Source organism: Triticum aestivum, chromosome 2D, assembly GCF_018294505.1.
Source record: "Triticum aestivum cultivar Chinese Spring chromosome 2D, IWGSC CS RefSeq v2.1, whole genome shotgun sequence".
NCBI lineage: Eukaryota > Viridiplantae > Streptophyta > Magnoliopsida > Poales > Poaceae > Triticum > Triticum aestivum.
In genome coordinates this window covers 335818700-335890788 of record NC_057799.1, presented here as the reverse complement: position 1 = coordinate 335890788, position 72089 = coordinate 335818700, and the positions used below count along the sequence as shown (strand labels likewise).

General features: G+C 46.0%; 1 long non-coding RNA gene across 1 annotated transcript; it reads left to right on the top strand.

Moving 5' to 3' along the window:
* Positions 1-48431: 48431 nt before the first annotated feature.
* On the top strand, positions 48432-50874 carry LOC123053032 (uncharacterized). Its single transcript, XR_006425315.1, has 3 exons — positions 48432-49159; positions 49865-50596; positions 50764-50874. It is a non-coding gene; the product is annotated as an uncharacterized lncRNA (long non-coding RNA).
* The last annotated feature ends 21215 nt before the right edge of the window (positions 50875-72089 follow it).

The window sequence follows — 72089 nt, the reverse complement described above, 5'->3', positions numbered from 1 at the left end:
ATACAAGCCGCGACTTTGAAGCCGGTTTGGTAGGCCTGATGAAGGAGCGGTATGAGGTAAATGTCACTTTCCCTTTGCATAAATATTCCAATAGTCCTTTTGTTAGAACTGGACTAACGTATCATCTCCAGTAGCCCCCAAGGGCCGTATCACAACATTGGTTTGAACCGGGTCTTGAATGGATATTTGCATTTTGCTGGTGTAGCCCCCATGAGCCGGCTTATATCTTGTTAGAATGAACCGATACATCCTTTTAATCTCACCACTTATAATGATGAAAATCCATCTGAATCTGAACAAATACGCATTAGCCCCCAAGGGTCAAGTAGATAACTTGTTATGTGCTTGAGGCTTTTAAATTAATAGCTGACAAGAAGAAATCCGCATTAGCCCCCAAGTGCCAAGTAGATAACTTGTTATGTGGTTGGGACTTTAATGTTGTAATGCTAACTTATTATCTGTATTTTGTAGGCTGAGTTGTCCAAAAAAGACTCCCAAATCACTGATCTCCAAGGAAACATCAAGTCTCAGATTGACGAAACTTGCAAAGTTAAGAGCGAGCTGACCACCGCTTTAACAACCATGGAGCAGCTGAAAGAATTCTTCAAAGGCGAACGGGCGGATTGGGAAACTGAAAAGACCACCTTGTTAAAGCGGGCAGAAGATGCGGAAAACGCCCTTAAACCGGCCACAGAAGAGCTAAGCAGCCTGAAGCGACAGATTGATGCCATGACCTCTACCATCTTTGGTAACAACTCTTCACCAATATGTAATAGCACCAGTTATAAGAACTTCCGGTTTAATAATAATTTGATCCTTTGCAAGTAGCCGAGTTACCCATCTTGGCGCAGATATGCGCAAAAAATTGAAGGCCGTCTATACTTTGGTAGAGCAGCTTTATACCGTCGCGCAACGGGCCATCTGCACAGCTTCCAATAACCATCCACCCCCGTCGCTAATCAAGGAAACACTGGAAAAATTGTCTATGATGCCTGCCCAGATTGTGGAATTGAAGAAATCCGCTGCTAGGTCCGGTGCCCTTACTGCACTGACGCGCGCCAAGGCCTGGATCTCTGACCTCGACCCGGAAGACGTTGGAAATGGTTACCCAAGCCAAAAAGAGGACGGTTCAGAATTCAGCAATGATGATCTCCGGGCTATCACAAGAGAGATGCGACCACTGGCAAGTAAGTTGGCTGAAGATACTAACTTGTCAATTTACCAGAATGTATATAATGCCAGCGACAAGCGAATAAGTGCTCCAACTTATGACGTGGAAAATCTGATCCCGCCGATCCGTAAGCACACTTACGCTCCTGACGTTGAACCGTCTGATCTTATACACGACGAAGCTGTCTTTCAAGCCTTAACAGGAATTGATTGGACGACTATTGACTTCCAGCCACTGGGTGGAGAGAAGGACAATGAACTGGCGCAGGAAGACCCGCAACCTTCACATCAACCTGAGGGCAGAACCATAATCCGGTAGCCGGTTTAACTTGTGCACATTGTCATCCTTGTGACAAACAATCATTCTTTTTGGGCAGTCGAAACGCCTTGTAATAGGCTAGTTGAACAACTTTTCTGTTATGCCAGTGCATACTTGTTGCACACAATTTTGTTAATCCGTCATGCTATATTTGCTTATGATCTTTATTAGTTTGATACAGCTCTGTTTCTGCATAAAACAAAGTGAAAACTGTCCTGGCGGTTTACCGCCGGACTGGTCATAATGCCCAATATACAGCCAAGGTTGATAACCATAGCTTTAAATAATGAAATATGAAACATATCATACCTGTGATACTGAATCACTTTGTTGGTTTACCACCATTCTTGTAATAAGGGTAACGACCCAAATACTGAGTATTGATAACTCAAACCATGCTATGCTGGTATATAATAAGTGATGCCGGGTTATGATAAACACCGGATGACCATCCTGGCAACTTATAGTTAACTCCAGGCCGGGTTAAATAAACACCGGTTTATACAGATGTCATATAATCAGGCCGGGCCATTAGACGCCGGTTTAGATCAAAACTTTAACAAGGGAGAAAAAACTGACCAATAAAAACCAGAGAAAAAACTTGTACTCGAGGCTTTTCAAGGGCTGCCAGGCCCAAATGCGAGGCTGTTCATGGGCTGCCAGGCCACTGAGTTAAACCGTTTTACAAAGCCTTTTAAGATGGTCCTCAATCTTTAACCAATCGCCGGTCTATCATTGACAAGTTCAGGGTGATATGCAATTGACTTGTCAAGTTGGCGGGTCATACCAGGCTTATCTGGGTTGAGTGACTTACTTAATGAAGGCAGGTTAACCCGGGGTTTTAGGTGAATACACCAGGCTTCCAAGCCACGGCTTGCTAGCCTATTGCAAGTGTAGATTTCTTTGTTCATTGCGATAGCAAAGAATCCCCAAGCAACATTTTGAGCTGTGCTCAACGGGTGCCTATGTTTGAGTTGTTCTTGACAACACTCTTTGGCCCCTAAGTAATTGCATTGCGCCAGCCAAAAGGTGTAGCTATGGTTGAACACAACCAAGCCCCCAAGTGACTTACTGTCGTGGCTTTTGAGCCAGCCAAGAGGTGTAGCTATGGTTCAAATATGACCAAGCCCCCAAGTGACTTACTGTCGTGGCTTTTGAGCCAGCCAAGAGGTGTAGCTATGGTTCAAATATGACCAAGCCCCCAAGTGACTTATATTGATAGGCAGCTGTAGAAGCTGAATCAAAGGGTAAACCGGATGTCGCTTTCCAGATAGAAACCTCCGTGTAACCACTCATGATATGAGAATAGCAGATACCTCGCTTTAGCTGGGGCTTCCGGTTTATTATATTGATCATAATATATACATCGTCAAAATATGTACATGATAGGAGCTTATGGCTCAGGTGTAGTAAGGCCATAGATGAGCTATGTTCCATGGCCGGATCGTCTCCTCCTCTGACTTGCGTGAGTCTTTATGCTCTCGAACATCAATGAGGTAATACGATCCGTTGTTCAGATTCTTTCTGACCACAAAGGGCCCTTCCCAAGGTGGGGATAACTTGTGCATATCGGTCTAATCTTGGATAAGCCGGAGCACTAGGTCGCCTTCTTGAAAAGCTCTGGTTTTAACCCGGCGACTGTGATAACGCCGCAGGTCTTCCTGATAAATCACCGAGCGAGCCGCCGCTACGTCCCGTTTCTCATCCAACAGGTCCAACGCATCCTGGCGTGCTCTTTCATTGTCTACTTCAACATAAGCTGCCACTCGTGGCGAGTCATGACGAATATCACTTGGAAGAACAGCTTCTGATCCATAAACCATGAAGAAGGGTGTATAACCCGTAGATCTATTGGGGGTGGTGTTAATGCTCCATAAAACGGAAGGCAACTCTTCAACCCAACAACCCGGTGTCCTCTGCAAAGGAACCATAAGCTGGGGCTTGATCCCCTTCAAGATTTCCTGATTAGCTCTCTCCGCTTGACCATTAGACTGGGGGTGGGCCACTGAAGACACATCAAGGTGGATGTGCTCTCTTTGATAGAACTCCTCCATAGCACCCTTGGAAAGATTCGTGCCATTGTCTGTTATAATGCTGTGTGGAAAACCAAAACGGAATATCACCTTCTTCATAAATTGAACCGACGTGGCTGCATCACACTTGCTAACTGGCTCTGCCTCCACCCACTTGGTAAATTTATCAACCGCCACCAAAAGGTGGGTCTTCTTCTCCTTAGACCTCTTAAAGGGTCCAACCATATCAAGCCCCCAAGTTGCAAACGGCCAGGTAATTGGAATCATCCTCAACTCCTGAGCCGGAACATGAGCCACGGCGTGCAAACTTCTGACAGCCATCGCACCTTTTACCAAGTCCTCAGCATCAACATGAGCCGTCAGCCAATAGAAACCGTGACGAAAAGCCTTAGCCACCAGGGACTTTGAACCGGCATGATGACCACAATCACCTTCATGAATTTCGTGTAAAATTTCACGGCCTTCTTCAGGAGAAACACAACGTTGAAAAGCCCCTGAGACACTGCAATGATGTAGCTCGCCATTGACAATAGTCATGGACTTGGAACGCCGGATTATCTGCCTGACCAGAACTTCCTCCTCTGGTAACTCACCCCGGTTCATATACACCAAATATGGAATCGTCCAATCCGGGGTGACATGAAGCGCCACCACCAACTGAGCCTCCGGATCAGGAATAGCTAAGTCCTCCTCTGTGGGTAGCTTAACCGGCGGGTTATGCAAAACATCTAAAAAAACATTGGGCGGCACCGGTTTACGCTGGGAGCCCAACCGGCTTAAGGCGTCCGCCGCTTCATTCTTTCGCTGGTCCACATGATCCACCTGATAACCCTTGAAATGACCTGCAACAATATCCACCTCTCGATGATACGCTGCCATGAGGGGGTCCTTGGAATCCCAAGGGCCAGAAACTTGTTGAGCCACGAGGTCCGAGTCACCAAAACATTTAACCCGGCTCGAATTCATCTCCTTAGCCATCCGAAGACCATGGAGCAGGGCCTCGTACTCAGCTGCATTGTTAGTACAAGGAAACATCAAGCGGAGAACATAACAAAATTTGTCACCTCGAGGGGAAGTAAGAACCACTCCAGCCCCCGAGCCCTCCAATTGCCTGGATTCGTTGAAATGAATCGTCCAATATGTGTTATCCGGTCTATCCTCCGGCGCCTGCAACTCTGTCCAGTCATTGATGAAATCCACGAGTGCTTGAGACTTAATGGCCGTGCGAGGCATATATTTTAATCCGTGAGGCCCAAGCTCAATAGCCCACTTAGCAACCCTGCCAGTCGCTTCTCTATTTTGGATGATATCTTCCAAAGGAGCAGAACTGACCACAGTAATGGGATGGCCCTGAAAGTATTGCTTCAGTTTCTGGCTCGCCATAAAAACCCCGTATACAAGCTTCTGCCAATGTGGATATCTCTGTTTTGACTTGATGAGCACCTCACTGATATAATAAACCGGCCGTTGAACCGGATACTCCTTTCCTGCCTCCTTGCGCTCCACCACAATAGCCACACTGACAGCCCGAGCATTGGCAACCACATATAACAACAATGGTTCCTTGTCAATGGGAGCAGCAAGAACAGGTGGTTCGGTAAGCTACCGCTTTAGAGTCTCAAACGCTTCATTAGCTGCATCGCTCCAGACAAAGTTGTCTGTTTTCTTCAGCATTTGATATAAAGGGATGGCCTTCTCCCTGAGACGACTTATAAACCGGCTCAATGCTGCAATCCTGCCTGCCAGTCGCTGAACATCATGGACGCACTTCGGTTTAGCCAGTGAAGTAATAGCCTTGATCTTCTCTGGATTAGCTTCGATGCCCCTATTAGACACCAGAAAACCCAAAAGCTTGCCTTCTAGCACCAAAAACACACTTGGCTGGGTTGAGCATCATCTTATAAACCCGGAGGTTATCAAAGGTCTCCTTTAAATCATCTATTAATGTTTCCTCCTTCCTGGACTTCACCACAATATCATCCACATAAGCATGAACGTTGCACCCAATCTGGTTATGAAGACAATTCTGAACACAACGCTGATAAGTTGCCTGGGCACTCTTGAGCCCAAAGGGCATGGACACATAGCAGAAGGCTCCAAAGGGAGTTATAAAAGCTATCTTCTCCTGGTCCTTAACTGCCATCTTAATCTGATGATAACCTGAATAAGCATCCAGAAAACTCAAACGCTCACAACCCGCCGTAGCATCAATGTTGATCGATATGGGGGAGGGCAAAAGGCTCCGCCGGACATGCTTTGTTCAAATCCGTGTAATCCACGCACATACACCAGGTGCCATTCTTCTTAAGCACCAGCACCGGATTAGCCAACCACTCCGGATGAAAAACTTCAACAATGAACCCTGCTGCCAAGAGCCGGGCTACCTCCTCAACAATAGCCTTGCGCCTTTCTTCATTGAACCGGCGAAGGAATTGTCGGACCGGTTTAAACTTGGGATCAATATTAAGGGTGTGCTCAGCGAGTTCCCTCGGTACACCTGGCATGTCAGAAGGCTTCCATGCAAAGATATCCCGATTCTCACGGATGAACTCGATGAGCGCGCTTTCCTATTTTGGATCCAGATTTGCACTGATGATGAACTGTTTGATGAATCGCCGGGTACAAAATCAACCATCTTAGTCTCATCAGCTGATTTAAACTTCAAGGCCGGATCATGCTCCGTGGTCGGCTTCTTCAAAGATGTCATGTCCGCCGGATCAACGTTGTCCTTATAGAACTTCAACTCCTTTGTTGCACAAACCGACTCAGCATAGGCCGCATCACCTTCCTCACACTCCAAAGCGATCTTGCGGCTTCCATGTACTGTGATAGTCCCTTTATGACCCGGCATCTTGAGCTGCAGATAAACATAACAGGGTCGTGCCATGAACTTAGCATAAGCCGGCCTTCCAAACAGGGCATGATACGGGCTTTGAATTTTCACCACTTCGAAGGTCAATGTCTCTGATCTTGAGTCATACTCATCTCCAAAAGTGACTTCCAGAGCTATATTACCAACCGGATAAGCTGATTTGCCAGGCACCACACCATGGAAAACAGTGTTCGACGGTTTAAGATTCTTATCTGTCAACCCCATACGACGGAAAGTGTCATAATATAAGATGTTGATACTGCTGCCTCCATCCATGAGCACCTTAGTGAACTTATAACCTCCAACCTGAGGCGCCACCACCAACGTCAAATGACCTGGATTGTCAACCCGGGGCGGGTGATCCTCTCGGCTCCAGATAATAGGCTGCTCAGACCATCGCAAATAACATGGCACTGCCGGTTCAACCGAGTTCACCGCTCGTTTATGAAGCTTCTGATCGCGTTTGCATAAGCTGGTGGTGAAAACGTGGTAGTTTCCACTATTTAACTGCTTTGGGTGACTTTGGTACCCTGACTGCTGCTGCTGCTGCAATCCCTGTTGGTTATAACCACCCTGGTTGCTCGGATTGCTTTGGTTGCCATGTCCACCCTGATTGCCTTGAAATCCTAAACCGGAGTTGCCTCCTCCATAACCCGGCCCATAGGACCCGGATCCTAAACCGCCAGATGGTCCATGATCATTCCGGAAGAGATCTGAATTTTTGAATTCTGGCATGATATAACAATCTTTCCAGAGGTGCGTGGCCGGTTTGTCCTACGTTCCATGCTTCGGGCAGGGCTAGTTCAACAGGTAATTCAGGCGCTCCGGATTAGGACTGGGCTCTGCCCTTCTTGGGGGCGGCTTTCCTTTACGCCACTGACCATTACTCTGTGTATTGGTGTTAGCCACGAAATCTGAATTATGATCTGCTTTCCGCTTACCATTATTATTGTGGCCCGTCGGGTTATGCTGCTGCCCCTTGGCGTTGCCGTTCTTCTTTCCCTTCCTGGTTTGTCATCGTCAGACTCGGGGTCCTTGGTACTATTAGAATCAACATACTTAACCAGAGCAGCCATAAGTGTTCCCATGTCATTGCAGTGATGCTTGAGCCGTCCCAACTTCAACTTTAAAGGCTGAAACCGACAATTACCCTCCAATGTTATAACCGCCGAGTTGGCATTGATGCGATCCAAAGAATGTAAGATCTCCGAAACCTGGCGCACCCAATGGGTTGTTGACTTGCCTTCTCCCTGGACGCAGGCGACTAAATCCACAATTGACATAGGTTGCTTGCACGTGTCTTTGAAGTTTGCTATAAACCGGGCTTTTAACTCAGCCCATGACCCAATGGAATTAACTAGTAAGCTTTTCAACCACGTGCGAGCTGTTCTGTCCAACATCATAGCGAAATATTTCACGCAGGCCGCTTCATCCACATCTAACATCTCCATAGCCATCTCATAACTCTCAATCCATGACTCGGGAGGCACATTAGCGGTGTAATTAGGCACCTTACGGGGCCCCTTAAAATCCTTGGGCAGTCGTATATTGCGCAAAGCCGGGACGAGGCAGGGCACCCCCAAAGAGCTGAAAGTAAGGCCTTGCTCTATGGAAGCCACCGGACGAACCGGAGTGAGCTGACGGTCCTGCGCTGCTAACTCGGCTTCTCGACGTGCTCCGTTGTTCACCAAATCCTGAGCATTTGCCCCGCCATGCGCCGGATTAGGTCCCCGAGGAGCGTCTCGGTTCTGCGCACTGCTTGACACAGCCGGTTCATCGATGTGCCTGCTGTAACTCGGGCTCAGGCGTGGGGTTGAATGAATTCTGTCTCGGCTATATGAATAAGCCTGCTGCTGCATCATGGCCATCTGAAGAAGATCCCTAGCACGCCGCGTCTCAACCGCTGCTAGGGATTCACCCTCCATTGGAATAGTGTCTAATCGTGATGCGGCGGCAATCATATTATCCAAAGGGGTGGAGAAGTGACCCGGCGGCGCCGGTTCATACTGCGGCGGGTTATGGGTCCGTTGAGGGGGATCCGTCACTCGCGGCTGATCCGGTGCTCCGGCCCTCGGCGTCTCAATCCGGTTCACCGCTGCTGGATTTGTCACGGCAGATGTCCTAACAAAAGGACTTAGTCATGGAGCCATCGCAACGGGTTAGCTTAAAGGGGTTAAAACGGACAAAAGGACACGAGAGGTTTATACTGGTTCCTGCTCCTGGCGTGCCAAAGAGATTCATTGCCTCATAAACCGGTGGTAGTCGCGATCGATGCCTTCTCCTTAACACGTCGTTTGAAGCGTTCTGATCCAACAGGAGTCGATAATTTTCCGCCTGGATCCGCTGTGCTTGTGCCTCTAAAGCGGCCCGCTCCGCGGCTATCCTGGTATCCTCAGCTGTTAAGTCGGCTTTTGCCTGGGTGATCTGATCTTTCACCTTTGCAACTTCCACATTGTGCGTACCTTGATCCGCCGGGTTAACCTCCGCCATCAGTGTTGCCAGTACATCAATTAAATTAGACAGAACCTGCGCTGGCGGTCGCACAGGGCCTCCTGCCCCAGCCGCTGTCGCCGCTGCGGTCGAAGAGTGGAGCGCTGGTTGTGTGCCGGCCATGAAGATTGCCACCCGGTTTGGCAAGTCGAAGGGGTCCGGAATACTGTTGCCATCGGAATAACCCTCGAACCGGCCATCTTGCAGTTGGTACAGTGACTCGGTCTCCCCGGTGGACGACTCGCCTCTGAGTAGACGACGGTCTCGCCATCGGACGCCGGTTCAGGTTCCGCTCCATTAATGAATCCTATGAACGCATGCTTCACGGCGGGCTGAATCCGGGCAGGGCCTGCACGCTGAGCCGTCTCGACGAGGTCGGTGCAGATGTCTGGCTCAGGGCCCGGTTCGCCGATCTTGCCAATGAAGACGTGAATTCCTCCAAAGGGGACCCAGTACCCGTACTCGATTGAGCCGGCCTCGGGGCCCCAGCCTGCGTCGTCGACGTAGAGCTTGCCGTGATGACTCTTGGTCATCCGGCCCACGGCGTATCCCTTGAGTCCTTCGAAATTGCCCTTCAAGAACTCAAAACCATCGTGCGATAGCCCCACGGTGGGTGCCAACTGTTGTGGTTTTCTCACGGCAGATGTCCTAACGAAAGGACTTAGTCGTGGAGCCATCGCAACGGGTTAGCTCAAAGGGGTTAAAACAGACAAAAGGACACGAGAGGTTTATACTGGTTCGGCCCCTTGCGGTGAAGGTAAAAGCCTACGTCCAGTTGTGATGGAATTACTCTGTCTCGAGGATCAAGGAGCGGAATCGCTTTACCTAGATCTTGAGTTGTTGGCTCTTGTCCTTGAACCGCCGCCGGGTCGTGCCTTTATATACATAGGTCGACGCCCGCCGGCTTACAGAGTCCCGATGCCGGTTTATACACATACCGGCTCGGTCTCTACTTTGTCATACCTTACCATACAAGTCATGAATTACATGGCGGTTTATAGCTACAGGCCTTAATCTACCTTTGGGCCTTGGGCCTTCGAGTCTCTGTAGTAAACTGCTTTACTCCTTGTCTTCATGGGCTTTAAGTATAAACAATCCATTATAGGGATAACCCGGCTTCCTTGGCCGGTTTAAACCTAGTAGTAATATCCCCAACAGAGATCGTGTCCACTTATCGCGGGATCCTCATCAATACGGTTTTGGGTAATCCAACCGTGCCATTCGCACGACCCCTTGGGAAGAGGTGAGTTTTAAGGCTTGAGGGGGGGGGGCGTTTCATATTCACTGCCTATATAAGAGGATAAAGATTCCTCTTTTCTTCCCGCGCCTTCTTCCTTCTCCTGCTTTCCCATCTTCAAGCTCCAGCGCCCAAACTTCAATCTTTCCACCACCACCAACCTCTCCAGCCATGTCCGGATTTGGTTTGAAGGGCAAGTGGGAGGCCTCCTCCGTCATGGAGAAGGACGTAAAGGAGCTCCGGGAGGCGGATATCTGTCTGCGGACATCGCACACAGGCTCCCCACCAAGGATCAAGTCATCCCCACTCCGGAGCCCGGCGAAAGGGTGGTATTCATCCCCCACTTCCTCCGCGGCATAGGGTTTCCCCTCCACCCCTTCGTCTGTGGCCTCATGTTCTACTACGGGCTAGATTTCCACGATCTAGCCCAAAATTCTTTCCTCCACATCTCGACGTTCATCGTCATGTGTGAGGCGCTACTCCGCATCCCCCCACACTTCGGCTTATGGCTAAAAGTCTTCAATGTGAAGCCGAAGGTGGTCGACGGGCAGCATGTGGACTATGGAGGCGCCATGGTGAGCAAGCTCCCCAACACCATTTGTCCTAAAGGGACCTTCATGGAGACTGTCAAGGTGTGGCAGCAGGAGTGGTTCTACATCACCGAACCCCGCGACGCCAAGTGGGCAGCCACTCCTGAGTTCACATTCGGACCGCCTATGCGGCTCACCTCCTGGACCACCAAGGGTCTGGACTGGGGATCCACGACGGAAGTGTCGATGCTGCAAAAGCGCATCACAAACATGATAGGCAAGAACACCAGTCTCACTAACGTGATTCAAGTGATGCTCTTCCGCTCGATCCTTCCCTGCCAACTCCGGCCCTCCCACATGTGGGAGTTCAATCCGGAAGATCCGTGGACCTTGAAGCGCTTCTTCGGCACAACGCACGAAGACATCTGGAAGCTACTCTTGAGGGCCCAGAAAACGTGGCCAAAGAAGACCGAAGACATCGATCTCGACAGCGAGAATCCGGCCACACCAGTAAGTGTGTTATTCCCAAATATATATTCGATCTATAAGTTTTTAGGCATAATGAGCTTCCCGTTCCTCGTACAGGGCTGGATAGCAAAGGCGGAGCGGATCAAGTTTCCGGCACCGCTGCCTGAAGATCCGGCCAAACCCCAGCTGACGAAGATGCTGGTCCTGGCGCCCTATCAGGCGCCGGAGAAGAAGGCCAAGAAGAAGAAGGGCTAGGAGGCCAAGGGAGACCTCCGCTGAAAGGGTCCTTCGGACGCAGTGTCTGAAGAGACCGAAATCCCCTCCTCCCACGAGGGAGATGAAGACGAGGAGGAGGAGGAGGTGGTGGAAAGTGACTCCCCTCTTAAGGGGAGTAAGAAGAAGAGGGCAGCCTCCACAGACCCGGAGGAGGAGGCGCCCAAGAGGGGGAAGATAGCCCTCTCAGATGGTACGGATTCGAAAACCAAACCCATCCCCGAGAGACTCCCCAGGGTGAAGCCCCTGGCCGAATCGTAAGTATCAAAGGATTTATTGTATGTCTTCGGTCCTTTATGTTTTTATAGTATAACATATTACATCATATGCCTTTCAGCCCTGCCCGCGACCTCCCCAACCCTTCACTATCTGAGGGGAGCTCTTTGCCGCCCGAGATGGCAGAGAGCGAGACGCCTCCGCAAGCCTCTCTGCCAATCATTGCGGATGACACCAAGGTGTTGTCCCGAAGGACCTCTCCAGGCCGCGGAGGGGTGGGCGAGGCTACCGAAACGGCACCCGAGGGTAATACCTTGGCTGCTGAAGACATGGGGGTGAGATCCCCATGGCGACCGACGGCGGGGGCCCTGACCAGTCCGGCCCCCAGCCGGACATCATTCCGGAGACCCATGCGGCTTCAGAATCAGGCGAGCAGCTCCCTTTGAAGGAGGGGGAGCATCAGCTCCGACGGTGACCGCCACTAATCTGGAGGCGCCGAATGCTCTGGTGGAGGCACTACAACGTGCTTCCATCGTGGAGGAGCACCGCACCCTGATGGGTTCGGTGGTTGAGAAGGTTCAGTCCAACAAGAGCGGGCTGAACGAAGCCTTCACTAGCCTACTAACAGGCTTCGAGGTATGCGACGTAATGCTCTTAGACGCTTTTCATATAAAGGAAATATACCTGTATATAGATAGTAGCCCCTAAACTCTGTCCGGTTTTTGAAAAAAGCTGAACAGAGGATCACATAGTATTCGGAAGAGGTGACGTACTTATCTATTTTATAACAGGCTTCCTATTGGCGGCAACCGCCTAGGCCGCTGAAGTTTCCGACCTCAATCGGAAACTGAAGCTGGCTGATGATGAGATCGACCGCGTTAACAAGCGGTTCGATGAGGCGCAAGGTATGTGCGTACTTGAAAAGGGTTTGATCATATATCTTGAAGTGATATGCAAATTCGGAGTAACTCATGCACTGCTTTGATTTGGAGTGCAGGTAGAGCGGCCGAGGTTGAAACCCTCAAGAGCGCCCTTGCCTAGTCCAAGGAGGAGGCGAAGGCGAATAAAGCGGCCGCTGACAAAGCGGCTGCGGAATTAAAGACTGAACAAGTCGCCCGCCGCCAGCACGAAGAGAGGGTGGCCGAAGTGGAGCAAGAGCTGAACGACTCCATCGACAAGTGCGAGGCCTTGGAGGACAAGACTACGGCCCAAGCAGCCGAACTCGCCAAAGCCCTCCAATAGGCCAAAGAGGCGCGTACCGAGTCCCGGAGTGCTCATGAGGAGATCTGTTAGGCCGAACAGATAGCGGTTGGTAAGCCCTTTCTTTTGCAGAGTATATTTGGGGGTCAAAGATCTGCCTTGCTCACTCGACTGTGGAGTTCTCCAGACACCTTTGTGGATCTTCCGAGGAGTGCCGCCGATGCCGCACAGTTCTTCCGAGCCCAAGAAGGGAGCTCGACAGAGAAGCTGTTCTGGTCACAGTTCCTGGCACCAGAGAACCCGGTGCTGTTGAACAACCAGATGAAGCAACTGGCGGAGCTGCATCGGATGTCCGGCTTGGCCATGAAGGACATCATAGTCCGGCTTTGGCCAGCCGAACCCATTCCGAACACAAGTATGAGGAGAAGGAGGAGAGGCAAGAGCTCAATCTTGGGGATGCCCATGGCACCCCAAGTAAATATTCAAGGAGACTCAAGCGTCCAAGCTTGGGGATGCCCCGGAAGGCATCCCATCTTTCTTCAACAAGTATCGATACGTTTTCGGTTTCGTTTCGTTCACGTGATATGTGCAAATCTTGGAGCGTCTTTTGCATTTAGTTTTCACTTTTCTCCGATGCACCATGCTGGTATGAGATAGTCCATAGTTGATTTATAGAATGCTCTTTGCACTTCACTTATATCTTTTGAGTATGGCTTTATAGAATGCTTCATGTGCTTCACTTATATCTTTTGATGTTTGGATTGCCTGTTTCCCTACACATAGAAAACCACCATTTGTAGAATGCTCTTTTGCTTCACTTATATTTGCTAGAGCATGGGCATATATTTTGTAGAAAGAATTAAACTCTCTTGCTTCACCTATATCTATTTAGAGAGTTGACAGGAATTGGTCATTCACATGGTTAGTCATAAAATCCTACATAAAACTTGTAGATCACTGAATATGATATGTTTGATTCCTTGCAATAGTTTTGCGATATAAAGATGGTGATATTAGAGTCATGCTAGTGAGTAATTGTGAATTTGAGAAATACTTGTGTTGAGGTTTGCAAGTCCCGTAGCATGCATGTATGGTAACCATTGTGTAACAAATTTGAAGCATGAGGTGTTTCTTTGACTATATTCCTTATGAGTGGCGGTCGGGGACGAGCAATGGTCTTTTCCTACCAATCTATCCCCCTAGGAGCATGCGCGTAGTGCTTGGTTTTGATGACTTGCAGATTTTTGCAATAAGTATGTGAGTTCTTTATGACTAATGTTGAGTCCATGGATTATACGCACTCTCACCCTTCCATCATTGCTAGCCTCTTCGGTACCATGCATTGCCCTTTCTCACCTCGAGAGTCGGTGCAAACTTCGCTAGTGCATCCAAACCCCGTGATATGATACGCTCTGTCACACATAAGCCTCCTTATATCTTCCTCAAAACAGCCACCATACCTACCTATTATGGCATTTCCATAGCCATTCCGAGATATATTGCCATGCAACTTCCATCATCTTCATATACATGACTTGAGCATTCATTGTCATATTGCTTTGCATGATTGCAAGATAGCTAGCATGATATTTTCATGGCTTGTCCATTTTTTATTTCATTGCTATGCTAGATCATTGCACATCCCGGTACACCGCTGGAGGCATTCATATAGAGTCATATGTTTGTTCTAGTATCGAGTTGTAATATTGAGTTGTAAGTAAATAAAAGTGTGATGATCATTATTAGAACATTGTCCCATGTGAGGTTATCAAAAGAAAAGAGGCCAAAGAAGCTCAAATAAAAAAAGGCCAAAGAAGCCCACCAAAAAAAAGAAACAAAAAAAATGAGAGAAAAAGAGAGAAGGGGCAATGTTACTATCCTTTTACCACACTTGTGCTTCAGAGTAGCACCATGTTCTTCATATAGAGAGTCTCTTGAGTTATCACTTTCATATACTAGTGGAAATTTTCATTATAGAACTTGGCTTGTATATTCCAACGATGGGCTTCCTCAAATGCCCTAGGTCTTCATGAGCAAGCAAGTTTCAGTTTGAGCTTTCATACACTTATAGCTCTAGTGCATCTGTTGCATGGCAATCCCTACTCCTCGCCTTGACATCAATTGATGGGCATCTCCATAGCCCATTGATTTGCCGCGTCGATGTGAGACTTTCTCCCTTTTTGTCTTCTCCACACAACCTCCACCATCATATTCTATTCCACCTATAGTGCTATGTCCATGGCTCACTCTCATGTATTGCGTGAAGGTTGAAAATTTTTGAGAATACTAAAGTATGAAACAATTGCTTGGCTTGTCATCGGGTTTGTGCATGATTTCAACATTTTGTGTGACGAAGATGGAGCATAGCCAAACTATATGATTTTGTAGGGATGAACTTTCTTTGGCCATGTTATTTTGAGAAGACATGATTACTATATTAGTATGCATGAAGTATTATTGTCTTAATGTCAAATGATAGACTATTGCTTTGAATCACTCGTGTCTTAATATTCATGCCATGATTAGATTACATGATCAAGATTATGCTAGGTAGCATTCCACATCAAAAATTAACTTTTTTATCATTTACCTACTCGAGGACGAGCAGGAATTAAGCTTGGGGATGCTGATACGTCTCCGTCGTATCTATAATTTTTTATTGTTCCATGCAAATATTCTACAAATTTTACATACTTTTGGCAACTTTTTATACTATTTTTGGGACTAACATATTGATCCAGTGCCTAGTGCCAGTTCCTGTTTGTTGCATGTTTTTTGTTTCGCAGAAAATCCATATCAAATGGAGTCCAAATGCGATAAAAACTTCCGGATATTTTTTTTGGAATATATGTGATTTTCAGGAAAAAGAATCAATGTGAGACAATGCCCGAGGAGTCCACGAGGCAGGGGGCGTGCCCTAGGGGGTATGACGTGCCCTGGGTCCTCGTGGCCACTCCGTAAGGCGGTTGGTGCCCCTCTTTCGCCGCAAGAAAGCCAATATCTGGATAAAAATCGTGTCCAAATTTCAGCCCAATCGGAGTTACGAATCTCCGGGAATTTAAGAAACGGTAAAAGGGCAGAATCAGGGAGCGGCGCACAAACAGAAGGAAACAGGGAGGGAGATCCAATCTCAGAGGGGCTCCCGCCCCTCCGCCGCCATGGAAGCCAAGGACCAGAGGGAAACCCTTCTCCCATCTAGGGGAAAGGTCAAGGAAGAAGAAGGAGAAGGGGGGCTCTCTCCCCCTCTCTCCCGGTGGCGCCGGAACGCCGCCAGGGCCATCATCGCGACAACGATCTACGCCAACAACTTCACCACCGTCATCACCAACTCTCCCCCCTCTATGCAGCGGTGAAACCCCTCTTTTACCCACTGTAATCTCTACTTAAACATAGTGCTGAACGCTATATATTATTTCCCAATGATGTATGGCTATGTTTGAGTAGATCCGTTTTGCCATATGGGTTAATTGATGATCATGATTGGTTTGAGTTGCATGCTTTATTATTGGTGTTGTCCTATGGTGGTCTCCGTGTCGCGCAATCGTGAGGGATCCCCATTGTAGGGTTTGCAATATGTTCATGATTTGCTTATGGTGGGTGGCGTGAGTGATAGAAGCACAGACCCGAGTAAGTAGGTTGTTTGCGTATGGGAATAAAGAGGACTTGATACTTTAATGCTATGGTTGGGTTTTACCTTAATGATCTTTAGTAGTTGCGGATGCTTGCTAGAGTTCCAATCATAAGTGCATATGATCCAAGGAGAGAAAGTATGTTAGCTTATGCCTCTCCCTCATATAAAATTGCAATAATGATTACCGGTCTAGTTATCGATTGCCTAGGGACAAATAACTTTCTTGTGACAAAAAGCTCTCTACTAAAACTAACTTAGTTGTGTCTTCATCTAAACAGCCCCTAATTTTTATTTACGCGCTCTTTATTATCTTGCAAACCTATCCAACAACACCTACAAAGTACTTCTAGTTCCATACTTGTTCTAAGTAAAGCGAACGTTAAGCGTGCGTAGAGTTGTATCGGTGGTCGATAGAACTTGAGGGAATATTTGTTCTACCTTTAGCTCCTCGTTGGTTTCGACACTCTTACTTATCGAAAGAGGCTACAACTGATCCCCTATACTTGTGGGCTATCAACCACCGCAAGCGGGGGCGGTACTTTGAAGGTGTCCTAGCGGGTGCCCGAATAGTAGAGGGCCATTGCTCAAAGGATGTTATTTTTGAGTGAGTGTATCAGGGTTGTCCAGACTATGTTTGATGAACCAAGGCTTGAAATATATTTATGCCTTTATCTGAAATTATTTTCCTCCTGTGCGGCCATGTCAATTCTGAAAGTTTGCCAGTCATCGGCTTCAGCCCCCACGTAGATGCTACGGGGGTGTTCAGTATAGTGCGCGATCACACTTGACCCAACGTCTTGGTCCGTAAAGGAGGTGTTTGCGCAGCGAACCATGCAATCAGACTACGCGGCTTTACTACTTTCACTTAGCCATAGGAGTTTGACGGTGGGGCTAAGTACTAGCCCCTGGTGCGTATGCGGCCATCCGAACTAGGATGCCTTAGGCGCATGACTGAGCGAATGCCATTCCTTCGTATAATACGGAGTAAATCGCAAAAGATTTGTAGCAAGTCACCTCATCGCCGACCAGCTCTCGCCATATATTCTCTACTGAGGTGTTTAACCGGATGAACCAGAAACACAATCACAGTAGTTCTCCCTTTACTACCTTAGCCGAACAAGTGGAACGTAAGGTGGCCGGGCAACCCAACTATTGACCAAAGACATGATTCAGAGCTGATGCATATAATGCAATATTCAGGACGCCGAACTATTCTCTAGAAGTGTTCGGAATTTTGAAAATATACGTGGCCGAATAGAGCCCCCGGCATTTAGGCTGGGCCAAAGTATATCTGGCAATCTGAAGCAAGGAGGGAATATAGATGGTAAAATAAACCAATACCGGACAGGGGCGATAAACTGTTTCCTTTATACTCTGATTAATACGTTAAGACGTGCTATTACAGATAATGCCCTAAACGTCAAGGCTATTTTACATGCCGAGAATTTGTGCACAAGGGGAAGCTGTATACATGGCCTAAAAGAAAAGGTAGTCTTGAAGATCTCATTGATGCCCAGTTTCTCCTTGGTAAAAAAATCCTTTGAGAGGAGTAGTCAACGGTCGTTTATACGAAAGGGGCCCGAAAAGAGCCCTTGCACGACCGTAGGATAGCTAGGTTTTAATGAACATGTAGTATGGGGGAGAAAAGATCAAAGAAGAAAAGGTAAGGTCAAATAGGGTCAAGCCGCACTATAGACCTTGTCCGTAGTGTGCCTCCGTCATTGCCCAGGGTATTCTGAGTGCGTAATTATGCATGCGCGGTACATATGTCGCGGTTGTGTGGGGCGATCGGCGGAGGCGAAACTGCTAGTCTAGCTTTGGATCTACCGAGCTGTCATTATGCAGAGTAGGTCGGACTCGCTTAGCAGTGTCTGAGGTCTTCATGGCTGACGAAGTGTTTGGCTTGATGATGCCACTCTGCACCTTGGCTCCGAGGGCCGCGGTGTGCTCCTCAATACGGAGGGAGCACTCCATGTTTTCATTGACTGTGATAACGCCACGTGGTCCGGCATTTTGAGCTTTAAGTAAGCATACTGCAGAACTGCGTTGAAACGGGCGAAGGCAGTTCGTCTGAGTAGTGCGTGATAACCACTGCAAAAGGGGACAATGTCGAAGATCAAATCTTCGCTTCGGAAGTTATCTCGTGAACCGAAGACTACTTCCAATGTTAATGAACCCGTGCAGCGGGCCTCTATGCCGCGTATCACCCCTTTAAAGGTGGTGTTACTAGGCTTGATTCTTGACGGGTCAATACCCATTTTACGAACAGTGTCTTGATAGATCAGGTTAAGACTGCTGCCGCCGTCCATAAGGACTCGAGTGAGATGGTACCCATCAATGATTGGATCAAGGACCAGGGCTGCCGGACCACCATGACGTATACTGGTCGGGTGGTCCCTGTGATCGAAGGTGATCGGACAAGCCAACCATGGGTTGAATTTTGGGGCGACAGGCTCTACGGCATGGACGTCCCTTAGTGCGCGCTTGCTCTCCCTTTTGGGGATATGCGTGACATATATCATATTCATTGCTTTCACTTCAGGGCGAAATTTCTTCTGTCCCCCTGTGTTCGGTGGGCGGGGCTCATCATCGTCCCCGCTTGGCGGCCCTTTCCCCGTATGTTCGGTATTTAACTTACCGGCCTATTTAAAGACCCAACAATTTCTGTTGGAATGATTTGCAAGCTTGTCAGGGGTGCCATGGATGTGGCAAAGCCGGTCGAGTATTTTGTCCAAACTAGATGGACCGTCCCTATTTCCTTTGAATGGCTTCTTCCGCTGATCGGGTTTAGAGCCACTGAATCCGGCGTTGACCGTTGTATCTTCGGTTTCCTCAGTGTTGTTCCGACGCTTATGTTTGTTATGTCGTGGCCTTCCATTGCCATCCCTGGCTTCACAGGTGCCAGGGTCACTGGTACTTTTGCTTCTACGAGCTAACCAACTATTTTCTCCCGCACAGAAGTGGGTCATGAGTGCGGTAAGATCTGCCATAGACTTCGGCTTTTCCTGACCGAGGTGTCGGGCGAGCCATTCGTCGCGGACGCTATGTTTAAAGGCCGCAAGGGCTTCGGCGTCCGGATAGTCGATGATTTGGTTCTTTTTAATTAAGAACCGAGTCCAGTGTTTACGGGTTGACTCTCCGGGCTGCTGGACTATGTGACTAAGGACATCGGCGTCCGGTGGCCGGACATAAGTACCTTGGAAGTTGTCTCGAAAGGCATCCTCCAAATCTTCCCAGCCTGCCAATAGAGTTCTCTGGGAGGCTATTCAACCATGTCGTGTGTAACGCCCCGGATGTAACTTGCCATATTGGTACTCCGACTCTTGCCATTTTTGGCGTTAAGTTATGAGATTCCCTCGTGGTTGGGTTTTGTCTTCGTTTTGCATTTTGTTCATGTCATGCATTTCATCCCATGTCATTATGTGCATCGCATTTGCATACGTGTTCGTCTCATGCATCCGAGCATTTTCCCCGTTGTCCGTTTTGCAATCCGACACTCCCACATGCACCGGCGCACCCCTCTTGTCTCTTTTCGTGTGTGGGTGTTAAACTTCTCGGAAGGGACCGAGATTTGCCAAGTGGCCTTGGTACACCACCGGTAGACCACCCGTCAAGTTTCGTTCCATTTGGAGGCCGTTTGTTACTCCAACGGTTAACCGGGGAACTGCAAAAGCCTCTTGTGTATTGCAGCCCAACACACCTCCAAAACAGCCCAATAACCCTTCCAAACCACTCCCATGTCCTCCGTCGTTGGATCACGATCGTGTGGGCGAAAACCGCTCCTCATTTGGAGTCTCCTAGCTCCCTCTACCTATAAATACACCTCCCCCTCCGAAATTCTCGGGCAAACCCTAGTCTTCTCCTCCCTCTCGCCCGGCGGACGTGTCCGCGCGCCGCCGGACGAAACCCGCCGCCGCCCCGCTCCAGTGAGAGCGCAGCACGTGCCGTCCCGGCCACCCGTGCCGCGCCGGCCCGCCGAGCCCGCGTCCGGCCCCCGCGAGCCCGCTCCGCGCCGCCGCCTCCCGCGGGTTGCCGCCTCCGCGCGCTGCCCGACGCCTCTTCACTGGCGTGCCACCGCGCCGTCGTCGCCGGTCATCACCGCCGCCCTCGCCGCTCGCCGCCTCCGCCGTGCCGCCATCGCCCCTCCAGATCCGGCCTCGCCGGCACCGGATCCGGCGACCCGGACCACGACGGCGTCTTCCCCGGCCAACTCCGGCCGCCGCCGCCCCGTCTCTGGCGAGCTACTCCGGCTCCGTCTCGAAGTCCGTGCCCGAAACCCTAGATCCATTTCGGAGGTGAAATTCCACCAAGTCCCGGAGCTCTCTGTTAATTTTATGACTTGTTCATCAGGCCATAACTTCATGCTCGGTGCTCCGATTTGTGCATATAATATGTCAAAATGTTCACCAGGAGATGCTCTTCATTTTTTTTCCATTGTACCATGCTTGTTTCAGTTCATCTTGATGCCATTTTCATTGATGCAAGTGTGCTATAAAATGTTTACTGCTGTTACTTATCAGATTATGATGTTTTGTCATTTTTGTTGCATTTGATGTATCTTATGAGCATGAGCTCTACATGTGTTTTGGTCTATGTCATGCCAGCTTTACAGAGGTGCTTGCCATGTATTTCTGTGATCTATGTGATGACTAGCACAAGTATGCAAACTAGGCTTCATGATGTTGCTGTTTTCAGGGACTTAGAATTTTGCAGTCCTTTTTCCTGCTGTTATTTGTATGCCATGTAAACCTGATGCTACAGAAAAATCCATGCTTGTTTTGGGATACTTCAGTATGTATGTTTTCAGCATATGGTGATGCTCTATCCATCCATGCCCCTTTTGGAAATTATGGAGTGCCCTAACATCTCTCAATCTTGCTCTACTTTTGCTATAAAATGTTCCTGGCAGATTGTTTACATGTTAATCAATTTTGCCAAGGTTGTTGTAATTGATCCTTGCATGCTATGAGCTTGTTCTTGCCATGGTTAGTTTCATGAACATGTCTTCTTGCTGATTCCTGCTTATCTTGTCTTGCAATGCCTTGTGATGAGTGAATCGAGCTCGCAAAGATGCCTTCATAATTCTGTTAATGTCATGCTCTGTTTTTCTGCTAAGTCTGAATCTGGTAATAAAACTTGCTATGTTTATATGGGTGCCATCATATCTTCTGTTCCTTTTTGCTCATGATCAGTAAGGGACTTTTGTTCTATGCATTTAGTAGATTCATGCCATGCCTTGATTTGCTATGATATGTTCCTGTAGAATGTTGTTTGCTTGCTCTAAACATGGCTTCCTGATGTTATTTCTGGCATGTTAGTATTTTCACCAAGTCTGTGAAGCTGATATCTTTTGCACTTTTTCCATGCTTGTTTGAACCTGCTCTGTTGTGATTTAGCCGTAGGTCAGTGTTCATGTTTTGTCAAGCATCTTGAGTACATCACTACCATATGCTTTGTTGTTATGTTGGAGCGTAGTAGCTTAGTTTGTTGTTGCATACTATGTGGCATCGTGCTGTTAATCACAGAATTGTGCAATCCTTGTTTTGCTTGTCTTTTGCAAACCGTGCATCCGATTCCAGTGATCCTTATATTGATTTCAACCAAAATCATCTCATCTTTCCAGCAGCATACTTGGTTTGCCAAGTTGATGCCTTGTCCATCTTTTCCCTTCCGGAGCACGCATATGCATTGCATATCACATCTCGCATATCATGCCATGTGTTGCATCATGTTGCTTGTGCATTTCCCGTGATTGATTGTTGGTCCTTTGCTTGGGTTATTGCTTTGGGTAGAGCCGGGAGACAAGAACGCTTACGAGGAACCTGTTGAGAACGCTTACGAGGATCAAGCTTTCGACACCTCTGAGAACTTTGCAGGCAAGATGACCATACCCTCGAAATCACTTCTATCTTTGCTTGCTAGTTGTTCGCTCTATTGCTATGCCGTGCTACCTACCACTTGCTATATCATGCCTCCCATATTGCCATGTCAAGCCTCTAACCCACCTTTCCTAGCAAACCGTTGTTTGGCTAAGTTACCGCTTTTGCTCAGCCCTTCTTATAGCGTTGCTAGTTGCAGGTGAAGTTGAAGTTGGTTCCATGTTGGAACATGGATATTTTGGCATATCACAATATCTCTTATTTAATTAATGCATCTATATATTTGGTAAAGGGTGGAAGGCTCGGCCTTATGCCTGGTATTTTGTTCCACTCTTGCCGCCCTAGTTTCCGTCATACCGGTGTTATGTTCCTTGATTATGCGTTCTTTATGCGGTTGGGTGATTTATGGAACCCCCTTGACAGTTCGCCTTGAATAAAACTCCTCCGGCAAGGCCCAACCTTGGTTTTACATTTGCCTACCTAAGCCTTTTTCCCTTGGGTTTTTGCGAGCCCGGGGGTCATCTTTATTTTAACCCCCGGGCCTGTGCTCCTTCGAGTGCTGGTCCAAACCTGGGCGATGTCCGGCACCCCCCTGGGCAACCAGGGTCTATGCCAACCCGATGTCTAGCCCATCCGGTGTGCCGTGAGAACGAGATATGTGCAGCTCCTATCGGGATTTGTCGGCACATTCGGGAGGCTTTGCTGGTCTTGTTTTACCATTGTCGAAATGACTTGTAACCGGGATTCCGAGTCTGATCGGGTCTTCCCGGGAGAAGGAATATCCTTCGTTGACCGTGAGAGCTTATGATGGGCTAAGTTGGGACACCCCTGCAGGGTATTATCTTTCGAAAGCCGTGCCCGCAATTATGTGGCAGATGGGAATTTGTTAATGTCCGGTTGTAGAGAACTTGATACTTGACTTAATTAAAATACATCAACTACGTGTGTAGCCATGATGGTCTCTTTTCGGCGGAGCCCGGGAAGTGAACACGGCTCGGGTTATGTATGAACGTAAGTAGTTTCAGGATCACCTCTTGATCACTTCTAGCTTCGCGACCGTTGCATTGCTCCTCTTCTCGCTCTTATTTGCATATGTTAGCCACCATATTTGCTTAGTGCTTGCTGCAGCTCCACCTCATTACCCCATCCTTCCTATAAGCTTAAATAGTCTTGATCTCGCGGGTGTGCGATTGCTGAGTCCTCGTGAGTCACAGATTCTACCAAAACAGTTGCAGGTGCCGACGATACCAGTACAGGTGACGCAACCGAGCTCAAGTGGGAGTTCGACGAGGAACTTGGTCGTTACTATGTTTCGTTTCCTGATGATCAGTAGTGGAGCCTAGTTGGGACGATCGGGGATCTAGCATTTGGGGTTGTCTTCTTTCATTTTGGTTTCGTAGTCGGACCTTGATTGTACTCTGTATGATGTATGTTTAATTTATGTATTGTGTGAAGTGGCGACTGTAAGCCAACTCTTTATCCCATTCTTGTTCATTACATGGGATTGTGTGAAGATGACCCTTCTTACGACAAAACCACCATGCGGTTATGCCTCCTAGTCGTGCCTCGACACGTGGGAGATATAGCCGCATCGTGGGCATTACATCGTGCTAGTCCTTTTAGCTTTAGGGGGAGGTATTTAATGGCGTGGAGATCGTCACCGCGAGCCATGTGAATATGGAGAAAAAATTCTTCAATCCATACAGCGGGATTTGTCGTTCCATCATATGCTTCAATGTTTACGGGTTTAAACCCTTCTAGAAACTGGTGCTGCATTACCTCATCGTTAAAGCGGTGTGCGACGCCTCTGTATCGGGCCACGTCACGACGTAGTTTGGATGACATCCGTGTACGGTTTTTGGCCCGAGTTTGGTTATGCTTATCGCGCCAAGCTTGATGGCCGTCATCTCGCGTTGGAGCACATCCCCTTGATCCATAGATTGATCTAGTCTGACCGGCTCTATTGTCCAAGTCCTGACGTAAGTCATAGGTGTAGCCCGGAGCCGCTACCTCTTTGCCTCGACGGCGAGCTGGCGCGGGCTGGTGTTCGGCATCTGATTTTTCTCAACCACGTGGTGGTCGGTCTGGTTCGTCAGCATGATTATATCTTGTCTGTATTGGCTCAAGGTCCTTGTCATCAAATTGTGATAGTAGCCAATGCTTCGGATAACTCTTTGTTGGGCGCTTGAGGCCGTATTCTTCGCCAGCTAGGACCTTGGTCCATCTATCGTTGAACGTATCCTGTTCGGGTTGAAGTTGTTGCTATTTCTTTTTAAGGCTCCTCGAAGTGGCGATTAGCTTTTGCTTGAAGCGCTCTTGCTCGAGGGGTTCCTCTGGCATGATGAAATCTTCGTTGACGAGGCTGACATCCTCCTCGGAGACCGGTAGATAGTTACTATCTTACGAATCTTCATTCTCGACTGGCTCATCGGGGTTGCCTTGTCCCTCCTCCCATTCATCCTGCTCGGATGCAGGCTCGATGGGGTCTTCGGGGTGTTCGGCGTCATCCGGAGTGTTATTGTCTCTGGTGCTGGTATTACTGTCCTGTTCCCGATGCGATCGTGGGCGGCGCCGCTGACGTCGGCGCTTTGGTGGTGCTTCGATGGGTTTGTCCTCAATCGGGTCTTGCCTGCCGTCGTCGTCGTCGTCCTTTTTAGGTGTATCTACCATATACACGTCGTATGTGGAGGTGGCCATCCAATGCCCGGTGATAGGCGGATTGTGGCCTGAGTCGGCTCCGGCATCGTCGTCCATACCGTCGATGTCTTTGGAGACGTACTCTAGCATGTCGGTTAAGTCCTCGACGGTGGCTACCAAGTGGGTGGTGGGTGGGACTCAAAATTCCTCGCACTCAGCCCCTAGTTCGGGCTGGGCGTAGTTTGGAGGCGATGCTTCGATGATGGCGAATGATCACATTAATTCCAGAGCTTCGCTTAAAAGGGAAAACTGGACGGGTGGCTGAGGATCTGCGGGGCAGGGCCTCATGAACGCTGCTTAGCCATGCCCAATGGACGCAGACCTCAAGCGTTCGGAGTTAACATCCAGAGGTGAGTTCGGCTTTCTGATGACAGGGAAAACCCTGTTTGAGTTCTGGTCTGCCGATAATATGGCCGCCTCTGGGTCTCCGGCAAGGAGCTCCGTAGTAGGGGGAGTTCGGTGGGGTTAATACTCCTGTCTTCAGACAAGGTGGTCTGCTCTGGATCTAAGGCCAGGGCAGGAACAATAGTTGATCCTTGAACGGTGCCTCATGGTGGATCCGACGGGTTTCCTTCTTGCAGATGAGGAATAGCGGTTGAGGCCGTGAACCCTTCGAAGATCAAGTCTCGTTGGATATCAGCAACATAGTTCAGGCTTCCGAACCTGATCTGATGACCAGGGGCATAGCTATCGATCTATTCAAGGTGACCAACTGAATTGGCACATAGAGCAAAGCCGCCGAACACAAGAAGTTGACCAGGGAGAAAAGTTTCCCCGGAAATAGCATCGTTGTCGATGACCGAACGAGCCATCGAACCTTCTGCCGACAACACAGTGGAACTCTCAATGAAAGCACCAATGTCGGTGTCAAAACCGGCCGACCTCGGGTAGGGGGTCCCGAACTGTGTGTCTGAGGATCGAAGGTAATAGGAGACAAAGGGGACGCGATGTTTACCCAGGTTCGGGCCCTCTTAATGGAGGTAAAACCCTACTTCCGTCTTGATTGTCTTTGATGAGTATAGGGGTTACAAGAGTTGATCTACCTCGAGATCGTAATGGCTCAACCCTAGCTGTCTAGCCTATTTAAATTCTGATAGCGTCTATGGACCAAACCCTCCGGTTTATATACACACCGGAGGGACACGGGAGAAGGTCTTCTGCCCGGACACGGGGGAAGGTCTTCTGCCTTGTATCTTCATGGCCCATCAGTTTGGCCCATATCACACAGCCCGGACACCCGAGGACCCCCTAATCCAGGACTCCCTCGCCCTCCACACCGGCAAAGATCACCTGCTCTGCCTCCACAAGCTTCTGGTGCTGCCGGCGAAGCTCTTGCATGTAGGCCTCGGCGGCGGCCTCGGCCTCAAGGCACTCCCACGCCTGGCGGTCCTCCCGCGCCATAGCCGAGCTCACCACCCCTACCTCCGGCGGGACAAGGTCGACTAGACGTGTGCCGAAGGGGAAATTGAGCCTAGCCACCGCGCTGTGGTAGCGGACCTGCAAATGGTCGTACTCCATGGCCGTAAGCTCGGCGGTGTGGAAATTACTGAGCCATCGGCGGGTGTGGGTTTCCCGATCCGTAATCTCGGTGACCCACGTCCCCCACCGCCGCTGCCGGACCCCGAGGTAGGATCTCGTCAGCGTCCGGGCCCGAGGGAGGATGGGGAAGTCCTCGAACCGGCGTAGGGGTGCGGCGGTGGGTGATCGGGCGACCGATGATGGCAGATCGATGAAGAGCCCGCGGAGGACGATGGGGACACCTCGGCGGCCACCTCGCCAGCGTCGGGTGAAGAGGCCGCGATAAACCTCTTTTGGGCCATTGGCTCCTCGAGCTCCCCGGCACACAGGCAGAGGTTGAGGATGGAGGCGGCGGTGGCTGCAGCGATGGTTTTGAGTGAGGGAGGGGTGGTGTGTGTCTGTGTGAGTGGAGGTTTTGGGGTGTGTGTGGAGGGGTTTGAGGAAATAGCGCAGCAAGTGAAATTTTTACTAGGCGGGAGTAAAATGCCGGGCTGCTGAAAATCTTGATCATGGGAGGGCAAATATTTTTGAGATTGCGAGGGATGCAGAGGCGGGAGTAACAAGGCGGGGCTACTAAAAATTTAAATCAAGGGATTGAAGCAGAGTGGGAGTAACAAACTTCGCACACGGTCCACACATACTAATCGTGTGCTATCAAACATAAAAACATTCTAGGCGGTGGATATTTTCGAGATTACGAGGTAGTAGATATTTTCAAGAGCGGGAGGTAAGCCTCATGGAGCCCAATGTACTGTGCTGATGTGAGCGACTACATGGGCACGGGCGTGGCACACGGGTAGTCTGGACGAACCATGGCTGTTGACTCCTCAATCGCAGACGGTTTTTTCATCCAACTCGTGTGTTGTTTATAAATTTGGCAAAAATAATAACGCAGGAAAGGGTCAAAACACGAACACACTTGCATGTGGACCAAATATATGTATGAAAAGGCTGGTTTGATGTTCGAATATGCAATAAACAACTTTGATGTGGCACCTATCGCACAAAAGCACAGTATTGCTAGTCAGCCACCCCTACGAACCCCACTTTGTGTCGGCGGTAAGGGAATTCTAGCTACGAATGCATGCCCCCAAATAGCTAGGTTTGAAATCTCACCCTACCGTAACACCTCTTCTAGCAAATCTTCGGTGCTGCTCAATGGTGTACCGGGGAGACAATTCTGGTGCAAGTGTGGGGTTAGGCAGGGAGATCCTCTCTCCCCTCTCATCTTTGTTCTGGCAGCAGATCTTCTTCAAACTGCAATTAATACTGCCCTCGCCGATAATCTTTTGCAATTGCCTATCCCCTCAGCTGAGCCATCTAATTACCCGGTCATTCAGTACGCAGATGACACGATAATTCTCTTGCCAGCATGTTTGCATCAAGCGATACGTTTGAAAAAAATTCTCACAGACTATGCTGATTCTGTGGGTCTCCACATCAATTTCTCCAAATCTACTTTGATCCCTATAAATACCCCTGCTGACAAATGTGGTGATATTGCAAATATCTTTGGCTGTACCACTGCTAAGATGCCGTTCATCTACCTTGGTCTCCCCCTTGGTACGACGAAACCCTCTATCTTAGACATGACCCCCTGGATCTGCAAAGCCGAGTGCAAGATTACGGCCGCCATGTCGCTCATGTCTTACGCTGGCAAATTGGCTCTGATGAATTCACTTGTCACGTCCCTGGCTATCTATCCCATGGGTGTTCTCCGTCTCCCTAGAAAAATTATTGAACAACTGGACAAGATACGGCGACATTGCCTATGGATCAAGAAAACGGATGATGGTGACAAGTGTAACTCTTTGGCCGCATGGGACATGGTTTGTCGCCCTAAGGAGAAAGGTGGTCTGGGAGTTCTCAATCTCAAAGTCCAAAACGATGCCTTGCTGCTCAAACTTCTACACAAATTCTACAATCACCTGGACATCCCTTGGGTTAGTTTGATTTTGAAAACCTATTACGTGGCCACTATACCGCATGCTTCCCCCCCTGTGGCTCTCATTGGTGGCGGGAGTTGAACAAACTCATGCCCACGTACCGAGGTGTGACCAAGATCCAAATTCGAAGTGGGGAGACGGCCCTCTTTTGGAAAGATGTCTGGTGTAATCACATCCTCGAGGAGTAATTCCCTAGGGCTTTCTCATATACCTTAGGAGAAGATGCATCAGTCTGCAATATGCTTATTATATCCGAAATCGGTGAAGCCTTTCATCTACCTCTCTCAACTCAAGCCCATGATGAACTTAGAAGGCTCCAAAGTATGGTCTCCTCCACTGAACTATCGGATGAGAGAGATACTTGGACATGCACCTGGGGCTCGTCCACATTCAAAACCACGGCGTACTACAAATTTTGTTTCCGAGAGCTTCAGGTCCACGAGGCGTTCCATTGGCTTTGGAAAGCTAAAAGTGTCCCCAAGATCAAAGTTTTTGGTTGGTTTCTTCTGGTGGATCGTCTCAACACTCGCAATATGCTCAGCAGAAGACACTATAACATTGGGACCAACCTGGACTGTCTCCTTTGTGGCGAACATGTGGAAGAAACCCTTGAGCATCTCTTCTTTCGCTGCACGTTTAGCACACGATGCTGGCTCAAGCTCAATAACACCTGGCCTGCTACTGGAGATCGGCTACATTTGTTGAAACACCTGAAGACCGGGAATCAACGTAAAATGCTCATGGACACCTTCCTAGTTGCTGCGTGGAGTCTGTGGAAGGAAAGGAACAATAATTACTTTCGGCATGTGGCCCCTTCGGTTGATAGTTGGCTAGCCAGGTTTAGAAACGATTTTGCCAACATTGTTCATAGACTCCCTGTAGATAAGAGACACCTCATCTCTGCTATCCTAGCTTCTATCCCCTAACTATATTAACCTCCTAGCTCTCTGACTGTCCTTTGTAATTGCTTAAGACACCCCCCTCTCTCCTTGTACATTTGTAACATAGTCACCCTTTTGGGTCCTTAATATATACATGCAGTAGGACGTGCTCCTACTGTCCAACCTTCAAAAAAAATAGAAAACCTATAGGAGTCCATCATATATATGGTCAAACTTCCCTTTTCGCTTCCTGACAAAGGTGGACTGTGTGTCGACCCACAAATGTGTGCTTGTGGTGCGTGATGGGTGAGACCACATATGAACCACCTGCGGGTCGCCCTACTATATGTCTGAAAAGGGTGTGCTGTGATATTTAACTACCATTCACAACTTTGATGTGGCATGTGTGCCTCGCAAATTAATCAGACTTCCCCGACCACACAGAGGTTGAAGGTAGTGCGAAGTAGCCCCCTCCCCACCCCCCCGCCCCCCACACACACATTGGGGGGAGGGCATCTCACCAAGACGTACTGTAACATGGACCAAGTAGAATCCAACTTGGTCATACAACCTCTCCCACTCGTTGTTGGTTAAAGTGATGGACGTCCACACGGCCCGCAAAATGGGCTAGCTTGTCGCCGATAACCTCGCGAGGGAGTACTATATGAAGACAAACCCACTCTGTGCATGTGGCCCAAGTATGTATATGGAAGTGGTGTGTGTGGTGTTTGAATACCCAATGCGCAAATTTGATGTGGTACCATGCTTTGGAACCGTAAAATCCCCACACTGAGCGAGGGTTCACGACAGGTAGCATGCGCTCTAACTTAATAAGGCTTGGAATGATCGACCTACTATACGGTAACTCGAAGCAAAGAAGAAGAATCCACCCTGGTAACCTTTCTCGTCGTTGGTCGAAATGATGGACGTCCACGCAGGCCCATGAATATATATAGGCTTGCCGCCCATAACCAAGCGAGTGAGAGTGTGTCAAAAGACAACCATTGCATGCGTGTGTCCCGAACATATTTATGGAGGTGTGTGATGCATGCATATGTGTTGAATACCCGGCCCAATGCACAACATTGATGAGGTGCATGCGTTGAAAATCGCAGAGGGCCCCACACAGAGCAAGAGGTTCATGGCGTGTCGTGTGCTCGCCCCCCCCCCCTCGATCCAGCGGGATGGATTCATGTGTACACATCCACTATTATATATATGTAATCTCACATCATGATCTATATCGTGAGAAAAACAAAAAAGTAATCCCCTCCTAAGTCAAATTAATTAACCTTTCCCGCTGTCGGTGAAAGTGATGGACCAAGCGGGCCGACAGATGGAAGCATCGCCGATAACCGCGTGAGTGAGTGCCATGTATAGGACAACAACCATCGCTTGCATGTATGCTAGAACATATATATGGAGAGGTGTGTGTGGTTGCATGTGATGTTTTGAATACGTATAATGCACAAATTTGATGTGGCGTTTGCCTCAAAAACCGCAAAGTCTCCACACAGAGTGAGGTTCATGTGACACCTAGTATATACATATGCTGGTCACCCCCCCCCCCCTTCGACATGTACTATACACCTAGTAACACAGCCCTAAAAGGATTAATCCTCCTTGTTCGTCAAACGTACCTCTCTCTCGTTGGGTCAAAGTGACGGACGACAAACTCGCGGGCCCACAGAAAACGAAGCATATGTCGCACGCAAGTGAGCAACCTATGTAGACTATGTACCACCGTCTGCATGTGGCCTAAAGAGGTGTTTGTGTGATGTTTGAATACGCAATGCATAACTTTGATGTGGCACCACATACATAGGAAACCAAAAAAGTCCCCACAGAGAGCAAGGTTCATGATGCATGGTATGTGCTATCTGTACGCCCCCATTCGACGCGTGGTATATATGTACTTCTACTGTATAGCACACACTAAAAAATAATCATTCCTTGATGGTGAAATTAACCTCTCTCTCGCTAGGTCAAAGTGATGGAGGACAATCTCGCATGCCCACATATGGAAGCGCCACATGCGAGTGAGTTCCTATAGGGAAATCCACACCTGCATGGTATTGCGTGATGTTTGAATACCAATGTACAACTTCGATGTGGCACCTGCCTCGGGAACCGGAAAGTCCCCACATGGAGCGAGGTTATGACGTACGCATATATATAGAGTATTCATGTTGCCCCCTCTTTGACATGTACTACATACTCCTACCGTGCATATACGTAACACAAACAAAAAAAGAACCATACTTGTTGGTCAAATTAACCTCTCTCTCTCTCTCGTTGTACGTTCAACTGATCAACAACGACCTCGCGGGCCCAAGAGAGAGTCACGCGTGAGTGAGTGTCATAGGACAAAACCACCGCATGCATGTGCCCGTGTGTTATGTGATGTTTGAATACCCAATGCACAACTTTGACGTGGCACATGCTTCACAAACCGGAAACGCACTACAATGCGTAGCCCCCTCTCTCCAAGCCGGTGGGAGGGTCTCATGTGTACGCACGTGCCTGAACTTTGATATGGAATCATACCATGATCCACACCACACACATGCCAACACGAATCCACCTTTTGGTCAAATGCCTCTCGTTGTCGGTGGAAACTGAAAGAGTGTCCGAGAGGACAACCAATGCATGCATGTGGCCCGAACATGTATGTATGAAAGGGTTGTGTAATGCTTTAAATAACCAATTCATGACTTTGATATGGCATATATGACTCACAAAGTGATCAATAATGCCACATGAGGCTCACAACTCGCAGTGTACTGCTGGACCCCCCCCCCCCACAAACACATCTCGCACCACCACAGCCACTCTGAGGCATGTCAAACTTTTTCTGCAGTGACCATGTGACCAAAGGAGTGTCGTGTTAAAATGAAAAAAAGATCATTCGACCGTTTTTATACATTGATTGATTTCCTAGGGATTTAATGTGCAAAATTCAAATTTGAGCTACATGTGCACCAAAATGGATTGCAAAATCATATGTGTGTCCCTGGTTGCATGTTTCCCCATGCAAGAGATTTCTGAACACTGAGAATATAGATTTTTAAAATTCAGTAAACCAAAACTTAGTTGAAATTCAGGAAACTTAGCGTGGTGTCATATATATGGACACCAGTAGACTATGATATTGTATTGTTTTCGTCATATTTGAGACACGTTCTGATATAATCTTCTTACAAACGGGAGATTATTAATAACTGGAAACCAATATTTCATACGAATTATTTATTTGGGCCGTGTGCGTTAGACTGTGCCATGCTTCGGTTAAGTAGTAAAGCGGCAGAATGAATCATCAAGAAACAAAAATATATATGTGTTGCCACATGCCCCGTGTGCCGTGCGAGCAGGCATGAGTTGACGGGATGCATCCGAGCAGTCCGCCGCGCAGGCAGACCGGGAGGCGTGCGTGCAGGTGTGTCAATTGACGGGAGGCGTTTTTGCTGTGCAGTGTCACTGGGAGGCATGCGAGTAGCTGTGCGAAATGACGGTCGGAATGCCAGAAGTCCGCCGCGCAGGCTCACTGGTAGGTGAGACAACCTTTGACCGCCGCCCGCCTCGCTCCCACTGGTCAGTATTAATGGTGCGCCCGAGCCGCTGGCCATAATAGGCGGCCGCACCCCCGGTCCACAGTGGTCACCAACGTCTGGACTCTGGAGTGTATGAGGATGCCGCCGAAGCGCACCATTGGAGGGAGTGGCGACGTCGGGGCTGGTAAAGCACCCGCGCAACGCATGAAGATGGGCACAGAGGTTGCCGTTGCCGCCGACAAGGTCTCGAGCAGGCAGCAGCACGACCTTGACTTCGTCGGTGCCGTCATGCCCCCCCCCCCCAGCCGGAGCTGGAGGTCAACAGCAACTCCGGCAACGACTGCGACTCCAACGAAAAACTGGTTAGTCATCTATATACCCATTTGTGCGGCAAACATATCTTTGTTTTCTCTAGTTACTCTCCCCCTCTCTAATTTTTTGGAATACAAATCCTATGGTTATGTTCTCTCAGTCCATGAAATCAGAGTAATTAAGATCCGTTAGATGCACGTAGTGTATTGATTGTTTGAATGGTATCCGTATAGGGTTAGTGATTAATTGTTTGTTTTGTACAAATGATTTTTGCTAATAATCCGACTAGGGTTAGCGTGCGTGCTAATAATTCGTGGCCAGATCTTGAGAATAATTTTGAATGTCCTACATATATGTTTCTGCCATTTTCTTTCAGATTGGTATGTACATAGATCAGGCTCCGGCCAGCGCCGCCGCCGGATGTAGATCTTGGACCCGGCAGCGCGGCCAGAAGCGGCCACACCCCTGGACGTGAGGAACCGGTAGAATCTCCGGCGGACCGCATCAGCGATCTCCCAGATTCCATCCTTGGGGAGATAATCTCCCTTCTCACCACCAAGGATGGTTGCCGCACACAAGTCCTCGCATCTCGGTGGCGCGCCGCGCCTCTTAATCTCGACTGCCGTGAGCTATCTGTCGATGATGATTCCGAACTCCTCAGAGCCATCATGTCCTCCCACCAGGGCTCCGTTCAACGCATGCTACCTGCTGGACATACCCTGCATGGTGGCCGCCTGGCTGATATCTTGTCAATTCGATAAACTCTAGCAGGTTGAGTTCTACCATTACTACAGCAAAAGGTTACCACCAAGAGTTGCATCTGTGCCCTCACCACTGATGCCCATCTCATGGTTTTCCTCTTCTCTCCACACCACCACCTTGACCCGGTGCCATCTAGCAGACAATCTGGTACAAATGCTTTGACCCCCGCTGCTGAAAAAACTTGCGCTTGTGTTGGTTGATCTGTCGGTGGCCTCACTGCACAACATCATCCACTCCAGCTGCCCTACACTGGAGCATTTGGTGCTTGTTTTTGGAAAAGGAATACATATCCCTTGTCTCAAAATAAAGTTGTCTCACCTTGTAAGCATTGGAATTCATTTTGAAGGACATGAGCTCATCATCGAAGATGCCCCTTCACTTCAAAGGTTGCTCCTTGATTGTTGTTATAAACCTTCGCAAATAACTATGGTCTCTGCGCCTATACTAGAGACCTTGGGTGTAGTTCATGATCCATTTAAATGGTTCGAGATGGTGTTTGCCTCCACACCTATTGAGGTACTGTATATTATTCACGTACACTTTTGTAATCCGCATTTTTCATTTGTGCGCATAAGTTATGTATCATCTTTGAGTACACTTTGAGTGCTAATATATGTTCCATGCTCAATGAAGAGCTTGTCCATCCTATCAATGGTGGTGGATTATTTCAAGACCTTATATATCAGTATGTGGTGTTTTGATCTCAACATCATTATTTTTAATATACCATGCAGATGAATCTTTTATACCTCATTATTACTTTTAATATATTTCATTAATAATTTCTAGATACCCCAAAATGAGTTTGATGGAAAAAATCGTGTGTGTCTCATATTTTGAAAGGTTTACGTATATACTGATTTGTTTGTACGTGAAAAAGGTATATTAAAAAAAGTACGTTGCAAAAAATATTTTTTCAACAAAACCTGTATTGGGGTATCTTAGAATATTTAATGAAGTATATTGAGTGGACATATTTTAAAAATTACATCGCAAATAATACATCCACAAACATTTTTAAAAAAATTCAAAAACATTTTTTTCATATGTGTGGACATATTTTAAATATCACGAACCATTTTTTGAGTAGAATGAACATTATTTAATATTACGTGCATGATGTTTAATACATGAGAATAGTTTTAAAATGTCACGAACATGTTTTTGGTTGGTACAATTTTTTTAACTTGCACGAATACGTTTGTAAAATTGCATGAACAAAAAATTACACTCATGAAGAAAAAAAATGTGAGGAACACTTTTTGATGGTATGAATATTTTTAAAACATAAGAAAATTTCTTAAACATGTGGTTATTTTTTAAACGTGGGAAATAACTTTTGAGTGGTACAATTTTTTTGATGGTATGAGCATTTTTTAAAACATATGTATATTATTTGTCAATTGTCATGAATCGCTAAAGAAACTAGAGAAAACCCGAAACCCAAAAAAAGTATGTTCAGCCATGCTAAGTTAGGATTGCAGGCCTCCTATTTGGTGCTTCATGCGCCGGTTGCAGTAAATTCTGCAAACCGGCGCACATCCTGCCTCTGTTCGTACACGAACACGTCAACGTATACCCTCGACGCCGAGGGTGATGCACCGCAGTTCACGTCGAAGGAGACCCGGCCGGAAGCACGGTACGCAAGTAATCCGATGGGCGCTTTTGTAGACCCGAAACCCCACATGCCCAGGAGGGACCCCGTCAGGGCATGCGGCGGCAATGGGCTGCCCTAGATCGACCTGATCGCCCCTAGGGCCTCGTGGACCGCTGCCCTCCAAGATGAACAACGAACGAAGAACAAGAAAAAAGATACAGCCCGAGAGATAAAGAGTAGATGAACACGAAAAAGTAGTAGATTGATTTGTTTGATTGTGTGTTGTTGTTCAGTCGGCGGTTACTTCTTGTCTATATAAGTGGCAGATGGACTTCCCATACAAGAAAATGACTTGCCTTGTCGTCCAGATCATTAAAACCTAACCAAACACGGACTATTCACGACCTACGGCCTGAATGTCCGGCCGCAGGCCCGGATGATCCGGCCAAGCCCAGTTTTCTGACATCAGTTCATTAATTGCGCTGTAACTTTTTTCATACGAACTCGGATTAAGATGATATTTATACCAAAATCAACCGCTTCGACAAGACGCAACTTTGCTGTTGGACACTTTTCAATACGAGGTTAGCTTGAGGGGCTCTCGGTCTTTTTTCTAAAGACTGCACCAGAACAACTTGCCCGGATGTCCGGACTCTTGCCTGGATTGTCCGGCCTCCAGTCCGAGATCATCCGGCCTCGTGGTAAACCTCCTATTGTTTGGGTCGCTTGTTCGGCCTTCAGCCGGATGATCCGTCCATGCATTGCTGCAACTTGCCTTTTTGCCTGTAACTTTTGCATACGACCTTGGATTAAGACGATTTGTATATGAAAATCATCAGTTTCGATGAGATAAAGAACTTTGCCGTTGAAACTTTTTCATCCCATGCCATATTAATTGAATTTTTGGTCATGCAAAATCTGGTGTCAACACATGGCCCCCTATTTTTAGGCAAAACTTGTGTGCCAAAAAATAACTTGCACATAGCTTGTTCTAAGGACGATGTAAACACTCAATTGACCATTATGCATGTTCTTAGGACGATAAGTATATATCGGCCATCTTTACTCTTAGGGTGATACTTGATACGTCCATTTTGCATCATGTTTTCCTACTGTTATTTATGATGTTTTTATGCATAATAATGCTTTTTGGAGTAATTATAATGCCTTTTCTCTCACAATATGCAAGGTACACACAAAGAGGGAGAATTCCGGCAGCTGGCAATCTGGACTTGGAAAAGCTACGTCAGGCTACCTATTCTGCAAAACTCAAAACAAACTGGAACTTCATGGAGCTTTTTTATGGAATATTTGAGGAATATTGGAGCAAATAAGTACCAGAGGGGCCACCCTGGTGAGCACAAGACACCAGGGCGCGCCTGGGCCCCCAGGCGTGCCCTGGTGGGATGTGCTCACCCTGGCCCACCTCCGGTGCCCATCTTCTGGTATATAGGTCAATTTGACCTAGAAAATATAAGGAGAGGACTTTTGGGACGGAGCGCCGCCGTCTCGAGGCGGAACTTGGGCAGGAGCACTTTCGCCCTCCGGCGGAGCGATTCTGCCGGGGTAACTTCCCTCCCGGAGGGGGAAATCATCATCATCATCACCAACAACTCTCCCATCTTGGGGAGGGAAATCTCCATCAACATCTTCAACAGCACCATCTCATCTCAAACCCTAGTTCATATCTTGTGTTCAATCATGTTACCGGAACTATAGATTGGTGCTTGTGGGTGACTAGTAGTGTTGATTACATCTTGTAGTTGATTACTATATGGTTTATTTGGTGGAAGATTATATGTTCAGATCCATTATGCTATTTAATACCCCTCTGATCTTGAGCATGATTATCATTTGTGAGTAGTTACTTTTGTGCTTGAGGTCACAGGAGAAATCTTGTTGCAAGTAATCATGTGAACTTGATGTGTGGTCGATATTTTGATAGTATGTATGTTGTGATTCCCTTAGTGGTGTCGTGTGAACGTCGACTACATGACACTTCACCATATTTGGGCCAAAGGGAATGCATTGTGGAGTAGTTATTTTGTCAGCATCCTAGGAACGGGGGTCCCCAGACTTGCCTGCCTGCGGCCCACGGCGTGGGTTTGCTGGCGGGCCGGTACGGCCCATCTTCATCGACAAAGCATACAAGACCCTCGCGAGGGGCCAGGCCTCGCGAGGCGGACGACGCAAGACCTCCTCGGGAGCGGCCTCGCCAGGCTGCCTCGTGAGGAGCGGAGATATCAAGGCAGGGCAAACCTCGCGAGGCTCTCGTGACGTGAGCCATGACGATCAACACCAGGCGGACGCCAGGCAGGCGCCAGCGCGCGCAGCGCCCTTGTTTCCACTTTGGTGCTAAGAAGGCAAGTGCAGGCGTGGAGTACCGAGGCATCTGGTAAAGGTTTCCATATCAGTGCAACGAGACCAAGACCAGCAGGCCAGCAGGACGAAGATCACCATGGAGCCCAAGGCGGCGTCACCACCAGAGCCTTTCGCAGGCGAAGACCGCTTTTGTAAGGATAGCTTGTACTAGCTGTCCCCTTTCAAATTGGCCGCTGTTGTTGGCTCCCTTCCTGCTCAATATTTGGGAAGAGGACCAGGGCCTCTATAAATAGGACTAGCCACCACCAAAGGAAGCATCTTGATCTCATCTGATCGAGAGCCTTCCCTTAGCCACACCGAATACAAGAACACCTCAACCTCAGGAGGCTGTTCTTCCCCTTGTACTGTTCATCATCAGCCCAAGAGGCAATCCACCACCACACACTGGAGTAGGGTATTACACCACAACGGTGGCCCGAACCAGTATAAATCTTGTGTCTTTGTGTTGCTAGTTCATCGAGTTCGTCCGCGAGATCTTAGAGAGCTAGGCGTAGATCGGTAGGAGGGAAAGAACTTCACGCGCACCCCAGAGTTTGAACCTTAAGGGTTTTGCCGGAACCCCAGATCCGACATATTTGTCGGTGTACAAAAGTAGGGGCCTTTCTGTACCCCTTTACTTGTGCACGAGCAGTCGTAGCCACGCCTGTGGCCTTGCTTGGCAAGGCAGAAGAAGCAAAGACACAAGGCTGCCAAGGCTGCGCTCAAGCCAGAAGCATAAAGAACAAAGGGACAAGGTGGGATTCCCCCGGCAAGAGCCTGACTAGGGAGGCCTACGTAGCCCCGGCAAGAGCCTTGCCGGGGCAACTTGCCCAACACCAGCAAGGCCACCACCCTTGAGCCTGAGAGCTTTGGCACCATCAACAACGTCAAGGCCAAGACTCAGGGGTGCCTTACATAGTGGCATGCAGATCTTTGTAAAAACAAAAGGCCTACAAAACTACTTGAGAACCAGAAGCCGAAGACCCCCGGCAAGATCCTTGCCGGGGACGCCCACGAGACCCCGGCAAGACCCTTGCCGGGACCCCAGCAAGGCCCTTGCCGAGGCCCCGGCAAAACCCTTGCCGGGGACATCTGCGGGGCCGAGGCCAGGCCCGCACTTGCCAGAGTTTCGCTGCCCCGCACCCGTTCCGACGTGGAGGCCAGCCCGCCAACTAGGCGAGCGCCTGCGTGGCAGCATACAGCTTCTAGGACAACTAGCCAAGCACCTGCGTGGTGGCATGCAGATCTTCGTGAAGACCCTGCCACCGCACCAGCTCAGCAGCAGCCAGCCAACATGGCGCTGCATGCCTCGTCAGCTTGGACGTGCGTCGAAGCGAGGCGAGGCGGCGATGGACGGGACGGGCTTCTTTGCCATCCCCGATAAAGCAAGAGGACACATAGGCGGCACATTAAATGCGTTTTTCCTATGATGTCAGGAGATAAACTTGTACACTGTACGTACTTTCCACCTCCTGTGTTCCACTATGGCAACCCCTTTGACATATGAAAGGAGGCCCGAGGCATACTGAGAAAGGATTTCGGACTTTTTGGACTGGGCATGCACTGCAGCTAGTTCAAGAGCTCAAGAACACTAAATACACACAAAGCAGGACTAGGGTTTTACGCATCGTTTGCGGCCCAAACCTGGGTAAAAATCCCGCCGTGTTGATCTTCTTGACCCGCTCTTTGCGCAGCCACACGCCCCGCCAACCGTAGTAGGGATTCCTGTGATCCCATAGGTTTCCTAAGCCACGACATCTTTGGCACGCCAGGTAGGGGGCGCTGAGGTTGTGAAAATCCGGTTTTGAAGTCAACTCATTGACTCCTTCGTCGCGATGTCTCCCAGGAAGAAGGCGATCACGGCGATCGGTCGTCTGGGGCCGAACCACCCGTCTCAGCGCGGGCGGGGGACGGAGCGGTCGCGGCCCGCGAGCATCCATGACACTGTGGCAATCAGAGCCAGGCGAGCGGCGTCGTGCGTGCCCGAGACGACGAGCCGCGCGCCGCTGGGCCCGGGGGCGGGGCCGTGCTGCCCACGGGTGGCACGGCGACCTCCTGGACGCCCCAACCGGCACCCGCACCACGACCTTCCCAGGCCGCGCGTGACGAGCAACGCCGCGACGTCGGTGCCTCCGAACACCTCCGCGGGAAGACCCTTTGCGACACTCTCAAGACGCACCAGGTCAGCATGCGCGCCCAGACGCTGGCGGAAATGGCGCACGACAGCAAGACCGTGACAGAGCTCCTTCTAACGTGGTTAGAAGTTGGAGCGCGTCACGGTCCACGCAGCTTTCGCCGCCACCCACGCTAGCGGAAGCATTGGCACGCATGCAACTACTCCTCGAGTTCCCTCCAACAGCGGAGAAGCTCGACGAGTGGAGGGCCACCATTCGAAGCCTCATCAGCTTCGCCAAAAAAGATGAGCCAAGCCCAGCGGGACCCTCGAGCCGGCGTTCTGTCGAGCCGGTGCATGCCGGCGGTGGGAGGACCAAAGACGCTGCGACCATGGTGCACTCTCCTCCCCCACTGCTGCGACAGCAGCCGCCGACTCGCCGGGCCGACACCCGCGACAACGTTTCTACGGCGTCGTCTGACCCGCGAGCCCGTTGCGACCAACGTCAAGTCCTTCGGGAACGAGCTCAGGCAAATTGCAAGGAACTATATCTCCACCTCTCTATACTTGCATTGGCCTTTACTATGTGTGCATGAATTGTTCTTTTATGATATGCCGATGCATAGGAAGAGAGTTAGACTTCCTTGTTGCATGATATATGTTACTTTGTGCTCACTACTAAATCGCAAATCATTGCTAATTAAAATTGGCTTTGATATACCTTGGGATCCGTGTGGATTCACTACTTGAGCACTATATGCCTAGCTTAATGGCTTTAAAGAAAGCGCTGCCAGGGAGACAACCCAGAAGTTTTAGAGAGTCACTTATTTCTGTTGAGTGCTCTCATATAGTTTAAAAACAAAAAAATAAAGAGGGGAACCTAAAACCTTTTAAAAAGGAAAGTGAAAGTGAAAGAGACAAGCATTGTTGAAGTGGGGGAGCTCCTTGAACTTTGCTCATGCTCACAGAAACTTTTTGAATCTTTATTACAGAAACTTTTCAACAAAAATAATTATCTCCTTGTAAAATTCCATTGTATTATAAAAATAATGTACCAAGATTTTCCTTTAGGATGTTTACAATGCTTGTTGGTTTGTGCGGTGCAGGACAGAAACTTTGGCTGTAGTGCGCGATTTTACATTTTTTACTGGAACGTCAAATTGTTCTGAAACTTTTTGCACTGTCTTTCTATACAAATTGTTTATTTTTCGTAATTTTGGTAGAATGTTTGGAGTACCATTGGTACGGTGAATGTTCAGATTATTATAGACTGTTCTGTTTTAGACAGATTCTGTTTTTGATGCATAGTTTGCTTGTTTTGATGAAACTATCAATTCCTATCAGTGGATCAAGACATGGAAAAGTTATATTAAAGTAGCTACAATGAAAAACAAAATACGAATTGGTTTGCAACAGTACTTAGAGTAGTGATTTGCTTTACTAACGGATCTTACCGAGTTTTCTGTTGAGTTTTGTTTGGATGAAGTGTTCGAAGATCGAGGATGTATCGATGTGAGGAGAAGAAGGTGAGGCAAGAGCTCATGCTTGGGGATGCCCAAGGCACCCCAAGTAAATATTCAAGGAGACTCAAGCGTCTAAGCTTGGGGATGCCCCAGAAGGCATCCCATCTTTCTTCAACAAATATCGGTATGTTTTCGGATTCATTTCGTTCATGCGATATGTGCAAATCTTGGAGCGTCTTTTGCATTTAGTTTTCACTTTTCTTTGATGCACCATGCTGGTATGAGATAGTCCTTGGTTGATTTATAGAATGCTCATTGCACTTCACTTATGTCTTTTGAGTACAGCTTTATAGAATGCTTCACGTGCTTCACTTATATCATTTGAAGTTTGGATTGCCTGTTTCCCTAGACATAGAAAACCGCCATTTGTAGAATGCTCTTTTGCTTCACTTATATTTGTTAGAGCGTGGGCATATCTTTTGTAGAAAGAATTAAACTCTCTTTCCTCACTTATATCTATTTAGAGGGATGACAGGAATCGGTCATTCACATGGTTAGTCATAAAATCCTACATAAAACTTGTAGATCACTGAATATGATACATTTGATTCCTTGCAATAGTTTTGCGATATAAAGATGGTGATATTAGAGTCATGCTAGTGGGTAGTTGTGGATTGTAGAAATACTTGTGTTGAATTTTGTGATTCCCGTAGCATGCACGTATGGTGAACCGTTATGTGATGAAGTCGGAGCATGATTTATTTATTGATTGTCTTCCTTATGAGTGGCGGTCAGGGACGAGCGATGGTCTTTTCCTACCAATCTATCCCCATAGGAGCATGCGCGTAGTACTTTGTTTCGATGACTAATAGATTTTTGCAATAAGTATTTGAGTTATTTATGACTAATGTTGAGTCCATGGATTATACGCACTCTCACCCTTCCATCATTGCTAGCCTCTTCGGTAACGTGCATTGCCCTTTCTCACCTCGAGAGTTGGTGCAAACTCCGCCGGTGCATCCTAACCCCGTGATACGATATGCTCTATCACACATAAGCCTCCTTATATCTTCCTCAAAACAGCCACCATACCTACCTATTATGGCATTTCCATAGCCATTCCGAGATATATTGCCATGCAACTTCCATCATCATCATATACATGACTTGAGCATTCATTTTCATATTGCTTTGCATGATCGTAAGACAGCTAGCATGATATTTTCATGGCTTGTCCATTTTTTTAATCTTTGCTACGCTAGATCATTGCACATCCCGGTACACCGTCGGAGGCATTAATATAGAGTCATATCTTTGTTCTAGACATCGAGTTGTTATAATGAGTTGTAAGTAAATAAAAGTGTGATGATCATCATTATTATAGCATTGCCCCTGTGAGGAAAGGATGATGGAGACTATGATTCCCCCACAAGTCGGGATGAGACTCCAGACTTTAAAAAAAAAGAGGCCAAAGAAGCCCAAATAAAAAAAGAGGCCAAAGAAGCCCACCAAAAAAAGAAAAAAAATAAAAAAATGAGAGAAAAGAGAGAAGGGGTAATGTTACTATCCTTTTACCACACTTGTGCTTCAGAGTAGCACCATGTTCTTCATATAGAGAGTCTCTTGAGTTATCACTTTCATATACTAGTGGGAATTTTCATTATAGAACTTGGCTTGTATATTCCGATGGCGGGCTTCCTCAAATGCCCGAGGTCTTCATGAGCAAGCAAGTTGGATGCACACCCACTTAGTTTCCAGTTTGAGCTTTCATACACTTATAGCTCTTAGTGCATCCATTGGATGGCAATCCCTACTCCTCACATTGACATCAATTGATGGGCATCTCCAGAGCTCGTTGATTAGCCGCGTCAATGTGAGACTTTATCCCTTTTTTGTCTTCTCCACACAACCTCCATCATCATATTCTATTCCACCCATAGTGCTATGTCCATGGCTCACGCTCATGTATTGCGTGAAAGTTGAAAAGGTTTGAGAACATCAAAAGTATGAAACAATTGCTTGGCTTGTCATCGGGGTTGTGCATGATTTGAATTTTTTGTGTGGTGAAGATGGAGCATAGCCAGACCATATGATTTTGTAGGGATAACTTTCTTTGGCCATGTTATTTTGAAAAGACATGATTGCTTTATTAGTATGCTTGAAGTATTATTGTCTTAATGTCGAATGAAAGACTATTGCTTTGAATCACTCGTGTCTTAATATTCATGCCATGATTAGATATATGATCAAGATTATGCTAGGTAGCATTCCACATCAAAAATTATCTTTTTTATCATTTACCTACTCGAGGACGAGCAGGAATTAAGCTTGGGGATGCTGATACGTCTCCGTCGTATCTATAATTTTTTATTGTTCCATGCCAATATTCTACAACTTTCATATACTTTTGGCAACTATTTATACTATTTTTGGGACTAACATATTGATCCAGTGCCCAGTGCCAGTTCCTGTTTGTTGCATTTTTATGTTTCGCAGAAACCCCATATCAAACGGAGTCCAAACGGGATAAAAACGGACGGAGAATATTTTTGGAATATTTGTGAAATATGGGAAGATGAATCAACGCGAGACGGTGCCCGAGGGGGCCACGAGGCAGGGGGCGCGCCTGCCCCCCTGGGCGTGCCCCTGACCCTCGTGGGACCCCGTAAGGCGGTTGCTGCTCTTCTTTGGCCGCAAGAAAGCTAATTTTTGGAGAAAAATCTGGGCAAAGGTTTCAATCCAATCGGAGTTACAGATCTCCAGATATATAAGAAACGGTGAAAGGGCAGAATCAGCCAGTGCAGAAACAGAGAGAGACAGAGAGACAGATCCAATCTCGGAGGGGCTCTCGCCCCTCCCACACCATGGAGACCATGGACCAGAGGGGAAACCCTTCTCCCATCTAGGGAGAAGGTCAAGGAAGAAGAAGAAGAAGAAGAAGAATAAGAAGAAGAAGAAGAAGGGGGGATCTCTCCCCCTCGCTTCCGATGGCGCCGGAACGCCGCCGAGGCCATCATCATCACCGCGATCTACACCAACACCTCCATCATCCTCACCAACATCTCCATCACCTTCCCCCATCTATCTACAGCGGTCCACTCTCCCGCAACACACTGTACCCTCTACTTGAACATGGTGCTTTATGGTTCATATTATTATCCAATGACGTGTTGCCATCCTATGATGTGTGAGTAGATTTTCGTTGTCCTATCAGTAATTGATGAATTGCTATGATTGGTTTAATTTGCTTGTGGTTATGTTGCTGCCCTTTGGTGACCATCATATGAGCGCGCGCGTGGATCATACCATAGGGTTAGTTGTATGTTGATAGGACTATGTATTGGAGGGCAAGAGTGACAGAAGCTTCAACCTAGCATAGAAATTAATGCAGACGGGATTGAAGGGGGGCCAATATATCTTAATGCTATGGTTGGGTGTTACCTTAATGAACGTTAGTAGTTGCGGATGCTTGCTAATAGTTCCAATCATAAGTGCATAGAATTCCAAGTCAGGGATGACATGCTAGCAGTGGCCTCTCCCACATAAAACTTGCTATCGGTCTAGTAACGCAGTCAATTGCTTAGGGACAATTTCGCAACTCCTACCACCACTTTTCCACACTCGCTATACTAATTTTATTGCTTCTTTATCTAAACAGCCCCTACATTTTATTTACGCGCTCTTTATTATCTTGCAAACCTATCCAAAAACACCTACAAAGTACTTCTAGTTTCATACTTGTTCTAGGTAAAGCGAACGTTAAGCGTGCATAGAGTTGTATCGGTGGTCGATAGAACTTGAGGGAATATTTGTTCTACCTTTAGCTCCTCGTTGGGTTCGACACTCTTACTTATCGAAAGAGGCTACAATTGATCCCCTATACTTGTGGGTTATCAAGACCTTTTTCTGGCGCCGTTGCCGGGGACTTATAGCGTGGGGTGAATATTCTCGTGTGTGCTTGTTTGCTTTATCACTAAGTAATTTTTATTGGCTGTTCTTAGTTGTTCTCTATCTTTAGTTATGGATATGGAACACGAAATACCAAAAAAATTAGGTTTACTTACTAGTCATGGAGATGGGAAACCTCCTAAAACCCTCGATGCTCATTATGTGAAAGATATTATGTACTACTTTGATAATCCCGAGAAAACCCCATTCAATTTTGTACTGGGAGACACGTTGGATCAATGTGAATACTTTAGGGTTTATTGCTTGACTCAAAAAGGGAAACTATTATGGGATCAAATTTATATGTTGAAGTGGTATGCTAGGCAACTATGCTTGAGATATGATTATACTTGTTGCTCTAGGATGAAGGCTCCACACCTTCCCTTTTCATGCAAATTTACTGATAATGAAACCTTGGCTTCTTATGCTAGAGGTATATATGATTACTATGATGTGGAACGAATATGAGAATTTGTTGCTTTTAAGGGTGCATGTGAAATTGAATCTTTGTTTAAAGAATTTCAAGATTTTGATGATTCAGTTTATAGACCTGAAAATTTAGCTATCCTTAAATATTTCTATGAGAATTATGAATACAATGCCGATATTGATGCGTTTATTGAGAAAGTCTCTGCTGTCCAAGAAGAGACTAATATTTTGCAGGAGTCTATGGAAGAAGAAATTAATGACATTGTGAGCTCATTGGATGAAAAAGATGAGGAGGAGAGCGAAGAACAAAAGGAGGAAGAGCAGATTGATCACCCGTGCCCACCTTCTAATGAGAGTAACTCTTCAACTCATACATTGTTTAATTTCCCTTCGTGCTTACCGAAGGATGATTGCTATGATGACTGTTATGATCCCGTTGATTCTCTTGAAATATCCCTTTTTGATGATGCTTGCTATGCTTGTGGCCAAGATGCCAATATGAATTATGCTTATGGAGATGAACTTGCTATAGTTCCTTATGTTAAACATGAAATTGTTGCTATTGCACCCACGCATGATAGTCTATTATCTTTTTGAATTCTCCCGACTACACTATATCGGAGAAGTTTGCCTTTATTAAGGATTATATTGATGGGTTGCCTTTTACCGTTGCACATGATTATTTTGATAGATATAATATGCATGTGCTTGCTGTTCCTACTTGCACTTATTATGAGGGAGGAACTATATCTCCGCCTCTCTATGTTTCCAACATGATAAACTTGCAAGAAACTGTTTATACTATGCATTGGCCTTTACTATGTGTGCATGAATTGTTCTTTTATGACATGACGATGCATAGGAAGAGAGTTAGACTTCGTTGTTGCATGATATATGTTACTTTGCGCTCACTACTAAATCACAAATCATTGCTAATTAAAATTGGCTTTGATATACCTTGGGATCCGGGTGGATTCACTACTTGAGCACTATATGCCTCGCTTAATGGCTTTAAAGAAAGAGCTGCCAGGGAGAAATTTGTGTTTTTCACCAGAGGTGGATCAAAGCTTGTGACACCCAACCATTTGGTCAATTGTGCATTAAATATGGCCTAGTATTTTATAAAATTGATTTGGTTCAAATTGCAACAATTATTTGGTAGGTTCTTCACAAAATAACCTCATTTTGGGCACTCGAAAAGTGGAAAATGATTTTTTCGTCCAAAGAAAATGAAAATTTCCTTAGGCAACATTGTTTGCCATTCCAATATGCACCCGTGTGCACAATATGAGATCATTTCAACAAACAATGCCATGAATGTGGCCATAAGATAGATCATTTGGCTTGAAAGCCATTGATCTCCACACATGATAGCTCGTTTCCGAGAACACTTTTTTTAAAATTATGGTATTACAAGTTTATTATTTTTCCTGGTAACTTGGCCACATATATGACACAATGCGAAGGGTTTGCATTTTTTTGATTTTTTTAAATTTTTTATGCCCGTTTCAAAATGCGGTCAAAACGGCCGGCTTGACCGTTCCTAGCTAGTGGTTGAATCTTGGAATTTTTTTGGTGTTTCTCTGATTAAATAGATACTTTTGTACCTAAAAATGATTTTTGGAAAAAAATATAGAGCAAACTACGAGGCCGCTGCAGTTCAAATTTGACCCGCTTCCAACTGAATCGGCAGAAATTTGTCTTTTTCACCATAGGAGGATCAAAGCTTGTGACACCCAACCATTTGGTCAATTGTGCATTAAATATGGCCTAGTATTTTATAAAATTGATTTGGTCCAAATTTGCAACAATTATTTGGTAGGTCCTTCACAAAAAAACTCATTTTGGGTACTCGGAAAATGGAAAATGATTTTTTTCGTCGAAAGAAAATGAAAACTTCCTTATGCAACATTGTTTGCCATTCCAATATGCACCCTTGTGCACAATATGGAATCATTTGAACAATTTTTTGTTCAAATTTTCCCCGCTTCCTACTTAATGGGTGAAATTTGTTTTTTTTATAAGAGGTGGATCAAAACCTTTTGACATGTAACTATTTGGTCAATTTTACATAAAATGTGGTCTAATATTTTTGAAAAATGGAGTTGTGCTATTTTGAAACAAATATTTGGTAGATTCTTCACAAAAAAACCTTTTTATGCACTCGAAAAATGGAAAATCATCTTTTTGTGCAAATAAAATGAAAGCCGTCCAACTATGGCATTGTTTGCCATCTAAGATGCACACTTATGAAAAAAACGAGATCATTTGGACAAACTATGCCATTCTTATGTTTAAAAAAATTCAAAGTTTTGGGTCCAAAATTTTGAGATTCAAGTGCGAGATAGCCAGCCAATGAGACGCGAGGAACCGCTTTCACGCGGATCACCAAATTGGACGCAATCTGAGTCATCCATCACGCATCCATCCAACGGTGGAGCTTCTCCCGAGAATCAAAAACCAAAACCCACCCACCCTCTGCTCGATCCCCCAGATCCCCACCCACCGCCACCCCCACTCACCCACTCCGCCCTCCCCTCGGTCCCCCAGATCCATCCTCTCCTCTCCCGCAACCCCAAACCCGGCCCCGCCGCCGATCTCCACTCCCCCAAACCCAGCCCCAGCCCCGCCGGCAACCTCCTCCCCCACTCCTCCACTGCCCGGTCGACATCCTCTACTTCATACCCGTCGGCGACCTCCGCCTTCCACTCCACCCTCTCCTTCTCTCCACACCGAAACCCTAGATCGACGCCATGGCCACCTCTCTCTAGCGTCCCCTCTCTCTCTCTCTCTCCTGTGGCGGCACTCACCACTTCAACATCGTCGGCGACCACAACCATGGCCTCCACCTCCCCTTCCCTCCCTGGCTGGAGATCCACTCAATTCCTCTCCCTCCCCCGATTCCTCTCCAATCCCGCCACTAGCCGACTACCACCCCCACCGGCGACCTCCCTCCCTTCCTCCTGAGATGTACGGTGTGGCAAGACGGATCGCCGGATCCCCGCCGTGCCGGACCGGTGAGATCCAGCTCCTTGCCGATCCCATGGCCTCCGCGCCGGGGCGAGTCCTCCTCCTCGTCGCGCTGTCGCCTCCTCCCTCACGGGGCGCACGGACGCCCTTCGGTCGCTGGGCGTCGGCGACGAGGCGGGGGCTGGGGCCGCCGCGCAGGGGGACGACACTGTGGACCTCAGCCCCACCAGCTTGGACGCCTTCCTCACGGCCTCGCGGGAGCAGTTCGCCGTCGTCGAGTTCTTCGCCCACTGGTCAGTCGCTCCCCGGCTTGATTCGCGTCCTTTGTTTATTCCATATGCGGATTGCTTCGATTCGATTTGGTCTGGAATCTCGACATGGATTCGGGATAGCCCGATGGCCCGAGGTGTGGCGCGTGGTTTCATGCCGTTGTCGATCTGTCAGTCGCAAATGGAAAATGATTAGTTGGTCTCGGATTTCAGCTACTGAGCATGGTATTAACCCGCTTGTGTGTAGTTCTCTCCATATGTCAGAGCAGTGCGGTTGTACTTTCTTTGTTTATTTCTGAAATCACCACTGACTGGAACATGATGATTTTGTTAGCCCACTGAAGAATTACCCAAAACCTCAATACTCTGCCACACTATGTTGTGTTTCATTCTAGAATCTGTGCTCTAGAATGTTCATTCTAGAATCTGTTCATTTAGGAATATTTGCTGTTTTGAATAGAAACTCATTTCCACATATGTTTTCTATGTTTATTATGTTCTGATTCTGGTCGATCCCGGCCATGAGCTTGAATGGTCTAGTAGTAGAACATCAAGTTAATTTGTAGTAGTGAGGTCACTGAACATCAAGTTAATTTTCCCCTTTATTTTGCTTCCTCCATCTTTGAATTACCCATGTGGGATGTTGTATCATTGGAGTGACCATTTGGTATACATCCTTCTATTCTCTTCTTCTCCGTCTCTGCATCTGATCCATCCAAATTTTTGCAGGTTATTCTAATCTAGTTGTGTGAAGGGGAACAAGCAGGGCCAATCTACTGCTGCTGCTGTGCTCCCCTTGAGCTATTTGGTAAAGGGCAAGTTGGTCCATAGGTCCTCCTCCCCTGCTATCTCTCTCTCTCTGCTGCATAGATAGGTTCTGTTTTCTTTTGTTCTCATTCTAGTCTAAGCATTTGCAGATTCCAGTAAGTGTCTATGTATGTGGATTATAAGTCGGAACATTCTAGTTTCGCCTCATTCTAATGTGTATTTGCCGTGTGTGTGGTTATATACCCTTGTTTATGTTGTGTGTCTATGCTGTTGTGATACCTGATAGCATTGTCTGGTGTATCAATTTGTTGTTAATGGAAATGTTAAGAAAGCCTGAAATTTCTGTCCATGGAGAATGCTTCATATTCAGTCTGAAATTTTTGTCCACTAATTTACTTGAAGCCACTACACAAATTTTTTGTTTCGGTGCGAGCCTTGTAATTGTATCTTTGTGGTTTCTAACATGATTGTTGTAGGCTACAAGATATATCTCTGCCGGTTCATCTTGCTGTAGAATATGCCCCTATTCATTCATTTATGTGTATTGCTATTTGCCTCTGGTGACATGTGAGAAGAACTCATCTATATGTTTATATTTTGAGCCGCTGGGTACAACTACAGTTGCAAAATCATCCAGCCAAATTTTGGGAGGATGGCATAAAAGATTACATAACCCATGCTTTTGAAATCATGGTAAGCTTCACAAGCTTGTAAGGTGTTTTCTATTTTCAAGCGACTTTACATCAAGTTACTGTTTCTCAACAGAAATTCTAGACTGTGTAGCTTTCTTGTTCCCTCCACTTATTTGTACAGCCAAGGATGCTTACTTAACTGTATAGCTCTTTATTGTTCTTTTCCAGGTATTCTATTTATGCTCCATTCCGAAATCTATTGTGCACTGCCAAGTCCATGAGGCGAAGCGCTCACTGCTCGACTATTTCTTTATTGAACTGGGAGCAACAAAGGCAAGATATTCGAAACAAGCTGAAGTCCTTTTGATTCTTGATTTCTAGCATACACATGCAACCTGATTGGTGATGTTACTGTAGATATGATGTAGGTTCAATGCTTACAATTTTTTGATGTGATGCATGTTACCTTTCGAAATATGAAGATGCATGTAAGCACTGTTGTTGGCAATCTGGCATATCATAACAGTCTTACCCCTTGTTCTGTCACTAGCATACAGTACATTTTTAGATAAAAGGGGGGCATATCATTTGCTCTATAAAATGGATTGTTCATTAATTTATTTGGACTTGCACACATTAGGTAAGGAAGGATCGCCTATCTGGGTGTCCAAATGATAGTAAAACCTAGGCTCTTGCACGGTTCTTGGATTTATTTTTAGCATATATTACCCATATCGAGACTGAACATGTGGCTTTTCTTCTCATCTGCAGGAGAGTTATGTGCTGATTTTTTTGAAGAAGCTGGAAGTCCAAGTCAACGACTTGCTTTATATGTTTGTTGTAATGCCGTATTTTCTGGGAATTTGGATGTATTGTTGATCTTGGTGAGAATTTGGTGCATATTTGCTTGGTGAACTTATTATTCAAATGCTAGGATATATGTACAAATCCTTGGAATATTATTCTATGTTTACTTGAAATGTATTCTTGGATTGAAAGTGGTCAAAAAGAGAATATATTGGTATTGAATTTGGGTTGATTCTATGTCTGTGCTGTAAATTGTATTTGAAATAAAGAGGCGTGGCCCAAATTAAAAACTGGCCGAAATGTCTATTGGCCCAAATGAAAAACTGGTCGAAATGGCTACAGCCCAAAAAGAATTAGATCGCACAGAGCCAAGTTCCAAAAATTGGACCGCAAAAAGGCCAAGGCCCAAAAATTAAATGCACTGTAAAAATCGTGAGGCCCAAATTTAAAATGGACCGCAAATGCCCAAAGCAGTTGACCAAAATTGGCAGAAAAAAATCATAAATGGGCTGAATTAATGGGCTCGGCCCATATAGACACCTAATCGGACCGGGCTGAATCTTATCAACGACCTTTTCAATTGGTAACAATTTTGCCATGTCAGATTGCCACGTCGGATCCGACGTGGCCTGGGCAGATAGCCAGTGACCAAAACAAAAGGTCATGGGTTCCACGACCTTTTCTTTTGGTCGTAAACGTCTACGACCTTCTCACAGAGAAGGTCATTAATTTCAGTTTACGACTGCCAGCTTTTGACCTTCTGTTTTTGGTCACAAAAAGGTCGCAAATGAAAAACAATGACCTTTCAGTGACCAATAGTGATGGTCGCAAGTTGACATATTTCTTGTAGTGTCATCTCACCCACCGGAGAGCGCCGCAAGTACGTAGTCCAGATGCACTTTCCCCGAGAAAAATCAACAAACAACATGGCGGAGTACGAGGGATTGCTTGCCGGCCTCAGGACCGCGACAGACCTCGGAATCAGGAAGCTCATCATCAGAGGTGATTCGTAGCTCGTCGTCAAGCAAGTTAACAAGGATTACAATAGCCCATTGATGGAGGCCTATGTGGATGAAGTGAGGAAGTTGGAAGAGCGTTTTGACGGTCTACAAGAAGAGCATGTTCCCCGAGCAGAGAACAACATTGCCGACGACCTGTCAAAACACAATGCCCTCAAGTTGCCTGTGGAACCAGGTACCTTTGTGCTTCAATTAACTCAGCCATCCGTTGAGCCATCAGCAGGACAGAACAAGCGAATGAAGGCAGGCCCCGGCATGTACTTTCCCGCTGAGCTCCCTGATACGTCCCCAACGTATCTATAATTTATGAAGTATTCACGCCATGTTTACAATAGATTTATATGATTTTGGTATGATTTGATTAGAACTAACCCGGACTGACGCTGTTTTCAGCAAAACTACCGTGGTGGTGTTTTTGTGCAGAAATAGTTCTCGGAATGCGATGAAAATCAACGGAGAATTTTTCTAGAAAATATAAAAATTACTGGAACGAAGAGTTACCGGAGGGGAGGCCGTGGGCCCCACGAGGGTGGAGGGCGCGCCCACCCCCTAGGGCGCGCCCCTGTGCCTCGTGGACTTCCCGTGGGTCCCCTGGCTTGTTCTCGATGCCAACCTCTCCTATAAATACCCAAACCTCCAAAAAATAACCGAGATCGGAAGTTCCGCCGCCGCAAGCCTCTGTAGCCACGAGAAATCAATCTAGGCCCTCTCTAGCACCCTGCCGGAGGGGGCCATCATCACCGGGGCCATGGAGGAGGATCTCGGAGGGGCCATCATCACCGGGGGCCATGGAGGAGGAAGCACAAGGGGGAGAACCTCTCCTCCTCTCTCTCGGTGGCGCCGGAGTGCCATCGGGAGGGGAATCATCGTCGCGGTGATCGTCTTCATCAACATCACCATCCTCATCTCTTTTACGCAGTCCACTCTCCCGCACCCCGCTGTAATCACTACTTGAACATGGTGCTTTATGCCACATATTATGATCCAATGATGTGTTGCCATCCTATGATGTTTTGAGTATATATCCTTTGTCTTTGGTTGATTGATGATCTACATTGGTATGAGTTGTATGTTTTATTTTGGTGTTGTCCTATTGTGCCCTCCATGTCGCGCAAGCGTGCGGGATTCCCGCTGTAGGGTGTTGGAATACATTCATGATTCGCTTATAGTGGATTGCTTGAGTGACAAAAGCATAAACCCGAGTAAGGGGGTTGTTGCGTATGGGATAAAGGGGACTTGATATGTTAATGCTATGGTTGGGTTTTACCTTAATGATCTTTAGTAGTTGCGGATGCTTGCTAGAGTTCCAATCATAAGTGCATATGATCCAAGAAGAGAAAGTATGTTAGCTTATGCCTCTCCCTCATATGAAATTGCAATGACGACTACCGGTCTTGTTAACGACTGCCTAGGATAATTCCGCACACCGACCCATCATTATTTCACACTCGCTATTTATAATATTTAGTAATATATTCTAACTTTATGATAACAGCACCTACTTTTATATTTTAGCTCTCTGATACCATGCAAAGTTATCCTCTTCATACCCACAACGTAATTTTATTTCTCGTTTCTAGTTGGAAGCAAACGTTCGGTGTACGTAGAGTCGTATCAATGGCAGATAGGACTTGAGAGAATATTGATCTTACCTTTAGCTCCTTGTGGGTTCGACACTCCATACTTATCACTTCCACCTTTGGGAATTGCTACGATGATTCCCTGCACTTGGGGATTATGAAGCTCTTTTCTGGCTCCGTTGCCGGGGAGCAATAGCCTGGGGTTGATATTTTCGTGTATGCTTTCTTAACTAAGTAGTTTTTGTTTTCCCTTTTTATTTTTGCTTAGTTGTGGGTGAATCATACAATTTTTTTCTAAAAGAATGAAAATACAATTACTTGCCTCTCATGCCTAAAAAGTTTTTCAATAAGAGAAGTGATTGGAAGGTTATGCATTGGAGAAGTGAGGGTCGACCTTGAACACTTGTGTTCATGCTGATGGAAACAATGTAAAAAAATTCATGGAAGTTTCTCTAAAAATAATTATCCCCTTGTATATATCCATTGTATTATAAAAATAATGTGCCCAGCTTTGGTTTTAGGATGATTAGATTGCTTGTTTACTTTGTGCAGTACGAAAACAGAAACTTTGGCTGTAGCGCGTGAATTTACGTTTTTTACTGGAAAGTCAAATGGTTCTGAAACTTCTGTACAATTTTTTTAAATTTTAAATATATTTTTTAGAATTTTTGGAGTTACAGAAGTATACTAAACTTCCAGATTACTCCAGACTGTCCTGTTTTTGACAGATTCTGTTTCCATGTGTTGTTCGCTTATTTTGATGAATCTATGGGTAGTATCGGGGGGTTATGAACCATGGTGAAGTTGGAATACAGTAGATATAGTTCTAATATGAAATTCGAATGAGTTTGCAACAGTATCTAAAGGTAGTGATTTGCTATATTATACTAACGGGTCTCACAAAGTTTTTGTTAAAGTTTTGTGTGGATGAAGTGTTCGAAGATCGAGGAGCTATCAATATGAGAAGAATAAAGAGAGGCAAGAGTTCAAGCTTGGGGATGCCCAAGGCACCCCAAGTAAATATTTCAAGGATACTCAAGCATCTAAGATTGGGGATTCCCCGGTTGGCATCACATCTTTCTTCTTCAACAATTATCGGTATATCTCGGTTCTTGTTTTGTTCACATGATTTGTGTCCTTTGTGTTTTTATTTTTATTTAAGAACCATGCTAGTATGAGATATACCTTCATCAATTTATAGAATGATTCATGTGCTTCACTTATATCTTTTGAGTATGACCTTATAGAATGCTCTTTGCGCTTCACTTAAATCTTTTGAGTATGGTTTTATAGAATGCTTCATGTGCTTCACTTATATATTTTGGTCTTGGATATTGGTTAGTCTATATTAATTGTAGAATGATCCATGAACTTCACTTATATCTTTTGGAGTATGAATAATACTATCATCTAAAGCGGATTTGGAAGAGTGTCGACTTTAGTTAGAAATGATTCCACTATTTCGGAAGAGGTTCCTATTGATTATGAGAACAAAGTTGCTAGCTATGATGATTATTGTGATGACATGTATGCTATACAGAATAATGTTAACCATGAAACTTGTCATCATGATTTTAATTTTCAATTGGATTATGCCTCACATGACAGTTATTTTGTTGAGTTTGCGCCCACTATTCCGAATGAGAAGAATTTTGCTTATGTGGAGAGTAGTAAAATTTATATGCTTGTAGATCATGGAAATACTGCTTTATGTGATGGTTATATTGTTGAACTCGTTCATGATGCTACTGAATATTATTATGAGGGAGGAATACATGCTTGTAGGAGTTGCAATAATATCAAGTTTCCTCTCTATGTGCTTAAAGTTTTGAAGTTATACTTGTTTTTTCTTCCTATGCTAGTTGATTCTTGTTCCTATAAATTATGTGCTCACAAAATCCCTAGACATAGGAAGTGGGTTAGATTTAAATGTGCTAGTCATATTCTTCATGATGCTCACTTTATGTTTCAATTCTTATCTTTTATGTGAGCATCATTGAAATCATCATGCCTAGCTAAAAGACATTAAAGAAAAGCGCTTGTTGGGAGACAACCCAATATTTACATGATTAAGCTACTGTAGTAATCATGTTTTATAGCTTTTCTTTCAATAAAGCGCCAAGTAAGACCTTTGGGAAGACTTGGGTGAAAGTTAATGTGATCTTGCTGTAAAAAACAGAAACTTTGCGCTCACGAGATTAGCTGTCATTTTTTACAGAAGAGTTCTTTTGAGTTGATTCTTTTTGCAGAAGATTAATAGACAAATTCCTCATGTCCACCAATTTATTTCATAATTTTGGGAGTACAGAAGTATGGTTTCTGTTCAGATCATTACAGACTGTTCTGTTTCTGACATATTCTATTTTCATTGCATAGTTTGCTTGTTTTCCAGTTTCTATGGCTATATTTCTCAATATAAATTGTAGAAAAACATATGTTACAGTAGGAATTGTGTGAGAACAATTATGAACCTTGTCTTTGACAGTACCAAAGTGAATGGTTTACTCTTTATCATACTAACCTATCTCACGAAGTTCCGTTAAGTTTTGTGTGATTGAAGTTTTCAAGCTTTGGGTGAGATATCGATATGAGGAGAATAAGGAGTGGAAAGACCCTAAGCTTAGGGATGCCCAAGGCACCCCAAGTTAATATTCAAGGAAGACTCAAGCGCCTAAGCTTGGGGATGCCCCGGAAGGCATCCCCTCTTTCGTCTTCAAAACTATCGGTATACCTTACTCGGAGGTATATTTTTATTCATCACATGATATGTGTTTTGCTTGGAGCGTATTTTCAATTGTACTTGCTGTTAGAATAAAATCATTGGATCTGAAATCTTGAATGAAAAAGAGTCCTCCCATGGCTAGTTAATTATTTGACTACTTAGTGTTCTTCACTCATATCTTTTGGAGTAGTTTGTCATTTACTCACGCGCTTCACGTATATCCTATGAGTAAATGGTTGAATAAATTGAATATCATAAATCTGAATTTATATATGTTTCATATGGGTATAACATGGGGAGTAATGACTTCACACATAATAAGTATAGGTAGTAAACTTATTGAAATTAGCAAACGCAGAATTGGTCACTTGAACAATTCATGAAAGAATGTTGAAGGAAGAGAGATTTCACATATAAATATACTATCTTGGACATATTTTGTAATTGTGAGCACTCATTAAAATATGACATGCTAAAAAGTTGATGTTGGACAAGGAAGACAACTTAATGAGTTATGTTTTCCTATATCCGAAACGTTACATTGTCTTGGATCATCCAACATGTTGAGCTTGCCTTTCCCTCTCATGCTAGCCAAATTCTTTGCACCAAGTAGAGATACTACTTGTGCTTCCAAACATTCCTTAACCCATTTTTGCCATGAGAGTCCACCATACCTACCTATGGACTGAGTAAGATCCTTCAAGTAAGTTGTCATCGGTGCATGCAATAAAAAATTGCTCCTTAAATATGTATGATCTATTAGTGCGAAGAAAATAAGCTTTATACGAACTTGTGATAGCGAAGAAATAAAAGTGACGGACTGCATAATAAAGGTCTTTATCACAAGCGGCAATATAAAGTGACGTTCTTTTGCATTAAGATTTTTACGCATCCAATCATAAAAGCGCATGACGACCTCTGCTTCCCTCTTCAAAGGGCCTATCTTTTACTTTTATCTTCTACCCTTATACAAGAGTCATGGTGATCATCACCTTTCCTTTTTACACTTTTTCCTTTGGCAAGCACTTTGTGTTGGAGCGATCCGGATATATATATCCACTTGGATGTAGGTTTTCATAAATTATTATTGTTGACATTACCCTTGAGGTAAAAGGTTGGGAGGCGAAACTATAAGCCCCTATCTTTCTCTATGTCCGATTAAAACTTTGAACCCATAAATATCACATGAGTGTTAGCAATTGTGAAATATTAAATGATAGTTGAGTATGTGGAGTTTGCTTAATCAAAGCTCTTACATAGACCCTTCCCGAAAATAAGATGAATTTGCAATTGTTTGATGATTAAGAGCACGGTTTGTTAGTTTTCAAGAAAGTTTATGATCTGTACTTTAACATGTGAATAGCTTGTTACTTGATCATGAGAAGTTTCATGAGTTGAGCTACTGTTATGATATATAATGATGCTAGAAAAAGTGATTGGAACTATCATTGATCAAACTTATGCACTTGCTAGCATTCACACTTCATAAATTATTTCTTTTATCATTTACCTACTCGAGGACGAGCAAGAATTAAGCTTGGGATGCTGATAGGTCTCCAACGTATCTATAATTTATGAAGTATTCATGCCATGTTTACAATAGTTTTATATGATTTTGGTATGATTTGATTAGAACTAACCCGGACTGACGCTATTTTTAGCAGAACTACCATGGTGTTGTTTTTGTGCAGAAATAAAAGTTCTGGGAATGCGATGAAAATCAACGGAGAATTTTTCTAGAAAATATAAAAAATACTGGAACGAAGGGTTATCGGAGGGGAGGCCCGTGGGCCCCACGAGGGTGGAGGGCGCGCCCACCCCCTAGGGCGCACCCCTGTGCCTCATGGACTTCCCGTGGGGCCCCATGACTTGTTCTCGACGCCAACCTCTCCTATAAATACCCAAACCTCTAGAAAATAACCGAGATCGGAAGTTCCGCCGCCGCAAGCCTCTATAGCCATGATAAATCAATCTAGGCCCTCTCTGGCACCCTGCCGGAGGGGGCCATCATCATCGGAGGCCATGGAGGAGGATCCCGGAGGGGCCATCATCACCGAAGGCCATGGAGGAGGAAGCACAAGGGGGAGAACCTCTCCTCCTCTCTCTCGGTGGCGCCGGAGTGCCATCGGGAGGGGAATCATCGCCGCGGTGATTGTCTTCATCAACATCACCATCCTCATCTCTCTTACGCCGTCCACTCTCCTGCACCCCGCTGTAATCCCTACTTGAACATCGTGCTTTATGCCACATATTATGATCCAATGATGTGTTGCCATCCTATGATGTTTTGAGTAGATATCCTTTGTCTTTGGGTTGATTGATGATCTAGATTGGTATGAGTTGTGTGTTTTATTTTGGTGATGTCCTATTGTGCCCTCTGTGTCGCGCAAGCGTGAGGGATTCCCACTGTAGGGTGTTGCAATACGTTCATGATTCGCTTATAGTGGGTTGCTTGAGTGACAGAAGCATAAACCCGAGTAAGGGGGTTGTTGCGTATGGGATAAAGGGGACTTGATATGTTAATGCTATGGTTGGGTTTTACCTTAATGATCTTTAGTAGTTGCGGATGCTTGCTAGAGTTCCAATCATAAGTGCATATGATCCAAGACGAGAAAGTATGTTAGCTTATGCCTCTCCCTCATATGAAATTGCAATGACGACTACCGGTCTTGTTAACGACTGCCTAGGATAATTCCGCACACCGACCCATCATTATTTCACACTCGTTATTTATAATATTTAGTAATATATTCTAACTTTATGATAACAGCACCTACTTTTATATTTTAGCTCTCCGATACCATGCAAAGTATCCTCTTCATACCTACAACGTAATTTTATTTCTCGTTTCTAGTTGGAAGCAAACGTTCGGTGTACGTAGAATCGTATCAGTAGCAGATAGGACTTGAGAGAATATTGATCTTACCTTTAGCTCCTTGTGGGTTCGACACTCCATGCTTATCACTTCCACCTTTGGGAATTGCTACGATGATACCCTGCACTTGGGGATTATCACTCCCAGGAGCCGCCGACAAGGAAGTTGCCGGGTACCCCAAGCTTGCCGAGGGGCAACAACCTCCGGCAGGGCCCCAGGCCCTGACCATAGTGGCAGCTGCCCCTACGGCTGAAGATGAGCCTTTATCCTCACCGTCGAGTCCCAGGCCCCGACATGGGCGCAACGCACCGTCTGTTTCCTCCAAATAGGGGAACTCCCTAAGGAACAGGAAGAGGCAGAGAAATTAGCCCGTCGGTCCAGCATGTACCAATTTGTGGATGATGCCCTATACAGAAGGAGACCTAACGGCGTGAAATTAAAGTGCATTCCTCAGGAAGATGGACTGAAGCTGTTGGCAGAGATACATGGAGGCATATGTGGCTCTCACATAGGATCAAGGGCCCTTGCCGGCAAGGCATTCCGGCAAAGTTTCTTCTGGCCCACCGCCCTCCAGGATGCAACTGCATTAGTAACCAAGTGTGAAGCGTGCCAGTTCCATTCAAAGAAGCTTCATCAACCAGCCCAAGCTCTTCAGACAATCCCTCTCTCCTAGCCATTTTTGGTCTAGGGGCTCGACATACTGGGCCCTTTTTCCCGTGCTGTCGGGGGCTTTGAGTACTTGTACGTCGCGATCGACAAGTTCACAAAGTGGCCGGAGGTGAAACCGCTGAGGAAGGTGACAACACAATCAGCCGTCATGTTCTTTAAGGGACTAGTCTGCCGTTTTGGTGTGCCGAATAGAGTCATCACCGACAACAGCACGCAGTTCACGAGCTGCACCTTCATGCAGTACATTCAAGACGTCGGCAACAAGGTTAGTTTTGCTTATGTTGCTCATCCCAGAAGTAACGGCCAGGCTGAGAGGGCGAATGCAGAAGTGCTACGAGGCCTTAAGACCAGAACTTTTGACAAGCTACACAAGTGCGGAAGGCGCTGGATTGATGAGTTGCCAATGGTTCTTTGGTCGATCAGAACGACACCAAATCGAGCCACTGGCCAGACACCCTTTTCCCTGGCATAAGGGGCAGAAGCGGTTCTCCCCACGGAACTCATATACAGGTCACCTCGAGTGCTTGCTTATGATGAGGTTGAGCAAGAGCAGTTGCGCCAAGATGATGCGACGCTCCTTGAGGAAGATCGTCTTCGAGCTGCTGTGCGAGCCGCTCGCTACTAGCAAGCCTTGCGCCGCTACCATAGCCGCAAGGTTCGTGCCCGAAGCCTTGAGGAAGGCGACCTTGTTCTTCGGCGAGTTCAATCCGCCAAGAATTCCAACAAGTTGACACCAAAGTGGGAAGGCCCTTATCGGGTAATACGAGTCACCAGGCTCGGCGCAATCCGCCTGGAGACCGAAGATGGTATTCAGTGAGCAACTCCTGGAACATCGAACATATTTGCAAGTTTTACCCATAAGGCGCAGTTGCCGCCCCCCCCGGCAGACCACTTTTTGTACAAGCCTTGCCAGCAAGGCATGTAACCCTTTGTACAAAGCCAGGTGCAGACCCTGAGCAACAGATGAATAAATGAAGCGCTGGCTCCCTAAGAGATAACATACATGTTAGGTTGAGTCTCCCCCTGGTAGGGTTGATAGTGCTTAGCGGCAACTAACCCCTAGCACAGAGGTCGAGCGCGTGTCTTCTGTCTCTTCCAGTCCTTTTTAGTTCGCAGCTGCACAGGCGCTTATGCAAAACCGTTTGGAGGAAAGAGGACGGACCGACACCCCCGACCCCGGCAAGTCGAGGTTGCCGGGGGCTGCAGATTCAGATAAGTCTTTTCTCCCCCGCTGTGCGTTTCCGTATGAAACTTGAACGTATGAAACTTCGTTCATTCCTATGCCACCGTGCTCCCTCCTTCCTATGCCCGAAATCCCTTCCAGGCTGGAATCTGGTTGTAGTTGCGATGGAAGGGAAACAAATGAAGGGCCCGATCCTACTTTGCCCCTACTCCCACCAAGGGCGTGGGTATAATCGTGGTATAAAACAGGAGGACGGTAAGGTTTGTTGCCGGGCGACGTTGTTTGCTTAAAATAACAAGGACTCGCTCCTTAGTGTGGGCCTCGCTCACGCACAAAAGAACCCGGCAAACAACCTTTTTCATTAATACGTTGATTAAACAAGTACAATTCATACGGAACGTAAACATGAGCAAGGGGTTATGAAGTCTAAACTCGACAAGTGCCCGCAGGCTTAAGATTTAAAAGAAAAGATAAGGTGCCCGTAATCCCTTTCTTGTCCCTCTCCTCAGGAAGCGGATTGGGATAGCAGGAGGGCAAAAGGAGTGCCTAGGCGAGGTACGAGCAGCAGAAGACACCAAGAGAACGTCCCGGCGGCCGCCCATAAGAGGGATGGTGATGACGGTGCCGGAGAAGAAGCCGGATGATGAGGCAGCGGGCCGCCAATACGAGACGAAGGCATCGATGCTATCGTACTCCGACTTGACGGCCCACCACACGCCTTCTTCGTCTTCTCCGGCCTTCCAGCGCCAGCCGCCAGAAGCGACAGCCCCGAGAAGTTCAAGGAATTGGCTCGAGGAGCCGCCGCCAAGAACTACCCCCCCCCCCCGCAAATCACTCTGCCGGGGAGAAAGCCAGGTGCAGATGGTGATGCTGCCGGCGTCACCTAGGGACGGGGCGTCCGACGTCTAGTCGGACCCGTCCCCATCGTCCTCCCCACCGGTCCCCTCCTCGCCGTCGTCGCTCGAGGAGGAGCTCTCGTCGTCGGTCGAGCTCTCCGTGCAGCACCCTAACCTGTTTCCCAAGCGCCCGGAGACCTTGACGGAGAGCAGGTCGCTCTCCACTAATTGGAAGAGGAGAGCGTTCCCCTTCATCAAGCAGTGGGCGCATGCAAAGGTTTTCCAACCCCGATGAAGGAACATTACATGAGGGATGGGGAACCTTGTGTTCACCCATATGTCACCATTGCAACACCCTTTCATGTGAAGCCTCAGCCTCAGCGGTTGGTCGATCTCCAGCACCCTCGCGAACGCCTCGGGAAGGCGAAGGCGGCTACGTGGCGGCTCACGCAACTGCAAGATAAACTCCAACGTCGTGTCCCCGACATGGACTCTCGACGAAGCAGGAGGAGATGGTGATGTTGCAGGTGTCCCCCTTCCGCGCCCACCTCTGCCTCGACTGCCTCGCCGACCGCGACCCCGTCCGGTGCCTCCACCTTGGGCGTCTGGCTCTTCCTTAACCATCATGGCTCTCTGACGAGAGGAAGATCTAGTCGCCTCCGCAGAAGGGCGGCCGCGCCCGCGCCCTCTCAGCATGGTGGTGGATGGAGAATGGAGGCGACGCGAGGAGATGCCTCTCCTCCTCCTCCTGAGTCCCCTTTTTATAGCCAAGCAAGGAAGGCTGAAGACTGGCTCTATGCCTCTGAAGAGCCCTTTCAAGCCCGGCTCATTAAGTTGGCGACGGGTGAGGTCGTCGACCGCCCTCCTCGCGCCAATCAAAGGACGCATGGGTATCGGCCATGGCGCGCCTTCCCATATCCCGCGCGTCCGTCACCTACCCCATGCCACGCATGCGACATATGTGGCAAAAAAGACGGGCGTGGTGGGAAACATGGAACCGCGGTTCCAAGGTTGAGACAGGCGAGGAGAGTAAATGAGCAACAGTCCTACAGTTTTCCCTTTTTTATGGGAAAGACGCGGGCCGCCTCTTTACTATTCACCGCGGGATGACGCAAGCATGCTGCGGTCATTCGACGCACGACCCCCACGCCACGCACTCAATGCGGGTCGTGGGGAAGCACAACAGGCGAAGGGATTACTGCGGTTAACACTCTGCCACGCATGCCCGCACACCGTTCTGGGCCTCGCCCAACAACGCTCTGCGCTTATGTGTGGCCCAGGCCCGGGGGCTCCTGTCGGTGTACAAAAGTAGGGGCCTTTCTGTACCCCTTTACTTGTGCACGGGAAGTCATAGCTGCACCTGTGGCCACGCTTGGCAAGCCAGAAGAAGCAAAGACACAAGGCTGCCAAGGCTGCGCTCAAGCCAGAAGCATAAAGAACAAAGGGACAAGGTGGGCTTCCCCCGGCATGAGCCTTGCTAGGGCAGACTACGTAGCCCCAGCAAGAGCCTTGCTGGGGCAACTTGCCCAACACCAGCAAGGCCGCGACCCTTGAGCCTGAGAGCTCTGGCACCATCGACAGCGTCAAGGCCAAGACTCACGGGTGCCTTGCATAGTGGCATGCAGATATTTGTAAAAACCAAAGGCCTGCAAAACTAGATGAGAACCAGAAGCCGAAGACCCCGGCAAGATCCTTGCAAGGGACGCCCACGAGACCCCAGCAAGACCCTTGCCAGGGACATCTGCGGGGCCGAGGCCAGGCCCGCACTTGCCAGAGTTTCGCTGCCCCGCACCCGTTCTGACGTGGCGGCCAGCCCACAAACTAGGCGAGCGCCTACGTGGCAGCATGCAGCTTCTAGGCCAACTAGCGAAGCACCTGCGTGGTGGCATGCAGATCTTCGTGAAGACCCTGCCACCACACCAGCTCAGCAGCAGCCAGCCAGCGTGGCGGTGCATGCCTCGTCACCTTGGACGCGTGTCAAAGCGAGGCGAGGCGGCGATGGACGGGACGAGCTTCTTTGCCGTCCCCGATAAAGCAAGAGGACACATAGGCGGTGCATTAAATGCGTTTGTCCTATGATGTCAGGAGATAAACTTGTAAGCTGTACATACTTTCCACCTCCTGTGTGCCACTATGGCAACCCCTTTGACATATAAAAGGAGGCCCAAGGCGTACGGAGAAAGGATTTCAGACTTTTTGGACTGGGCATGCACCGTAGCTAGTTCAAGAGCTCTAGAGCACTAAATACACACAAAGCAGGACTAGGGTTTTACGCATCGTTTGCGGCCCGAACCTGGGTAAAAATCCCCCCGTGTTAATCTTGTCGACCCGCTCTTTGCCCAGCCACACGCCCCACCAACCGTAGTAGGGATTCCTTGTGATCCCATAGGTGTCGTCCCTGAGCGCCGACATTATTAGATGATGGGTTGCGAAAGTGACACAAGCTTAAACCCTAGTTTATGCGCTATTCCGTAAGGGACCGATTGGATCCAAAAGTTCAATGCTATGGTTAGAATTTATTCTTAATACTTTCTCGTAGTTGCGGATGCTTGCGAGAGGGTTAATCATAAGTAGGAGGTTTGTTCAAGTAAGAACAACACCTAACAACCGGTCCACCCACATATCAAATTATCAAAATAGTGAACACGAATCGAACCAACATGATACACGTGACTAGATGAAATTCCCGTGTATCCTCAAGAACTCTTTGCTTACTATAGGAGACTGTTTTGGCCTGTCCTTTGCCTCAAAAGGATTGGGCTACCTTTCATCACTTTTGTTACTACTATTGTTACTTGCTCATTACAAATTATCTTGCTATCAAACTACTCTGTTGCTTACAATTTCAACACTCGCAGACATTACCTAGCTGAAAACCACTTGTCATTTCTTTATGCTCCTCGTTGGGTTCGACACTCTTACTTACCGAAAAGAGCTACAATTGATCATGTATACTTGTGGGTCATCAAGGCTATTTTCTGGCACCGTTGCCGGGGAGTGAAGCGCCTTTGGTAAGGGAACATTTATATAGTGTGCTGAAATTTATTGTCACTTGTTACTATGGAAAACAATCCTTTGAGGGGTTTGTTCGGGTATCTTCACCTCGACCGGAACCACAATTAGCTACCCCTCAACCTACTGCACCTACTGAAAATATTGAATATGAAATTCCTTCGGGTATGATAGAATAACTGCTAGCTAATCCTTATGCAGGAGATGGAACCGAACATCCTGATATGCACTTGATATATGTGGAACAAATATGTGGATTGTTTAAGCTTGCAGGTTTACCCGGAGATGAAGTTAAGAAGAAGGTTTTCCCTTTATCTTTGAAGGGAAAAGCATTGGCATGGTATAGGCTATGCGATAATATTGGATCTTGGAATTGGAATCGATTGAAATTGGAGTTTCACCAAAAAATTATCCAATGCATCTAGTTCATCGTGATCGGAATTACATATATAATTTTTGGCCTCGTGAAGGAGAAAGTATCGCTCTAGCTTGGGGGAGGCTGAAGTCAATGTTATATTCATGCCCCAATCATGAGCTCTCAAGAGAAATTATTATCCAGAATTTTTATGCTCGGCTTTCTCATAATGATCGATCCATGCTTGATACTTCTTGTGCTGGTTCTTTTATAAAGAAGACTATTGAATTGCAGTGGGATCTTTTGGAAAGAATTAAACGCAACTCTGAAGATTGGGAACTCGACGAAGGTAAGGAGTCAGGTATTAAGGTTAAGTATGATTGTGTTAAATCTTTTATGAATACCGATGCTTTTCAAAAGTTTAGCACTAAATATGGACTTGACTCTGAGATAGTAGCCTCCTTTTGTGAATCATTTTCTCCTCATGTTGATCTCCCTAATGAGAAGTGGTTTAAATATCACCCACCTATTAAATAAGAAATTAAGGAACCGGTACTAGCTAAAGAAGAAACTATACTTTATAATGTTTATCCGGTTGTTCCTACTGCTTATATTGAGAAACCACCTTTCCCTGTTAGGATAAAGGAACATGCTAAAGTATGGACTATGGTCAACAAAAGTTATATTAGAACACCTAAACCTGATGAACAAATTAAAGTAGAGCCTAGTGTTGCTATGGTTAAGGATCTCCTGGAAGAAAATGTAGATGGGCATGTTATTTACTTCTGTGAAGATGCTGCTAGAATTGCCAAACCCGATAAAAAGGACAAACATAGACCTGTTGTTGGCATGCCTGTTGTCTCGGTTAAAATAGGAGGTCACTGCTATCATGGTTTATGTGACATAGGTGCTAGCGTAAGTGCTATTCCTTACACTTTATATCAAGAAATTTTGAATGACATAGCACCCGCAGAGATAGAAGACATATATGTCACTATTAAACTTGCTAATAGAGACACCATATCACCAATTGGGATTGTTAGAGATGTTGAAGTCTTGTGTGGGAAAATAAAATACCCTACTGATTCCCTTGTTCTTGGTTCCCCACAAGATGAGTTTTGTCCCATTATCTTTGGTAGACCTTTCTTGAACACCGTCAATGCTAAAATAGATTGTGAGAAACAAACTGTCGGTGTTAGCTTTGGTGATGAGTCTCATGAGTTTAATTTTTCCAAGTTTAGTAGAAAGCATCATGAAAAATAATTGCCTAGTAAGGATGAAATAATTGGTCTTGCTTCTATTGTTGCGCCACCTATTGATCCACTAGAACAATATTTGATACACAATGAAATGACTTACATATGCATGAAAGAAATGAAATAAATAACATTTTCTTTGAACAACGTCCTCTGCTTAAACACAATTTGCTGATTGAAATTCTAGGAGGCCCTCCTCCACCTAAAGGTGATGTTGTGTTTGAATTAAAACAATTGCCAGACACTTTGAAATATGCTTATCTTGTTGAAAAGAAGATATATCCTATTATTATTAGTGCTAACCTTTCAGAACATGAAGAAGAAAGATTATTGAAAGTTCTAAGGAAGCACCGAGCTGCTATTGGATATACTCTTGATGATTTAAAAGGCATTAGTCCAACTCTATGTCAGCACAAGATTAATATGGAACCAAAAATGAAGGAAGTGAGATGCGAGCAAACAAATCTTGTCTTGAATTGGGAGAAGTGCCACTTTATGGTTAATGAAGGTATTGTTTTGGGCCATAAAATTTCAGAAAGAGGTATTGAAGTGGACAAAGCTAAGGTTGATGCAATTGAGAAAATGCCATGTCCTAAAGATATCAAAGGTATTCGTAGTTTCCTAGGTCATGCTCGTTTCTATAGGAGATTTATCAAAGACTTCTCTAAAATTTCTAGGCCTCTTACAAATCTTTTGCAAAAGGATGTTCCTTTTATTTTTGATGATGATTGTTTAGAAGCCTTCGAAACACTCAAGAACGCCTTAATTTCTGCACCTATGGTTCAACCACCTGATTGGAACTTGCCTTTTGAAATTATGTGTGATGCTAGTGATTATGTTGTTGGTGCTGTGATACGTCTCCAACGTATCTATAATTTTTGATTGTTCCATGCTATATTATATTCTGTTTTGGATGTTTAATGGGCTTTATTATACACTTTTATATTATTTTTGGGACTAACCTATTAACCGGAGGCCCGGCCCAAATTGTTGTTTTTTTTGCCTATTTCAGTGTTTCGCAGAAAAAGAATATCAAACGGAGTCCAAACGGAATGAAACCTTCGGGAACGTGATTTTCGGAACAAACGTGATCTAGAGGACTTGGAGTCTACGTAAAGAAATCAACGAGGAGAGCATGAGGCAGGGGGTGCGCCTACCCCCCCAGGCACGCCCTCCACCCTCGTGGGGCCCACATTGCTCCACCGACGTACTTCTTCCTCCTATATATACCTACGTACCCCCAAACCATCAGGGGCATCCACGAAAACCTAATTCCACCGCCGCAACCTTCTGTACCCGTGAGATCCCATCTTGGTGCCTTTTCCGGTGCTCCGTCGGAAGGGGCATTGATCACGGAGGGCCTCTACATCAACACCATAGCCTCTCCGATGATGTGTGAGTAGTTTACCACAGACCTTCGGGTCCATAGTTATTAGCTAGATGGCTTCTTCTCTCTCTTTGGATCTCAATACAAAGTTCTCCTCGATTCTCTTGGAGATCTATTCGATGTAATCTTCTTTTGCGGTGTGTTTGTCGAGACCGATGAATTGTGGGTTTATGATCAAGTTTATCTATGAACAATATTTGAATGTCCTCTGAATTCTTTTATGTATGATTAGTTGTCTTTGCAAGTCTGTTCGTATTATCAATTTGGTTTGACCTACTAGATTGATCTTTCTTGCAATGGGAGAAGTGCTTAGCTTTGGGTTCAATCTTGTGGTGCTCGATCCCAGTGACAGAAAGGGAAACGACACGAATTGTATAGTTGCCATCGAGGATAAAAATATGGGGTTTAAATCATATTGCATGATTTTATCCCTGTACATCATGTCATCTTACTTAAAGCATTACTCTGTTCTTATGAACTTAATACTCTAGATGCATGCTGGATAGCGGTCGATGTGTGGAGTAATAGTAGTAGATGCAGAATCGTTTCAGTCTACTTGTCACAGACGTGATGCCTATATACATGATCATACCTAGATATTCTCATAACTATGCTCAATTCTATCAATTGCTCGATAGTAATTTGTTCACCCACCGTAATACTTATGCCCTTGAGAGAAGCCACTAGTGAAACCTATGTCCCCCGGGTCTATTTTCCATCATATTAATCTTCCAACACTTAGCTATTTCTATTGCCGTTTATTTTACTTTGCATATTTATCATAAAAATACCAAAAATCATATCTTATCAGATCTCACTCTCGTAAGTGACCGTGAAGGGATTGACAACCCCTTTATCGCGTTGGTTGCGAGGTTCTTATTTGTTTGTGTAGGTGGGTTGGACTCGAGCGTGATCTCCTACTGGATTGATAACTTGGTTCTCAAAAACTGAGGGAAATACTTACGCTACTTTACTGCATCACCCTTTCCTCTTCAAGGGAAAACCAACGCAGTGCTCAAGAGGTAGCAAGAAGGATTTCTGACGCCGTTGCCGGGGAGATTCGCGCCAAGTCAATTCAAGATTTGACTGCCAACAACAAGTCGTCTTTGTGCCGTTGCCGAGTCTACAAAAGTCAAGACATACCAAGTACCCATCACAAACTCTTATCCCCCGCATTACATTATTTGCCATTTGCCTCTCGTTTTCCTCTCCACCACTTCACCCTTGCCGTTTTATTCACCCTCTCTTTTCCGTTCGCTATTTTTGCTTGCTCGTGTGTTGGAGTGCTTGCTTGTCATGATGGCTCAAGATAATACTAAATTGTGTGACTTTACCAATACCAACAACAATGATTTTCTTAGCACTCCGATTGCTCCTCTTACCGATGCGGAATCTTGCGAAATTAATGCTGCTTTGTTGAATCTTGTCATGAAAGATCAATTCGCCGGCCTTCCTAGGGAAGATGCCGCTACCCATCTAAATAGCTTCATTGATTTGTGTGATATGCAAAAGAAGAAAGATGTGGACAACGATATTGTTAAATTGAAGCTATTTCATTTTTCGCTTAGAGATCGTGCTAAAGCTTGGTTTTCGTCTTTGCCTAAAAATAGTATTGATTCATGGAATAAGTGCAAAGATGCTTTTATCTCTAAGTATTTTCCTCCCGCTAAAATCATCTCTCTTAGAAACGATATCATGAATTTTAAGCAACTTGATCATGAACATGTTGCACAAGCTTGGGAGAGAATGAAATTAATGATACGTAATTGCCCTATGCATGGTTTGAATCTTTGGATGATTATACAAAAAATTTATGCCGGATTGAATTTTGCTTCTAGAAATCTTTTAGATTCGGCCCCGGGAGGCACTTTTATGGAAATCACTTTAGGAGAAGCTGCTAAACTCCTAGATAATATTATGGTTAATTATTCTTAATGGCACACCGAAAGATCTACTAATAAAAAAGTGCATGCGATAGAAGAAATTAATGTTTTGAGTGGAAAGAAGGATGAACTTATGAAATTATTTGCTACTAAAAGTGTTTCTTCTGATCCTAATGATATGCCTTTGTCTACTTTGATTGAGAATAATAATGAATCTATGGATGTGAATTTTGTTGGTAGGAATAATTTTGGTAACAATGCGTATAGAGGAAACTTTAATCCTAGGCCATTCCCTAGTAATTCCTCTAATAATTATGGTAATTCCTACAACAATTCTTATAGAAATTTTAATAAGATTCCCTCTGAATTTGAGACTACTGTTAAGGAGTTTATGAATTCGCAAAAGAATTTCAATGCTTTGCTTGAAGAAAAATTGCTTAAGGTTGATGAATTGGCTAGGAACGTTGACATAATTTCTCTTGATGTTGATTCTTTGAAACTTAGATCTATTCCACCTAAGCATGATATCAATGAGTCTCTCAAAGCCATGAGAATTTCCATTGATGAGTGCAAGGAAAGAACCGCTAGGATGCATGCTAAGAAAGATTGCTTTGTGAAAGCGTGTTCTTCTAATTTTTATGAGAATAAAGATGAAGATCTAAAAGTTATTGATGTGTCCCATATTAAATCTTTGTTTTGCAATATGAATATTTATAATGATGAGACTGAATATGAGCCACCTTTACCTAGAAGGCGTTCCAAAAATTCGGAGTCTTTAGATCTTGACGCAAAAATTGGTAAAAGTGGGATTGAAGAAGTCAAAACTTTAGATATTAATGAACCCACTATTTTGGATTTCAAGGAAATTAATTATGATAATTGCTCTTTGATAGATTGTATTTCCTTCTTGCAATCTGTGCTAAATTCTCCTCATGCTTATAGTCAAAATAAAGGTTTTACTAAACATATCGTTGATGCCTTGATGCAATCTTATGAAGAAAAACTTGAGTTGGAAGTTTCTATCCCTAGAAAACTTTATGATGAGTGGGAACCTACTACTAAAATTAAAATTAAAGATCATGAATGCTATGCTTTCTGTGATTTGGGTGCTAGTGTTTCCACGATTCTAAAAACTTTGTGTGATTTGTTAGGTTTCCGCGAATTTGATGATTGCTCTTTAAACTTGCACCTTGCGGATTCCACTATTAAGAAACCTATGGGAAGAATTAATGATGTTCTTATTGTTGCAAATAGGAACTATGTGCCCGTAGATTTCATTGTTCTTGATATAGATTGCAATCCTTCATGTCCTATTATTCTTGGTAGACCTTTCCTTAGAACGATTGGTGCAATTATTGATATGAAGGAAGGAAATATTAGATTCCAATTTCCATTAAGGAAAGGCATGGAACACTTCCCTAGAAAGAAAATAAAATTACCTTATGAATCCATTATGAGAGCCACTTATGGATTGCCTACCAAAGATGGCAATACCTAGATCTATCCTTGCTTTTATGCCTAGCTAGGGGCGTTAAACGATAGCGCTTGTTGGGAGGCAACCCAATTTTATTTTAATTTTTTGCTTTTTTCTTCTGTTTAGGAATAAATATTTGATCTAGCCTCTGGTTAGATTTGTTTTTATGTTTTAATTAGTGTTTGTGCCAAGTTAAACCTATATGATCTTTTTGGATGATAGTTATTTGATCTTGCTGAAAATTCCAGAAACTTTCTGTTCACGAAAACAATTGTTAAAAATCACCAGTACGTGATAAAATACTGATTCCAATTGAAGCAGATCAATAAACAAATTTTCTAGGTCGTCCTATTTTGTTAGATTTTTTTGAGTTCCAGAAGTTTGCGTTAGTTACAGATTACTACAGACTGTTCTGTTTTTGACAGATTCCGCTTTTCGTGTGTTGTTTGCTTATTTTGATGAATCTATGGCTAGCAAAAGAGTTTATAAACCATAG